The 70,826-nt window shown below is 52.6% G+C and overlaps 1 protein-coding gene across 1 annotated transcript; it reads right to left on the bottom strand.

Moving 5' to 3' along the window:
• Positions 1-13,879: 13,879 nt before the first annotated feature.
• RUNX3 (RUNX family transcription factor 3) lies at positions 13,880-65,376 on the bottom strand (the record flags this gene model as incomplete). Its single annotated transcript, XM_080921813.1, has 6 exons — positions 13,880-14,409; positions 17,842-17,991; positions 25,114-25,218; positions 32,829-32,985; positions 35,209-35,480; positions 65,319-65,376. The coding sequence occupies 6 exons, from the start codon at positions 65,374-65,376 to the stop codon at positions 13,880-13,882; spliced, it is 1,272 nt and encodes a 423-aa protein (XP_080777939.1).
• Positions 65,377-70,826: the final 5,450 nt, after the last annotated feature.

Genomic DNA, 70,826 nt, shown 5'->3' with positions numbered 1-70,826 from the left:
CCTGGAGATGAAACACTCAGGGAATGGCTCCCATCCTGAGGACGGAAGGACCAGCAGAATTGATGGAGTTAGCAGAGCTCAGAGTTTGGCCACTGGAGCCACCAGAGGTTTGTTGGATGGGAGCTGGGACACAGAGGAGATGAAGCTACTCCTGGGGACCTGCTGGGGCAGGAGAGGAGCAGGGCAGCTTCTCTCTTCATGCCCTCCCTGAGCTCTTTGCCTCGGCAGAGCCCCAGGGAGAGCAACTGAAAGCAAGGCAGTAAAGGCAGTATTTGGGTCAGTCCCCCACGGCACAGAAGAAACATAACCAGGGCTGGCATCTAGCTCTGTCGTGGGGATTTCCACTCAAGGGTTGGCCATCGGAAAGCTCATTCCTCTAACTCCAAAGGCAGTAGCCAGAGCCCATCAGAGCCTGAAGGTTTGGCTACAGAGATGGGTAAGCAGAAGGCTGCCCCCAGCCAGCAATGTCTGCCCCTCTACACTCTCCTAACCTTTACCCATCAATGGAGATGCAGTGCTCCCTGGAGACTTGCACCCCTCACTGTGACAGTACCCTGTGTGTTTCCACAGCACTAGGCTTCCTCTCTACTGCGCACTATGCTGCGTTCAGTGTGACTTTCCCTGTCCACAGCACTCAATGTGTTGGCTATGGCTAGCACTTAGGAAACTTGACCTTGTCCCCCCACACTTGCTCCAACGAAGGCACCCACAGTATGTGGTGCTGCTGAGCTCTGTGTAGGCGTCATCTTCTGGGATTCTCTGAGAACCCAGAAGCAGATGTTTTCATCCACACTGTCCCGAGAGTGAAGAGGCAGTGTGGTTAGTGAGGCGGGATCTCAGGCAGGAGTCCGCCTGGGAAGGTTCGGCCATGTGGCCTCACTCCTGCCCATCTGGGCAGCAGGGTAAGGTCCCATGAGCCCTCTCAGCTGTGGGAGCCTGGTTCCTATGTCTCAGGGTCTACGTCAGCCCCTTGCAGACAGGAGTCATTCCCAGAGCCACTTCTCCATTCTGAGTGAGCAAGACACCAGGCCAGGATGGCAGGTCTGACCACAGGGCAGATGTTCCCACATGTGGAAGTGAGCACAAGCCTGCCACACTGTTCTCAGGGTGTCTCCTACCTCAGCTGTGGGTGACACATCCAGTTACTGTCTGCTTTCTCCTTCTGCAACTGTGCCAAATGATCTGTGGGCCCCTTCTACACTGATGGGGTATTTTTTCATTTGTCTGGTCCTTTGAAGGAAGACCTGGGGCCATGACAACCCTACTAATGGCTGCTCCGCTAAAGCACATGATCAACAATCCTGAATGGAGGGCTTCTCAGCATCTATATCATAGTCCTGTAGGGTAGAGAGTAAGATTATTCCAATTTTGGAAGCAGGAAAACCAAAATGACCGATTTGTTTTAAATTACACAGCACCACACACCTAGAACCCCCATCTCTTAGTTTTAACTCCTGGCCCAGTATTCTACCAGCTCTTGAGAGCACCAAGAAGCCTTAAAGGGATTTATGATTCCATTTTAGCCGGACTATGACATCATTCAAAGTAGATACATTTCTATTTTACATACTCTCGGGATTAAAAATACTGCCAATAAAATTGTAATACTTTTGGCAAGATGGCAGCTGCGGCCAGCAGCCTGTGCTAGGCTGTTAGTGCAGCCAGTACTTCGGTGAAGCCCATTTTCAGTTGCCACCTGAACGAGGCCAAGCGGAGGGTGCGTGAGCCCTACCACGTTTGGTATCGGGAGGTGCCAAACACTGTGCACTTAATGCATCTGGATACGGCCGTGAAACAAGGACGGGATAAAGTCTGAGAAATGTTCATGAATGTCACAGACCCCAGAGTGGTTGATCTCCTGGTCAATTAAGGGAAAGATGGAGCTTCAGGAAACCGTTAAAGTACGGAAGCAGCGGACACACGTTATGCGGTTCTTCCATGAAACAGAAACACCAAGGCCAAAGGATTTCTTGTCCAAGTTCTATATCGGCTATGACCCGTGAGGTCACCTGATGGGAAGGTGCGTGTTAATGTTTAGGTGTACTTTAGAGTGCAAATGAACTCACTGTTTGATGGTTAAATAAAAAATAAAAAAAATAATAAAAATAAAATTATAATACTTTATCACTTAGAACTTTTTATTCTGTTCTTTAGAGTTCTTTTAGTTCTCTGAGCATCATGAGAGAGAGAAAGAGAGAGAGAGAGAGAGAGAGTAAAAGAGAGAGTGTAAAAGAGAGAGTGTAAAAGAGAGAGGGAGAGAGAGAGAGTGCATGTGTGTGTCTGTGCCTATCCGTGTCTTTGTGTCTATATTTGCGTGTGTGCTTGTGTGCCTGTGTATACCATGGGAATTGGCAAACATCACAATTCTGATATCTTCTTCTGATATCTGGCTTACCTGATCATTTATCATTGAGTGTATGTAGCTCCTATGATGTCAAGAGAGAGCTGTTGGCCCACAGCAGACAGAGATCCACAACCCATCTTTACCTAGGAAGCTTCTGTTTGTGCTGTTTCTTGTTTTATTCTTTGTGAGCTTGTTTTGTTTTTGGGACACAGTCTCATGTAGCCCAGGCTGGCCTTGAACACCTGGTTCTCTGGTCTCTTCCTCCCAAGTGCTGGGATTGCAGGTCTGAGTCACCAAGCTAAACTTGGAAGCTGTCCTTTTTCTCAGTGTTCTCAGATGGCAAAGAGCCGCTGGCACAAGTTGTGCCATTGTGTGGCCAGTGTCTGTGACTCCCCAGTGAGGAATGCTGCTGTGTCCGCATGCTTCGCCACCTCCTCCACCCTGTGGCCATAACGGTTGGGTTTTAGGACTTGAAAGAACACTCCCTCATTGTCTCTGAGGGTGCTCCCAAGCCACAGAGTCCCTGCAAATGCGACGTTCAGCATCAGCAGGCAACGCCAGCAGCTGCGGTGGAGACACACCCAATTCCAGAAATTTTAAAACAGGACAAACCCAGTCACTCAGAGATGCCCAAACATGGCGTCTTCCCACTGCGACCACTGTGTTTATCAAACAGTGATCGGAGTCTTTGAGAATCAGTATATTTTGAAGACTTGAGCCTAAGGAAGAAGCCAGGTCCTGGTCCCTTCCCTGCTCCTTCCCTCCCATCAGCCGCCCTGGTCTCTCTTCCCCTCCACCAACTGAGATGGACCAGTCTGAGCTGCCGCTTGGTTCATAGCAAGAAGACAGGGGTGATTCATGCTCTTCCCCACTCTCGACTGCACAGGGGTCTCAGAATGCAGCCTGAATTCCCTTTGCAATGTTTGCTCTGAGGCAGAGGTGCCTTCACCAGCTGGGAGCTCCTACAACTGGGTTTGAATTCCAAATTCTGTCCCCAAAGCCAAGTATGTCTCAGATAGGGTAAGAGTCGGGCAACGTTTGAAGCACTGAATGAAAGGCCAGGAACAAGGCTCCTTCCGTGTTCGAAGACGTCCTGGGGAGGGTCACTTTCTGTACTAGTGACTGGTACTGCTGGAAGCCACTCACATAACACGGCCTCGAACAAGATTCACAGGACTCACTGTGAGAGTCTTTAGCTGTCTCTAAGTATTTCAGACAGGGTCTGTTCATGTTACTCAGGTAAGCCTTGAACTCATGATCCTCTCTCTTCTTAGTGCCACCATACCAGCTCTGGCTGTTTAGACAGACTAGCCTATTTTGATTCCGCCTGCTGTGACACAGGCCAGGTTACCAGGTTGAGTGGTACTCTAGTTTCATTTCTATGACAAAAAGCAGCTTAGGGTTTGTTTCAATTTACAGTTCCAGATTACAGTCCATCATTGTGGGGAAATCAAGTCAGGAATGTTAAACAGCTGGGCTCATCTCACCTAGTCAAGAGCCAAGAGTAATGAATGCATGTGTGTTCACCTGCTTGCTGGTGCTTGGCCTGATTTCTTCACTCTTATACAGGTCAGGACCCCCCTGGAGTAGGGAATGGTGCCACCCACAGTGGGCTGGGTAGGTCAGGACCCTCTGCAGTAGGGAATGAACCACCCATAGTGGGCTGGATTTTTTTTTTTTTAATATCAATTTAACGAAGACAATTCCTGACAAACACACCCACAATCTCCCAAGGTAAGACAAGACAATGTAGACAGTCCCTCATTGAAACTTTTCTCAGATGATACTAGGTTGTGTCAAGTTGAAAATTAAAGTTAAAAATAACGGACTGGGAGAATGCGCATGCGGGGGTGGGGTGAGGTGGGGAATCTCTGCTCCAGAGAGAGCAGAGGAAGGGAGAGTGGCATATCCTTAGCCAGGCTGAGTTAAAGGGGTGGGGACATGGAGAATGGGGTGAGGACACAGATCTGTTCCCCTTGCTCCCTTGATTCTGAGACAAGTCTTCAGTCCGGAGCTAAATGGCACGAACTCATGTCATGTTCTACCCTTCTCCCCACTACCAGTAATCACTGTCCGCTCTGGAAAACCAAGACAATGGCATATAGGAGTGTTTAACTATGGGGCTCAGGGAAGTGTGTTCTGCTCATAGGACATTGAGCCCTCAGTCCAGGATCGGGGCCTAGAGCACCGTCTGCAAATGAATTTATGCAAGCGTCAGCACCACTGGGGAACTTACCAGAAATGCAAATTCCCAGGCTGCACTGGCTGAGTCAGGAGCTCCCCAGACATGGCTCATGCTTTAGCACACACTCTTGGAGGGTCTAAGGAAGCCTGTTCTCTGAGAGTGGAGGGTTGGTTAGCTCATGGTTCTGTTGGCAGCCCGATGACACACGGACAGTCAGCAGGTGAAGAGAATGTGTCTGTCATCCTTACTGGATCCTAATCTCTGACTTCAAGATAATTTGCTTTTACCTTTTGGTGTGTGTGTGTGTGTGTGTGTGTGTGTGTGTGTGTGTCTGCTCCTGTGAGGATATGAGCATGTGAATATTGGTGTCTTTGGAGGCCAGAGGCATCAGATCCGAAGTTACAAGAAGTTGTCAGCCATCCAGCACAGGTGCTGGAAAACAAACTCAGAATTAAGTATTCTTAATCACTGAGCCATTTCTTCAGGCCTTTATTTTTTATTGTATCTATCTGTCAGTCTGTCTGTCTGTCTATCTAGTAGGACAACAGGGTCTTATGTAGCTCAAGCTGACCTTTACCTATGTAGACCAGGCTGGCTTCAAACTCCTGATTCTCCTGCCTCTGCCTCTCAGGCAGGACTATAGTTGTGTTCCATCACACCTAGTTCATGCACTGCTGGAGAGCTGGTACAGACAAACACTGTGCCAGTGAAGCTCCATCTCCAGCCCCTAATTAACCTGTGCACTAATTAGTGGCTAGGCCTGTGGCTCAGTGGTAAAGCACTTGTCTGACATGCCCACAGTCCTGGGTTTGATGTGAATTCATTTGTAGCTTTTATTCACTCAAAAGCGCATTCAACCATTACTACTAATTGTTTACTATTTTTATTGATCCTCATGGACATGTGAACCTTCAGAATTATACCCATCCCCCAGCTGTTAGCCACCGCTGGTCTTTTCTCCTTTCCACCTGCTCCGTGCAATGGCCACACTGTGGAACGGCACTATGTGTGTGGTCTTACCATTCACTTAGAGTGACACTTTTAAGGTTTGTCTGTATTATAACATGTGTTGGTACATGTTGGGCTGATCTCTCTCTCATTCATTCATTCATTCATTCATTTGTTCATTCATTCCTTGTTAGTCACTCCAAAAGTAAAACATTTAGACTCCTACAAAAACTTGCCCATGGATGTTTACAGCAGCTTTAGTAATAATTTTCAAAATCCAGAAAGAAACCAAAATGTTCTTCAGTAGGTGAGTGGAGAGAAAGCTGGTTCATTCAGAAAACGAAACACTCTTCAGCGCTAAAATAAAGTGAACTACCAACCCATGAAAAGAACTAGAAACCACCTATCCAATAGTTTCCTCAAAGTGTGCATAATGGATTTTTCTTATAAACAAGCAAACAGTAGGGTTTAACATGGAAAGGTACCTGCTGCCAAGCTTGATGACTTGAGTTCGAGCCCCAGGACCAACATGGTGGAATGAGAGGACCCTCCTGAAAGTTGTCCTCTGAATTTTCACACATGTCTGCACAATGGGAACACCTTAAATCTCTACTACTAAGTCTAGAAAGGCAAAATAATGTGTGGTGTCAGAAGTGTGTGACATTTCTAGAAAGGAAAACTATCACCCAATGAGTGGGCTCAGGGGTCAGGGGTCAGGGGTCCAGGGTCAGGGGCTGAGTGCTGAAGGTGGTGAAGTGGACAAGTGTCTGACTCACAGAGATTTGACATGTCATTGTGATCTGTGCCAACCGAGCATAAACTCCAAGGACAGAATGGACTTCAGATGGAACTGCTCTGTCCTTGTGGGTTCTTCAGCAGGGACAATTGCATGGCTCTGGTGGTCATGCTTTTAAACGATATGGTGTATTTGTGTTGGGGGAAGAGCTGTGTGTGTGTGTGTGTGTGTGTGTGTGTGTGTGTGCGTGATCACTATATATTCCTGTCAGTTTTGTTATGAGCCTAAAACAGTTTCTTTAAAAATTGTTGAAGTCCCATTTTTATTTTAAAAGAGCAATAAAGAATTACTTTAAGTGATGTGTGTGTGTTCCAGCTTTGCTTTTCCCTGTCAGTACTGCATTGGCTGTCCTGGTTTTGCTGTTGTTTATTTTTGTTTTTGCAATACTGTATAAACAGTAGAGTTAGTTTGCAACGTTGACAACAATATACTTGCATCTTGACTGGGATTGCATTGAATCTATAGTTAGAAAAAACTGATATCATTTAACAGTTTTAGCTATTTTAATTTAATGTGTGTTCGAGTGCGTAAATGTCTGCACATCATGTGTGTGCAGTGCTTGTGGAGGCCAGAAGAGGGCATCAGATCCCCTGGAGCTGAAGTTACAGGTAGTTGTGAGCCCTCTGACTTGAGTGGTATAAGCTAAAGGTTGTTTCTCTGGAGTGCTTCTGACCACCAGAGCCATCTCTCAAACTTCCTCTTCATTAAAACACACCACACCACACCCACACACCCCCCACACCAACAAACAAACAAACAAACCCAAAAACCACAGGCGAGCAAAGCAAACGGAAGTTGTTTTTAAGCTCAGTGCATGTCTGCGGTGTGCATGTCTGCGGTGTGCTTGGCGGGTGTGCATAGGGGCCTGGGTTTGGTTCCCAACACTGTAAAGGACAGCACTGATGGTGACTGTGCCACTTGGACAACTCCTGCTCTAACTCAGCCTGGCCTCACCTTGACCAAAGGCATCAGCCATGACCCTGTTTCCAAGTCAGGACACATTCTGAGGTTCCTATGACACAAATTTGGAGAGACACAATGCAGTGTGCAAGACAGCACTGAATGTACAACCAGGTGGAAGGCTCAGCTGGTGCCTCATATACACAGGCACATACGTGTATACATATGTATACATAAATACACACATGTACACTAATGGGCAAAGACATATGTGCCTCCAAGCACACAGACACATACATATGTACATACACACATGCCTACATACTCATGCACAACTCTCCCCCCCACATACATACGTAACCAGAAAAACAAGTTCTCTAAAGTGAAAGGGTTATAAACAGCCTTTCTGCTGTCTGTCATCTATTTATATCTGTCTGTCTGTTGTCTGTCCGTCCACCTATCCATCCGTCCATCCTCCACCCACCCACCCTCCTACCTACACACTTATCTATCATCTATTTATTTATATATCTCTGTCTCTTTATCTTTTCTCTCCTTTTCTCTTTTGAGACAGGGTTTCATGTAGCCCAGGCTGGCCTTGAACTCGCTATAGCCAAAGACGACCTTGTTCTCCTGATCCTCCTGCTTCTGCCTCTCAGGTGCTGCACCCAGGCCTCGTTTGTGAGTGGGAGTAGAAGGTAGGGGATGTGGAGTGGGAGTTATGGTGGAACCAAGGCCTGGGGCACGCTGAGAAGGGCTCCTCTGTGGAGCCTCATCCCAGCCTTGAGTTCTTCCTGCTTCTGCTTTTAAGAAAGGGCATTTTTCTCATTTCTACTTCCCCTTTCTCCTCCGATGATGGTTTTTATAGTAAAATTATGTCATGGAAGGCACAGCACAGGAGAATAAAAATGGCTTTGTTTCCTCTTGGGGCCAGCGTTAGCCCTCTCGACGGGCTCCCTTTTGACTTTGAGGACTTGATCTATGGGAAACAGAAACTCACGATGTGGCCGGGCTGGTTACAGACCCACAGGGATCCACCTCTCTCTACCTTCTGAAGGCTGAGGAGATGAGCCATTATACCTGATTTTTTAGTAAGCTTTAAAACTACGTTGATAAACAATGCACAGCGTGAACGACTAGAGAGATGTTTGTTTCTAAGAGTATTAATATATTTAATAAAAGACAAAGGTTTAAATGTGAGGAAAAACTCCAAATATTCATATCCATCCCTTTGGAGGGAGTGACATGATCAGTTTTCTTATGTTCCTTTTAGGAACCGCATCGCTCTGTTTTTTTCTTTCGTGATTAAGGGTCATCTAATGTCACTTTAGAGAACACCATTTGTCAGGTGTGGTTCAAATCCCATAATCTCAGAATTTCGGAGGTGGAGGCAGGGGGATAAGTGCCAGCCTGGGCTACCTGGGTTACATGAGATCCTAACTATATATATATATATATATATATATATATATATATATATATATATATATATATATATATATATATATGTATTTTTTTCAAATGTAGTACATAAACCATAAACATGGGAGTTTGGGGTTTTCCTCTCATATCTTCCACATCCTCAGTCTGCACAGGGGAGCAGATGGTATGGTTGGATCAGACTGAGGTACCTTAGCTGTGGTCAGAGGCCTATGATGAGGAAACTGAGATGGGGCTGGGGAAATCCCCAAAGAGCTAACCGAGCAGTAACAATGTCTACTCCTAAAACCCTGTTTCAATAGCTCCATTAAACTCCATTCACCTCACCCTGGCCAGGCATGGTGGTGCATGCTTTTGATCCAAGCACTCTGGAGCCAGAGGCAAGTGAATCTCCGTGAGTTCGAGGCCAGCTTGGTCAACATAGCAAGTTCCAAGTCAACCAGGACACAGTGGGAGCATGTCCAAAGTCAACGACGGTCAGGGCATGGAGTCCTTCCTGTGACATCAGGGTAGAAGTATCTATAACACTGTCTAGCTTTTCCTGCACCAGAGTTCACAGCTTCTACCTGTGTCAGACCAATGTGAGACCTGCTAAGCAAATTTCTCTCTGTGGCTCCCACTCTCTTTCCCATACCCCACATCTTGGCTTCCCAGTGCCCCACAGCCAAAGCCAGTTCCTCTGCACTACCACCCTCTTTAGTTCCCCCCTCAATACCTTTTTACACCAGACTCTCCGATGGAGAAGGCCATCTGTCTGCCCTGTGATGTACTCATCTCTCCATCTTGTCTGAGGGGGACAGACACTGCCCCTCCAAGCCCTTATCATGTCCTGTTTGTCTGTCTCGAGGCTTTGTTTTGCTGTGACTTTGCTCAACTGCTGGCAGGACTTGGGGGAGTTGAGGCCAAAGCCCTGAAGATACTGTCCCCCGTCCCCAGAGGAAGAGCAGGGTTATGTGGCCTATGGCAGCCACCATTAGAGCACCGAGGAGTCTTAGATTCCAACACTGGGCCCAGCAAGGAAGGGGCATTGACAACATCAGGACCTCCCCCCCCCCCCACAGTCCCGGCTGGCTCGGGCAGGCACTCTGTAGTGGATATAAATATATAAAACAAACAGCCTACTCTTAGTTGCAAACTAAAAATAGGAAGCTTGGAATCCGGCTTCCCAGACTCCCCTAGCCTGGACCACACAGGTGTAGCAGCGGATATTGGGGGGACATGGGCCCTCACCCCGCACTCTGCAAGGGTCCCCTGGGCAGGAGTTGAGGGAGGTCTGGGTTTCTGCCAGTGAGAGTTCTTACACTCGGCTCCTTTGACAGCTCATTTCATTTATGACCCTGAGCTGAACAGAGCCACTGAAGTGCTCCGAGCTGAGGCGCGGTGTGCCGGTGGTGTGCCGGGGAGAACTGTTTCTTCCTGGGGTCGTGCTGGGGGTCTGGCTGTTTGTGGGAGTGCAGTCGGGGGCAGGGAGGGGTGCTGGTTGAGAAGGGAGGTAGATCTGGGTCTGTGTCAGCAGCTTGAAGCTCCTCCCTTGGCACTGGCAGAATATGGACATCTCAGGACAACAGTCAAAGCTAGCGAAGGGCTTTGTCACAGGGGGGGGGGCCTTTCTGGGAGCTGCCTCTCAGTCTGCCACCAAACCAGTCACAAATCATCAAGACAGTGGATCCCTTGACTCTCAGATGAGTTGCTGAAGACTTCAAGGCTTCCAGGACTGGCGGCGGACCGGCCTCCTCCCTGGGCCAGTGATGTGGGACCCATTGAGTGTGGACCTTGCATGAGCCTGCCTGAGGTTTCTGAAGCTTCCTCCTTAGAACTCAGCCCTTCTTTCCAGGTCCCTGTCTTCTGGTGGGGCCTGGGAGCTCAGGGTCTGTGTGTGACTGTGCTAACATTTGGTACATGTGACCAGGAGGGTGGCTCTGCGGGGTAGAGACCGGAAACTGCCACTCCTGGGTAGGGAACTGGGGTAGGGCAAGAGCAACTCTCCTGAGGCTGGGGAGTTGTTCCTAATCATAGCCCACATTCCTCTCTAAAGCAGGGGGGTTTAAGGTGGGGAGATCTGGTGGGGTAAGGGGATTGTTCCTTTCTCTCTGCTGCCTGGAAGCCAGTTTTACCGCCACCCACAGGCCCCAGCCGGAACTGCAGGGTCTCCTCCCAACTGGGGGTCTGCCTCCCGCTAATGGGAGACACCTCTTGGTCTGTTTCCTTTTGACAAGTGGGATGCCGGTGACAGGAGGTACATAAAGCCAGGGGGTTTGCTCTTCAGTTCAGGTAATCCAAAGGGCTGTAAAGACAGTTTCCTGTTCTAACCTATGGAGAGGTCCTGCTGGGTGACCTACCTAGGGTGTATCTGGGGGCAGGTCATGCATTAGCTGTGGCCAGAATCCTGTGGCGCTGCTCCGTAGGAAAAGGTTCAGGGACTAGACTGAGAAAACAGGAACTTCTTGTTGGGGGTTGATCTCTGGCCGATGCTACAACAGGGCAAGATCTTGGAACTTTGATGTGGGCACTGCAAAGCCATAACTATCTTAGGAAAAATCTGTGTGTCCTATCTGGTCAGGGGCATGGGCTGGGGGAGGAGTGGGGTTCTGGGTAGAGGTAGATTATCAAGCTAGGTTCCCACACCATTATCCACAGCCCCAGTTTTCAGGCTATGGTCTCAGCTCAGCAACTAGCAGTTCCAGGAGCCACAAAAGTCATGACAGCTCTCTTCCCTAGTCAGAATGACCTCATCTCCAAATGTCCGCTTTATAATAATCTCTGCTGCCTGGGTTCCAACAAGCAGATCCCTGGGGGATGGGGGGTGTTAGAGGTGCTGCTACCTCATAGGGGCTCCCCAGAGAGATCCTTATCCCCCATAGCCCCTTACTCTGGGTAGGGCTTTACTCAACAGGGAGGGGGGTCCCATTCCAGAGGGGCCTTCACAACACCCATCCCAGGGAGACCCCCACTCAGAACATAGTGTCTGGCTGCTCCTCCAAGCCGTCTCTTCCCAAATATTCATCCAGGTGACAGATAGGACCATGCAGTGGCTTCTGCTTCTGTAATGGGCATGACCGGCTGAGGCAGAGAGGGTTAGTGTCATCTTGAAGGCCCATCTGATGCTCTGGGGTCCTAGCCCATCCAGGAAGGTGACCTTCCAGGGTCTCTGTAATCACCTTGAAGGAGTTCTCACCAGCACTGGGGTATCTCCCCCACACAGCCAGCCCAACCATCTCTAGTCCCCCATCTCCTACCCAAGAGCAGGAGGTCCCACCCTCCTTCACAACTCTAGAAGCTAGACAAGGAAAGCAGACAAGAAGCCTTCAAGGAAAGCATCAGTTATATTATTGTAACAAATACACTTTTTCATTTTACAGTTAAATAGTACCCAAGTTTGACAGTTGTCCTGTATGAGCAAGTTGTGCATAAAAAACAAACAAACAAACAAACAAACACACAAGCAGCCTATAGTGCAAAGCAAGTCCTTTCACGTCCTTCAGTTGGGAAGACCAGCTCACAGCAGGTAGGATCCTTCAAGGGCAACAATGTCACAAAGGATCGGTTCTCACCTGTACACTTAGAGTAACATTGTATCAACCTCTCAGGTTCCTTGTGCTTTCTTTCTAGCCAGTGCTTTCAAGTAGCACTTTAAAGTAGCTTTTTATTGTACCAGCCTGGGCTGCCTGGGGCTCACTGTAGGACCCACAGCAGATTCAGCTGTCACTCATTGTTAATCAGGGATGAGAAAGAAGTGGAGGGGGGGCAGGGTGACTTTCTGTTTCCTCTTGCATTTGGGTATCAGGAAGGGTAGTTGTCTGGGATGGCTTACACAGTGCTAGGTACTGGAACCCTGAAAGTATCTGGGACAGTCTGCACCATGGACCCGTAGCGAAGCAGGTAGGAGGGCAATGGGTCGTAGCTGCTTCCTGAGAAGAGGTAAGAAGGCCCCTCTGGGTGCAGGGAGCTGGAAGATTACCTCAGCTACTTCCAAGACATAGATTCTTTTTCCCCCTCCAGTAAGGGTGGGACAAGAGAAACTGTAACCAGAGGTATCTGCTCAGGATTGTCAGGACCCCTTGACCTGCCAGAGTGTGTATGTAGCTGGTACAGGTGCAGGTAACGGGCAAGCCAAGCCCACAACAAAGACCATCACTAAGGAGATTCCAATGGCCACAGAGGATGTGGCTCACTTAGTTTGAAAAACCAGCTGTGGGCCAGCTCTGGTTATAAGAGCTTTTTAACCTATCCCACTGACAGATCTCCCACAGGTCTAAGAGGACATCTGACCTCTGCTTGGATACTGCTCTGCTGTCGCACAGCTCGCCAGAGACCCCACACGGCCTCCCAGAGTGTCTGGTATCCTTCTGTGAGGAGTGTGTGGTCTGGAGGTGGCAGGATCCTGATAACATCACACTAGCAAGGGACACACAGACTGCCACCTGTCAGAGGTTTTAGATGCTTGATGAAGTCACCTTTTCTTTTGGTTCAAGGTTGTTTGTTCTAGGTACAAACAACTTGGGAGCGGGACTGTGGCCTGGGAGGCAAGGCCCAGAGCACAGCTTGGCTGGACCTACTGAGCAGGGTTAAACACCCTATCCATCCCCATGGTAAGACTTTCTGCCAGGACCTCTCTGCCCTGGAGAACCCAGTAGGCAATTCAGGCTGGAGTGTGTTGAAAAATGTTGAGGGCCATCTTTGCTTTAGGGACCTGCCACTGGGGATGAGTCCGCTCTGGGGCCTGGTGTTTTCAGGTAAGCTAGAACTGATCTGATCGGAGCTGCTTGCCTGGACTCCTGGGGAAGTCAAGTTGGGGACTCGTGTGTGTGTGTGTGTGTGTGTGTGTGTGTGTGTATTGTGTGTGCCATGGCTCCTCCTTGGCTACAGGGGAGTAAAACCATCTCAGGGGATAGAGTTTCCAGTCGTGGTGCAGAGAAAGGACTAGTCCCCAGGGTGGAGGGTGAGAGGAAGTCCAGACATCTCTGAACCCCAGCTTCTCTTTCCAGCAAAGACCCTCTCCCTTATGGGCAGGGGTAGCCTCTGATTCCAGAATTAATCCAGGGCATGGCTGGAGACAACAGAGGTGGGTTTGGGGTGCACAGGGAGAGAGGACATCGATCTGGGCAGGAGGTCCCCACATCCTCTGTTCAAACTTGTGGCTGGACAGAGCTCTGGGAGCCATCGCCAGCTCTGGCCCCTGGGACCAAGCAAAAGTCTGTTTCTTCATGTAGCCCCGAGCTGGAGGGGCGGGCCCCACTGGAGCTGGAGGGGAGAGTCCCCAGGGTGTTCAGTAGGGCCTCCACACGGCCTCGTCCATGCGGCCTGGCGTGCTCAGGGCCGTGGGCGAGTTGCTGTGGCTGCCATCGGCTTCCACACCATCCTGGCCCAGGCTGGGGTTCATGAGGTTGCCTGCTGACACTGAGGCGCCGCTGGGGCAGGAGGTCAGCATGCGGGTGGGAGAGCGCTCGCCACCTCCGGCAGCTGCCATGGAGAACTGGTAGGAGCCGGAGGAGGCGCCGTAGAAGAGATGGTAGGGTGCGGGATTGGCCTGGAAGGGCCCACTCTGGCTCTGCGGGGCCCCGGGGTAGGGCGGAGGGAGGTAGGTGTGGTGGAATCGGCTGCTGGCCGGCATGCCTGTCACGCTCAGGCTGCCCAGGCTGGCGCCCGATGGTGTGGCGCTGTAGGGGAAGGCAGCAGACATGGCTCCCGGGTAGTGCATCCTGGGGTCCGGAAAGCGGCTCTCTGTGAGGCTCTGCAGCGTAGGGAAGGGGCGATCAAACTGGCGGGGGTCCGAGAAGGGGTTCAGGTCTGAGGAGCCTGGGAACAGACAGCAAGGGGGGGGGGGTCAGGTGCACAAGTCAGGACCACTGTGGGCCCTTTCGTACTGTGGGTTGATCTTCCTGGGAATCTCTCAGGCTGGGCTGTGCAGGGCTGTGTCCTGTGCAGTGGACTCTCTCTAGGCAGATCCTGTGTGAGTGAAACTCTGGGCAAAGCAGAGGGGAACAGCCCTCCCTCCTCCTGTGTGTCTTTCCCAGCCTGCTAGGACAGGCACCACACAGGGCTCTAACCTCAAGATCAAGGGTGTGAATAGAGTCCCCCCCCCTCCCCCTCCCCAGACTGCTGGAAGTCCTGAGGGAAAAACTGAGGCAGAGATACAGAAAAGCCGATTCTCCACTCAGGTGCAGAAAGTACCAGAATGCTCCAGAAGGCTTTTGTTCTCTGCTGAGGCCAGTGTGTGTGTGTGTGCGTGTGTGTTTGTGTGTGTGTGTGTGTGTGTAGGTTGGTGGGTCAGTCAGTAGGTTGGGGGTCTTAGCTGTGGGGGAAATCTGCTGGTCCTCACCCCCACTTCCTGAACCTGTGTCCCTCAAGTCTGTCCTGTAGGCTGGTTCATGTTGGTCACACAACTACACTCATGACACCTTCATCTGCCTCTGGTGCAAAACTAAACGCTAGCCGGAGAGACGTGGGGGTCCCAATCACACAACAACACCAGGGATCTGGACTTCTCAGGGGGGCTCCAAGATAGGGGGTGTCAATCTGCACACCCACTTTTGTGATCATGGGTCTCCAATCCCAGCATTCACATGAGTTTTGGGGAATAAACCTAATCCAATGGTGGGAAAACAGGGACCCAAGCAAGAGAGAGGCAGGAAGGCCACAGAGCACACTGTCCTGCGCCCCAGCATTGGTGTGATGGGTTCTGCCTCTTAGTGAAGGCAGCTGGACTCTCCTTGTGGCTTCTGGAACCATCTGATCACCCTGGCTTCGACTGTCACTCCCATGTGTCCCTTGTCAAGTCACCTAACCTCTCTGGCCCAATTTCCCAAGGACCTAGATCAAATTTAATAAACTTAAGATGCGGAGAACAGAGCCAGGCACGGTTCCCTTTGTCTTGCTGCAACCACTGCCACACCTCTTATTCCAGGTCCCCTGAAATGGCTGCTTTAGGACCCCAATAACATGAAACCCTGACCTGGGGCCCTGCTGGTACCCTGGCAGCAGTGGCAGGGGATAGTCCCCAGTGGTGGCTCAGAGTCTTGGCCTGTCAAAGCTCAGATCTTTTGTCTCCTTCATCACAGATGAAAGGCCAGGGAGGCCCTAGTCCTGGGACAGCAGTGGGCCCTCTGGCCATGATCAAGATGTGCCTGAGAAATCAGAGCTCAGGTCTCCTGCTTCCTGGCTCTGCCCAGGGTGGCAGGTGGCCTCAGGCATGCATCAGTGCCCCTGGGCCTGGCTGTGGGTCACCGTGAAGGGCTGCCTTTGGCTCCAGGTGAGGAGAACAAACAGGGGGGCAGGCTACCGGAGCTTTCTGAAATAAAAAACTGGGGACTCCTTGGCTGATTAGCGTGTCTTGAGGCCTGGGTGCCTGATGCCCACCCATCTCCTGCAGGGGGGAGGCTGCAAGGGGATCCTGCCCTCGAAGCAGACCAGACAAGACATGTGATGGGACAGTGGGACTCTGGTCCTGCAGTGGAGAGCCTCGGACATGTGGAACTGTCACTGTTCCCCTCCTGCTTCTGTCTTCATTTCTCCAGCTTCTCCTCCGGAGTGGCAGAGAGCTACCTGCCCCAGGTGCCCCCTCGGACCCTCAGCAGCTTCTTCAGACTCCTATGCTCACACTCAGCCTCACAGTCACACTCAGCCTCACAGCCACAGGAAATCTGAACTGCTGAGGCCACTGTCAGGCGGCCAAGCCAGCAGCTCAAGGAAATGTTTGTTTTCTCCAAATTGCCCCAACTGCTTCGTACAGCTGAATGAGCCTTTTGAGCGGTGAGAAGCCCCCATTGTGGGTGTCTGCAGCAGGGGCGGGGGGGGGGGACCTGGGTCTTGGCATTGGCTGCCGTGTCCAAAGCTAGGGGTCAAGACTGTTCACAGGCACCGAGGGAAAGTAGTGGGTGTCTTGAGGGGAATCCCACCAGCAGAGAGGGCCAGAGAGTATGAGACTCTTCGCTCGTGAGGCCTGCCAAAGCCACTCTGGGACAGGAGCCTCTTTACTTTGTGGATGAGACAACGCAGGCTCAGAGAAGTTAGGCGACCTGCCTAAGGTCACACAGCAAGGCAGAGCTAGAGCTGGTCATGTTGACAAGATGGTCGAGGACAGGTTTCTTCCCTAGGGTATCCAGGACCCTCTCCTAAACACCTAAGGGCCAGTTGGAGCTACCATGGGGCTGAAGAATCCCATCTCAGAATTCAGTAAAAGGGCTAGACACCCATGCCGTATTAGCTAGGTGAGACCCAGGGAGGCTGACTCTGGCTTCTGGGAACCTACAGTCCAAAGACCATGCCCTCTCACTGTGACAGAGCAAACGTGTATGCTTCCCTCATGAGAACAGACAGACAGGAAGCATTCTTGAGCCCTCTTGGCCTTTGGGGTATCCTGGCCAGACCCCATCCCTTTTAGGCCCATCTCTGTAGGTGCTGGTCTATGGGGATGAGGTAAGGTCAAGCTCCCAGACGGGGCTAGGCATGAGGTAGACACAGAGCACTTTTCTAAAGAGCCCAGGGCTCAAAAGCCAAATCTCCAGAAACAGCACTGATGATCTGAAGGGACAGGTACCACACAGGACAGCAGCTAGCCCTCCGGCCTCTGTGGTTTGGCACCTGCCCCTGACTGGCCTGAGCCAGTTACATTTAGCCTCCTGTCTCTGGCTCCTGACAGAGATATAGTGCCAGGCATCTGCCCCGTGTGGGCTAACAGGAGGTTTGCTTGCAGCCCAGGCACCTCATCTGAGCAACTGAGGCAGAACCTGGCTGCAGTGTTGCCTATTCGTGTGACTCTGGGTGCAGACACCCGGCTCAGCAGCACTGCCCTCTCTCTGGTGTGACTAGCACACCCAGCCCCGGGAAGCAATAGCCTCACCCTATCTTTCCTTCCTCACTGTGAGAAAGCTGAGGTAGTAGGGGTGAGTGTAGAGTGGGGAACACAGTTGCCATGGTTCTCTGGACACCGCAGGGTTACCATCACGTCCCCGTGGACTAATGAACTTCAGAGGGAGGGATGGTCACATCTGTTGACACTCATCCCGGGGTCAGGCATTGTGAACATTTGCTGAGAGAGTGGGCAAAGGCCTGGGACAGAGAAGCCCCCAGGAGACCTGGGAGTGTAGACTGCAGACTGCCCCAGCTGTCCACCAATAAACAGTGGGGGAGCCATCTTCCCCAGGGAGTTGGCCTGGGATAGATGGACCGCATCCTGGATCCTTATCCACGCTCCGTGCCTGCTCCCCGTGGGTCTCTGCTCCTCCCTACCTTGGATTGGGGTCTGGGCCTGGCTGCTGAAGTGACTCGTGGTGCTGAGAGAGCCTCGGGGGCTGGGTGTGCTTGGTGTCACACGCATGCGCAGGTCTCCGAAGCGGTCGGGGAAGGCCTTGGTCTGGTCTTCTATCTTCTGCCGGTGCCCTGTGGAGCATAGGGAATCCATCAGCCACTACAATGCCTGGCCCTGCTGGAAAGTTCTTCCTAGAGTCTAGCTTAGGTCTCTGTGGAACTCTCTGATTTTTCTGAACAGAACAGAGATCAGGCTGCCCGATCTCTCCTCAGAATAGTCATTCTTAACATCCCACCTGGGCTCTGACTTGACCAGGACGCTGTGATGTTACGCTCTGAACTACCTAAACCTCTCCAACATGGTCCGACAGGTAAGAATACCGAGGTAGCAGACCTAGAAGATTGGCTGAAGTGGGCAGGTTGCCAAGGAGTCAGGAGAAACCCCCAGGGTGTGGCACCACCCGTCACCCCTCAGCACGCAGATTCCCCCACACTCCACGCACACCATACTTCAGGCATCCCTGTGAGGACATGAGGCTGTGTGACCAACCTAGCCACCCTGGAGCTTGGCTCCCCTTGGGGCCTCAGGAAGGACAGAGGCGTGGCCATCACGGGCTATACAGGCTTCTGGTCCCTGCCCAGGCACAGTTCACCTGGTGGAGTGTCACATGTAAGAGACTGCCGGTCCTCACCGCCACCCTCTGCACAGCCACAGTCCAGGCAGAAGTCCCAGGCCGGCTGTGCATCTGCTGAGTGCTGAGGGACTCCTGGGGAGTCGCTAAGTGCCACAGGCAATCCCAGCCCCCATCTTTGGTTTCTCAAACAACACACCCGAGTTTCTGAAACAAAACTGAGCCCTGGCCACCGAGACCCCTTGTCAGTGACGGCCTATAACCACCAGCCCTCAGGTTTCTCTTCCCAGCCTCTTTTTGGGTTCATGTGAGTGGAGACCACAGAGAAAGACTGCATTCATGGAACTTTCTAGAGAGGAGGTCTGACTGTGTCACTGTCTCCTGAGTGACACCACAGGAAGCTCAGTGTCCTTACCGATGAGGAATGCCCTCACTGCCATCCTACTCATGGTGTGACATCAAGAGCAACGTTATTGGATGTCCCCTGAGCCTGCTTGTCACAGTCCTAGAGGTGTAGCTGTTTCTTATTCCTCTTCTCAATAGATAGTGATTCTGAGTGTCTCCTCCTGGGTCAGTACAAGCTCACATCTCTGCCTAATGCCCGAACACTAGCTCCTTCTGCCTCTAGGCTTTCTCTGTGACAGTGGGGACGGTGGCTCAGAGACATGTAGAGGCTTGTCTGAGGCCACACAGTCTATCAAGAATGGCAGGGAAATTGTAAGTGGGTCATTAGGCTCTAGAAAATGAAGGGGAAGGTGGGGGTATCTGGAGCGGGCTGTAGACTTAAGGCCGGCACCCCCCCAAGTCTGTAATAAGACAGGCAAGAAGGCTGGGGACCTGGCAGAAGGAGGGGCTTGTGGCTCACTGAGGATGCCTGGCTGGTGTCATGATGATCTCATGTCATGCCATGTCATGTTTTTGGCTCAGGAGAAGTGCCAAAGCCCAGCTCTGAGGCTGCTGGAGATGCCAGGGAGGATGAGTCCCAAAGCATCTCAACAGGCAGGAAGTTTACCAGATAAAGCCTACCGGATAGACAGAGGCCAAGTGTTGACCGAACGGCAGCTTACATGCAAGGAACTGGGTGTCTCAGTCAACCACAAGTTCTAAGGCAGCCAATGGGGCCACACAAATGCTGATGCAAAACCTCAGGCCTGCTGTCACCGATGAGTAAAGTCCCCTGGTTCTGAGTCACAGTGTACTGTGTTTGCAGCTGTTCCTTTGGCTAGCAGGAGAGCAGGCTTGGGGTGAGTGTGGGCTCAAGGGTGGGTCCCAACAGGTGTAACCTGGAATTCAGTCATCAGACTCCTGTCTACCCTGAGTTACAACACCATCCCTAACACGCTTGACCACAGGGAAGGCCGATGACACAGCAGGACACTGAGGCCGGGATGGTGACCAGGAATCCGGCCTGATCCCTAGCTCCAGGCCCAGCGTTCCTTCTGTACTCTCTCCCTCTGGAGTTCTGGTCAGAGCTGACCCTGAGCTGGGATCCAGTGACTTGCCTAGTGCTTCCCCATGGTGAAGGGCAGGCTCCCTGGAAGAGAGGACACCACAGGAAATAGTCCTGTGCAGCACTGAAGCCATGGCAGGGCCAGGCAGAGGGGAGTCTGCTGATCCCACATGGCCTGGGCGCCAGAGAGTCTCAGAGCCACGAGGCTGAGGCCTCGCAGGCTGGGAGCTGAACTGAGCGGAAGCAAGGGCGCCTGGCCTGTGCCCGGGGGAGGAGGTGGGCCACAGAGAATGCCTTCATTCCTTTTCCCACAGAGAGCATGAGGCTGTTTGGCTCCCTCAACCACCGTGTCTTGCCCTTCTGTGTTTTGTGGCTCAGTGGTCATTTTCCTCCCACCCGGACAGCCTGCTCACCTATGTCTCCTCTGCTGGAGAGTCAGGGACTTAGAAATCACAACTTAGCACTGGTCACACCAGCCTCCAACCTCCAGTGGAAAGAAAGGAGACAGCAGCTTGGCCAGCTGTCTTGTAACCTCTGACCTCAGCGCAGGGCAGCCTCTGTCAGAAAGGTTCTCTGTCCTTTGGACCCACCCCGAGAGCCCTCTGAACATCCCAGAGTGCAGTAGTAGAAAGCAGAGGAAATCGGAGTCTCTTGGGCACAGGGAGCTCTCTCCACAGCAGGCAAGGAGGCACACCCCTGCTGACCCTCATGGCCTTCCCACAAGGGAGAACCGACATGCTCCAATTGCCCAGATGGGAACACTGAGGCTGGAAAGAGCCACTGATGGGCTGACAGCTTCTATGAGACAAATGGCCATGGCTGTCCCTGAAGCCCATCTCAGAAAGGGTCTGTAGTGTTGGGGCCCAGCCCAGAATCCTCTCTGTGATGGAGTGTGACCCGAGAACTGTAAGATAAGCCCTTCCCTCCCCAGGTGGATTGTCATGAAGTCTTACCAAAGCAACAGAAACCCCAACTAGGACTCAGTGGACACCGGAAGGGTTCTGCCTTGCTTTGAAACTCAGGGTTAAGTCCCAACCAACCACGCAATGGCTGCAGCTCAGCTTGCAGGCCTTGCCTCAGTTTCCTTATCTGTCAAGTGGGTGTCATCCAACCTCCTCCCCACCCTAGGGGTAGATGATCTGGTAAAAATGGAGTCCTCGTGGGGAGAAGGATACCTGGGGAAGGACCCCTGACATGTAGGCTTTGTTTGAAATGCTTCAAGCGGGGGTGGGGTTAGGGGGGGAGGTGTCTCCAATCACAGTGAGTGCCTGGAACCCTGCCCATGGGAGGGCAGATCTCAGCCAGCTCATTCCGGGGCCAGTGGCCCCAGGCAGTCATCATCCAGTGGTAGCTTCCTTTAGATTCCCACTGGGCTTCTGCTGTTTATTCTATTAAAAACCAGGGATACAAAGCTAAGAGCCTCCACTGCGCCATAAGGGTGGGGTCGGGTTTAAGAAGAACACGGCCCACAGGCAGGTGACACCCACTAAAGGCTCTAGACTGGGAGGTTTCCCAGGGATGCATAAGTAGTCCATCTGGGATTCCCTTATTGTTCCTAACCAGGCTAACATGGGTTCCTCCATCTGCCAGATTCCTGGTGTCTCCCGAGCCAAAGCATCTGCCAGGGTTAGTCCCTGCCTGCGGCAGGTGAGACAGGAGGCAGGGATCACTGTGCCTGGTGGACCACACATATAACTTTAAGGCCACAACCCTCTGAAAGAACACCCCCCCCACACACACACACACAAGTCTCACAGATGGAATGGGAAGGCACAAGGCCGAGGTCACAAGGTGCTACTAAAACCTGGAATGAGCTGCCTAGCCCACAGAGTGCCTCCAACAGAGGAAAGCTGGGCTCTGGCTGGCGAAAGGCCAACTCCATGTCTGGCCTCAAAGAGGCAGGACTTAGTCGGCTGCAGAAAGAGGCAAAGTCAGGTAGTGCCCTGAGAATGAGGTGAGTTCCCCCCACCATCAGGCCCTGGGCTGGTCCAGAGTCTCCCAGCATCCTCCCTGTAGCCTGCGACCCACACACAGCAGCCACTGTGTGCCGGCTGCCGGGAGCTTGCTCTGCGGCCTGTGGGGAGATTTACACCGGACCCGGATCAGCCGCTCGGATGGCAGGCAGGCGGGTGCCAGGCCTGGGGTGGTCTGCTGTGAATTGGCCCCCTGTGAGCAGATGAAAACCAGCGCAGGGCAGGGAAGCTGGCTGGCAGAGGGCCAGTGGCAGGGAGGTAGCAGGCTCCCGCCCAGGGCTGCAACTGGGGCTTCCAGGCCTGGGTCTGATTAGGGGAGCTGGGAGGTCTGAGGTTAACCCTTTCCCTTCTACTGGGCGATTTCTCTCAGATCTGCCAGGACTTAAATGGGTGCTCCCGGGCTCTGGGGGACTGAATGACCAGGGGTGGCTGTCTCTCTGGACCTCAGCATCCTGCTCTCGGTTTTTCCACACCTAGAGTCCAGGATGACACCGTCCTTCAGTTGTCTCCAAGGCCCAAGTACAGCACTGGGTCATTTTTCCAGCCCAAACCAGGTCCTAAGAGGACACACTGCTATGGGCCCACTTCCTTCAGGACTGAACCTCAACCAGGAAGCCTTCCCACCCTGCCCACTCTTTGCCTCCTATGGCTTCCTCCCAGCCTTGCTGAAGGGAACATATGATTTACTTAGCTCATTCCTGACCTATTTAAGGAATATCAACTAAATGCTCCTGTGGGCATCCTCAGGGTCAGAAGCAAGAGGCAGATAGGCAAAAGAGAACGCTGGTGTGGTGGAGCATGCAGGCTAGCACAGAGGCATAACTCTGGCAATGGGAACAGCTGTGCAAAGGCCCCGGGGCAGGAATGTTCCTGGCAGAAGTCAGAGTGGGGAAGAGGGTGCAAGAGAGGAAGGGGTCACCAGCAAATTTGCCAGGGTCACAGACACTGTAAAACCTGTCTCCCCTTTCTCCTGTGCAGTGCGAGGCCCAGGAGAGTGAGAGAACCAGCAGGTGGCAGGGATGGGAAACTTCTACAGGAAGAGAAGTTTCCAGGCCATACCCTCAGCCTCCAGAAGGGCATGGAAGCTGGGTCTCACACTTTTGGTAGCAGCACCTGCTGTTCCCCAGCTGTGGCCACTGACAGTGTGGCCAACTCCTGCACCACCTCCCATCCTAGTGCTCGATCCAGCTCAGCGACCTGCATTTGAACCAGTCCCCGGTGACTGGGAGGAATCCATCAGAGACCAGAGACAGAGGCCACACAGGCAGGAAGCCACTGAGCCAGGCTCAGCCCCGGCTGGCCACCCGGTTGGGCACACTCTGCAGAAAGCTAGAGGGGACTGACCTGGCCACAGAAGCCGCAGCTGGGCCTCAGGGATGCAGGGCTGCCGCTCCCAGACTCTGGACCAAGCTACCCACCCACAGAGGCTCTGACCTCACAGGGGTTGGCAAGAATAAGGGGAAACTGCAGAATCCTGAGAGCAGGGAGGCTGGTCAGGTCTCTGAGGGGTGTGACATTTCCTGTATGATATAAATCAGGACTCTTATGATCCCCCTAAGTCCTGGATTCACACCCTCAGCTCAGACTTCTGGGAGACCCACAGGAGCCTGGAGATGCTAAGGCAACCTCAGGTGGTGGCTCGACGTCCCCAGGGAGCTGGATATTGCTGAGGGTCAGTTCATGAAAACATATGCCATGAGGCTGTGAGGACAGGGTGTGTGTCTTTATAGAGGGAAACTGAGTCCAGTAAAGAGGATTGCTAAGCATGTTGGGTCTAGGGAACAGGAACTGGAGACCTGATTTCTGGGCCAGGTGGGCCATGGGCAGGTTAGTATGCCACAAGGATGGGATAACCTGGAATAACCTGGAGGATAGCCCCTCTGCTCTGTTCCAAAAACGAGATATTAAGAAGGCCCAGAGAGGGATATAAAGTATCTTAGACCACACAGCAATCCCAGCCTCTCACCCCAGCTACCTCTTCCTTTTTTGTTCCCTCCCAGCCGGCTTATTCCTTAAAGGGTCTTCTGGGGTATGATGAATCAGGGAACCAAGAGAGGTGGTCATAGGACTCACTGGCAGCTCCCTGGGCAGGCTAACCCACACCTTCACCCAGGGGCCTCAGGGAGCACAGGGCTAACAGGTGTACACAGGACATTCTTGGGATCTGTAGGTGTTGCCTGGACACTTGGAACCCCTCTATCTCCTCTCCACTCCCAGCTCCCAGACCCACTGTGGGCCAGGATCAGACCAGATCCCCCCCTCCCCCCATGCAGAGAGAAGGTGCTCAGCTCCTGTCTCCTGGCCTTATGGTCGCTGAGGTCCTGGCTGAAGCTACTGCCCCTCAGCCACCTCCGAAAGTTGTCTTGCGCAGATGTATCCGCTGCCTCTGCACAGCAGCAGCCTAGGCAACTGCTTGTGAAGACCCATTTTTCAGACGGGAAATATGAGGCTGAAAGTGATCAGCCTAAGACCTGCAGTTCAGGGCATGGGGAAGGTGACCCTGAGGCAAAGTGACTTCCCCAAGCCCATTGTCCATCTCTGGACCCCTCCCAAGAGCTACCTGCTGGAGCACTAGGTGACATCTGACTTCTGGCTGGCTGGCTCTCACTAATGTGGCCCTAGAAGGCCACACTCCTGTGAGTATCCTGGACACCAAGCAGAGGTCCCAGGCCCTGCCCTCCTGTCCCAAGCCCTGGCAGCCTGAGGCAGGAGCATATCCACACTGGCATAGATCAGGGTCCCCACATGCGACAGACGCTGACCGGCTCTGATGAACTGGGAGTTGCAGAATGCAGTTGATACTTAGTATAGACTTGTTGCATTCCTGTACTCACCTGCCTGGGTCCTCTAGCTAATGTGCTTGGGCTCTGAAGATCCAGGGTTTTCAGAAGGGGGTGTGGCTTCGCGGCACTCTGGGTACCTGTTCCCCTCCACCCTTCATCATTGCAGAGGAGCTGGGGTGCAGAGCAAAATGGCCTAAGCCCCACCCCAAATGCTCCCCTTCATGGGACCCTTCTGCTTTCCTGCTGTTCCTAGAGAGGCTGGGTCACCTTGGTCCTCCCTGTTGACCCTTCAGAGCCTGGGGCTGAGCCCAGAGGGCTTACGTTTAGCTCTGAGACCCTTTGAGTGCTTGGAGGGAGACACATAGCCCCCTTCTCCCCTGGACCCTTTGCCCTGACTAGGGCTCAGTAGCACTTACGTCGGGGTTCCCGGGGTCCATCCACAGTGACCTTGATGGCTCGGTGGTAGGTGGCCACTTGGGTAGGGTTGGTGAACACGGTGATTGTAAGCGTGAAACTCTTCCCTGGGGAAATCAAGGCAGGAGTTGGATGAAAAGCACATGCACAGTCCCCCAGCCTCCTTCCTGTGCTCTGCTGCCAGACCCCTCCCCCACGACTTTAGTCCCTTGCAATCACAGAGAGAAAGCAGAGAGAGAGTACAGTTCAAGCCCTGGGCTTGGCATTCAAGGCCACAGGAGGCGTGGCCCTAGCTGCCCTTCGACTATCCAGGACCCTCTTGGCTTCCTCTCTCCATTATGAAACTATATTTTTGTGATGTTCTTTCTATTTAGGGACTCATGATTTTGAGGTAAAGATCTGAGATGGGTGTGTGACTTTTCCTGGGAGTGATTAGTGCTCTTTATAGAAAAAGGTTGAGAACAGAAAACATATTTAAAAAGAAGAAGTCCCACCCACAGGTCCACTGGCCGAGACAGACACCATCATTTAGAGTTTCTCTTTCACTCCTCCATGTGGAACAGTTTTCACACAGTTGCTACAGTGATAATGTTTGTAGCTTTTCATTTTTCACTGTTTGTTTTTTTGAGACAGGATCTCTCTATGCAGGCCTGGCTGCCTTGGAACACAATATAGAAACCAGGCTGCCCTTGAACTGGAAGAGACCCATCAACCTCTGCCTCCCAAGGACTGGCACCTGTCTCGTTTATTTATTTAATTTATTTATTTATATGAGATTTTGCCTGCACGTATGTATGTGCACCATGGGTGTGTGTGTGTGATCTGGTACCCACAAAGGCCAGAATAGGACATCAGATCCCTGGAACGGTATCACAGATTGTTGTGAGCTACCATGTGTGTGTGTTGGGAATCAAACCCAGGTCCCAGGTCGTCTTGTTTTCTTTCTTTATGGAAACTTCAATTTTGTAAAAAAAAAAAAAAAAAAAATGATTTATTTTATGTTTATGAGTACACTGTATCTGTCCTCAGACACACCAGAAGAGGGCGTCAGATTCCATTACAGATGGTTGTGAGCCACCATGTGGTTGCTGGGAGTTGAACTCAGAACCTCTGGAAGAGCAGTCAGTGCTCTTAACCACTGAGCCATCTCTCCAGCCCATACACTTCAATTTTTAATGGCTGCTAAGTATTCCCCTGGCAGAAGTCTCAGCTTTGATTGGTCCACCCCCTTCTGTCATGTTAAGTTTTTGCTGTTGTGTGCAGCCCAAACTGTGAGAGGGCCAACCTGGGAGCTGTAGACACAACTGTTATTTCCAGAACCCTGTTCTTTTCCAGAACCCTGTTCTATTTTTAGGTAGACATTGGCTTCAATGTCTCCATTCAAAATTCCTCAGAGGGGAAAATCTTTTAAAATAATACATTTTTGGCTTTTATTTTCCTCCTTACCGTTTAAAATATGACCTTCCATGTGTCAAAATCTCTCTACATCTCTTCTCTGTAGACTTCCTCCCAGCAAGTTGCAAGAGGTACTGAGAGACTGTGTCACCTCAGAGGCCTGGGATGAGTTTGTAGGGGCCAATCTTGACTCTCTTGGGACACAGACCTCATCATGAGTGACGTGAAGCCACACATCACCCAAATGCCACTTGGCTTCTATCTATCACAACGGAAGGTCTTCAGTTTCTCTTGATTTTGTTTGTCTCTCTTGTATTAGTGAGACTGAAACTTTGTCTTTGGTCACTCCCCGTCACCAGAATCCAGCACACAGCACCACCTCCTGTTCTCGAGACTTTCCCACTGGGGCTTGAGGGCCTTTGACTATTGCTCCATCTGAAGCTAGCTGTTCACAGCTATGGGCTTTCTGAGTGGTAGCTACCACAGTCTGATTTCTAACTTCAGCCCTCCCTCACACTCTGGTCTCTCTCTCTCTCCCTCCCTCTCCTTCTCCCCTCCCTCTCCTTCTCCCCTCCCCCTCTCGTTCTCTTTCTCATTGGTGGCCTCTACTGTCCATGTTAGAGGCCTCCTCAGGCAGGAAATAGACGAAGGTGTACTTTCAGCACACTCTACCGTGAAGGCTCTGACTGGCGAACAAGGCCTAAGGTGAAGGGACATTAAAGGGCCAGCTTGATTTTTCTACCATCTAAATCATTCTATCATGATGTACACTGTCTGTGTCCAGGGCTCTGTGTCTCTGCCTGTTTCCCCAAGGTCTAGGGCAGCACTGTTTCCATTTAAGATGAGCCTGGGTGGGTGGGGACAGGATGGGACTCCACAGACCTCCAAGCCTGATTTCCCCTCTTCCAGCTTTGCTTCTGCCGATTGACTCTCAACCCGAGTTAGAGTCTTGGGGACTCTCCCTGGGCAGCCCAAGTCCAGACATTTGTGCCTCTTTGGAGTGGCCCCCAGAGACACCCTGGAGGATACCCTGGAGAGGTCATGATAATGGTGCCCTAAGGAGAGGACTGGTTTTCACAGTCCTGCTGTACAAGAGGACACGGACAATCTTATTGTTCTCTTTGCTCAAGGGAAAATTCTAGTCCCAGAAATAGGAGACGTCTGAGCAAGGCTAAGGCAGCAGCCAGGCCAGGCAGCCAGCTGAGCCTCAAACTCAAGGGCTTCTGGGAGAGCACAGAGCACCCTGGGAAATAGAGCCAGCACTGGAAGAAGGACCCTGAGGCGGCCAGCAGAGCCCAGGACACAAACATTAAGGCATTTATCCTTGGAGGTTTGTGTTAGGAAAGCCAGCTTGCCCCCCCCCCCATCCTTAGGCCAGAGACCATTTGCTTGATTTCTGGAAAGAGAATTGCAGACAGTCTGGGGAGACACAGGGCAGGTGGCTTCAGATTCCTTCCCACTTCCCTTGGGGACTCTCTCTCTCTCTCTCTCTCTCTCTCTGCCTTCTCATTATGAGGTCATTTCTCTCTTAGACTCCTTCTCCCAACCATAGGTGCACTAAGGGGAAGCTGGAGTGTCTGTCTGACTGATACCGGGACCCTCAGCTGCCAGGGCTCCAGACTGAGGACTAAGTCTGTACTGGAGAGCCGTCTTTCCACTGAGGACTTTCCCTAGTTACTTTATTTAAAGGTGACATTTCAGAAGACAGAGGGTGGTGGTGGTGACTTCAGTGGTAGAAGGTTTGTCTAGAATGCTGTAAGCCCTGGGGATGGAACCCAGGGCCAAAACCCTCAAACAGAGTGAAGATTTTCAGTTTGGCCTCTGTGGTTGACCCTTCTTAGCATAGAGTGGGCCAGAGACCTGGGGCAGGAAAATTTGCGATAGTATTGTCCCCAACCCCTAACTGGAAGAGCCTCTCTCAAGCCAGAGTGCAAGCCACAAGCCTCAGAAGCATAATGAGCACGGCCGTGACCTTGTCACCAAGCCACACAGACGTTTACAGATCACGTACAGTCCTTAGAAAGGTCTCTGTTTGCTCTCGGTGTTTCTCATAAAGCCAACGCTATGGCCATCGCCGGCAACACTGCTAGAGCTTACGACAGGATCTGTCCCACAGAACGCCAATATGCCATGATCCTCTCCTGCACGGCTAAAGCTGTTCCCTCTGCAGCTCCATGTGCCTCTTGCAAAGTTTACTTCAGAATTTGCCTGCTTACTTACTTTCTCTCTCTCTCTCTCTCTCTCTCTCTCTCTCCCTTTCTCTCTCTCTCTCCTAGGTGCTAAGATCATAGGAGCCAGAGTGTTTACCCTATCTCTCCCCAACCCTACCCTCAGTCCCCAGGATGTGACCCGGTGTATGGTACAGACTGAATTAACTATTTTAAAGGCACCCATTTTCCAGATGCAAAGACTGAGGCTCACAGAGGAGCTGTGGTTGCCCAGATCACACAGTATCCAGGCAGGACCCATAATCGCACACATACAGCTAAACATCTACCACTCCCTCCCATCCTACCCCAGGGAACAAATCACATACCACTCTAGAGGTCACCAGCAGATCTCAGTAGCTCCTTGCCTTCTCAACCACTCACAGAGCAGAAAGGGAGTCAGAACATCAGGTTTGGGGCCAAGAGCAAGAGACCTTGAGAAAGATGGGTGGAGCAAGCTGCCCCAAGTTCTCAGTCCCCCACTTGGTGCTGCCTAGTGTGAGCATTTCTCTGATTCAGGAAGCTGAGAGGAAGAGGCAGGAGGGTGGATGGCTGGGCAGGAGCCTAGCAACCATGGCAATCAAGAAACTATGTGGGCTGGCTGAGCTGGTGGGGGGTGGGAGGGTTGTGGCTGAGGGTAGGAAGGCTGTCCTATTCAGGTGTGTGAAGCTCTGGCCAATCAGCAGTCTCAAGTGGGTCAGAAAGTATGACAGTGATAAGCCCGGCCCACAGGGAACTGCCTGGACTCCTGGGACCTCGCTTCAGCTCCATACCCCACCCCTTCAGCAAGACATGTTTATCCCCTGTCTAGTGGTCCCAGCAGCCTGCGCCTACAGCTCCCACCCCAAACCTCTCTCCACACACTTCTGCTGTTTCTTAGCCAGTGAATGACAAGGTGCTGAGAGACTCCTCTGTGCCTAGGCCGGTGGTTACTTCGTCTTTTAGAAGACGAGCTGGGAATTTGCCCTGGTGTAGAGCCAGGAGAACACCAGCCCTTGGGTGGATGTGTGCTCACTAGAGTTAATACACATGTGGACAGATGAGTGTGTTTGTGTGTGTGTGTGTGTTTGTGTGTGAGCACATACAAACCCAGCACTGCATAGGGCCACAAAGAATTAATTTTTTCTAGGAGGGAAACATGTACTTTAAAAAACAAACTACCACCGAAAACAACAAAAAAAAAAACCTTCCCAAGCCACGAACTTAACCCAGTTTTACCTAAATTAAAGCAAAATTGTGGGCTTTTCTGATAACGACTGGAGTTTTCAGAGGATGGAGGTTTTGTTTTGTTTCCCTCTGAGGGCATGTGGATGTGGCTCAGTGGTAGATGTGTGGCCAGCATGAGTCAGGGCTGGGCTTTGATACCCAGCTTTGTTGAAAAAGCCAAAACAGAACACGCTTTCCCCAAAACCCTGTGCACTACTCTGTAGAGAATTTCCTTATTTCCAGCAAATCCTGGCTCACACTAGGTCACACTCTCACTCTGAGTCCTGTCCTCCTGTGTTGAGGGGCTTCTGTGAAGAGTTTGATGCCCCACTGCCCATGTTGAAGAGGTGGAGTCTCACGGGGTCATTTACATATTCAAATCTGCATCCAGAGCTACTACCAAATGACAGAGATCCAGGACTTGCCCGTAGAAGGTGAGCGGTGGTCCTGGAGGAAGCTAAGGTGCAGATGGAGGCACTGAGGGCAGGGAGGGGTTCTGGATGGCTGAGGTGCTGGCTAGCTAATCCTCCTTCCCATTCACACCTGAGAGTAGGGGGGTGATACTGGTGCATGCAGGGGTACTGATGATGCATGCCTTTCCTTTTTGGAAAGTGTTCTGGGATTCAGACAGAAATCAGCTCAGTGTCAGTCAGAGGCAGGTCCTCAGGCAGGAATTTCCCAGTCGTGGGGACAGGCATGGCAGAGTATGGCACCACTGCACTCTGGATCTCCTCATGTCCTCCTCACACCAGCACCTCCACCTTCTGGGTTTCCCCCACCCCCGGCCAAACCACACTGCAATCAGGGAGTCGGTGAGCGGCAGTGCTCAAAGAGACCTCAAAGGCCCTTCCAGTGCCAACCATTCAGTGAACAAAATCTCTACCATGTACCTCAGTATCTGAGAACTCAGACATTTATTCTAGTGTCTTTTAATCCACCCCAGATCTCATTAAAATGTGCGATTATCACCCCCCCATCTCACGGATAAGGAAATGGAGGCACAGAGAGGTTAAAGTCAGTTTCCTAATGTCATCCAGCAAGTCCCTAGCTGGTTCGGTACTCAAGCCAAGGTCCTCTGCCTTAGCTCAGACTGGAAAACCAGGAGCCAAGAGCTCAGTCCAGAGTTCTGTGGGCATAGGGATGTTGTCACGGAGCTTCCTCCTCTCTTCCGGGACCAAAAGATCCAAGAGCATGCAGTTCAGTGCCACCTTAGGAATGGATCTCTCTTTGAGGGGCCTTGGGTCTGGGTGGTATAATTCACCAAGGGATCATCTGTGCACGCTGGTAGCACACACCTGCGATCCTAGCACTTGGAAGGCTGAGGCAGTATGGAAAATCTGGGGTTAATCTTGACCACATAACAAACTCCAGGCCACCCTACACCCGATGTGAGACAGCCTCAAAATAAATAAAGCAAAAATACTTCTTAGTGGCAGAGAGGCTACAGTAAGTTAGAGGACCAGCATCCCCCTCTTTCCTCCCCCTCTGCGATCTCCCAGGAGATTGAGAAGTATGGAGGGAGAAGGAAGCTTTGAGTGCCTGGTGCCTTGTGGGGTTCAGGGAACCCACTCCACTTCCCACCAACTTCCCTAGGGACGATGCTATAATGTGCCCCCTCCCCCGTCACCTGGACCCTACACAGTGAAGCGCCACTCAGGGCAGACCTTCGATTGAGTTGCAAAGGGCTCAGGGACTGGGGATGACAAAGGGGGCTTGGAGACTAATTAGGAGCAGCAACGAAAGCTTAATTCATAAAAGCAAACATTTTCCACCCATCAACCTGTAACCAGTTAAGGGCTACGTTTGAAAGAAATCTGTGCGTGGGGAAGGGAGCCAACAGGAACAGGAAATGTTTGAAAGAATGTAAACTATTTCAGTTTCATAAAAAGTAACAAGTAAACAGTTATTACATGCAAATAACGCCCTGGTTTTAATTAATGCCGAAAAGTAAAAAATATGTTTGACATTTGTATGTATATACCGAACGGCTGCAGCGCACAAAATGGTGCCCAGATGCCCGGTGGGAGCAGGCTGGCAGCTCCCAGAGAATGCCAACCTTGAGAAGGTCTTGTTTATTGGTGTTGAAAAGCACCATTTTGCCCCAGCCATCGCAGCCAGGAATGGCTCACTTCCTAACCCTGGAGGGCTCCCAGAGCTTGGGAAGGTGACAGTTCAGCCTTCAAGGCGCAGTCACTTCTCTGCAGGGCGGGCTAGTCTTAGAGCCGCAGATCCTCCTAGCCCCAGGGCACGGGAACCGGGAGGGCTCCTCCACCCCAGAGTTACGTGATGACGGGTTTCGGGTCCCAGCAACCTCCCACTCAACAGCCCCTGGCGGCAGCCACTGAGGCGTCTGGTCCTGCTTTCTTGTTACTACCGGGGTGGATCAGACTGGGGCAGGTCAGCCAGCGTGAGCCTGGGGCTACACGGTGCACAATAGCCGTCACCCCACTCAGAATTCTCTTTTTGAGAGTATCCGAAGAAACCCAGAACTGTGGGGGCGGGGCGGGGGCGGGTGCCCCTGGAAGCCACAGAGGGCTCGGGCTCGGACCCCCGGGGAGAGTGGCTGGGATGCCTCAGCTCCAGTTGAAAGTCGTCTACACCCTGCTTGAGCTGGTGCGTTCAGGGACCTCCCTCAGCATCTTTTGTGAGATCCGCAGATGGTAAGGGGGAAAGAGCGCCAGAGGCTTCAGAAGTTGCTAAACCCTAGAACCGGAGAGGAAACTCTCCTTTACTAATAAGAGATCGCAGACACATCCACATAAAAGGGCGGTGTACTGCCTAGCGGAGGGAGACCCGCTATCAGAAAGCACCGGGGCCTGCAGAGCTGTTTCTGGGGATCGTGCTGAGACGCAGAGGCTTTCCTCAATCCCGATCCCCACCTTTGCCATCCCAGAGTCCCTCCTGCTCACCTCGCCCACTGCGGCCCACGAAGCGAAGGTCGTTGAACCTGGCCACTTGGTTCTTCATGACGGCGGAAGCGTTGCGCAGCTCAGCGGAGTAGTTCTCGTCATTGCCAGCCATCACGGTCACCACCGTTCCATCAGGCACATCCCCTAGTGCCACCACCTGAGTGAGGAAAGAGGACCGCTTAGAGAGGCCGAAAGGAGGGGCTCACGAGGCTGCCTGTCTAGGTCCCAGGCTTCCTGAGGAGTTCCGAGTCAGGGTTGGAAGTGGCTTAACGGTGTGTGGATCCATTCCCAACACAGCCAGACCCAAATGATAAACTCTCTCTACCCTTCATACCCAGATCGTGGGTCCAGTGGTTTGACGAGAGCCCCAAGAAAGCATCCGTTTTTATTAAATTAAGTCTAAGTCAGAGTTATCAATCAGCAAGGTCTCAGGTAAGGGCAGGGCGGAAAGGAGATGAAACTGCTCTTGGCCAAACAATCAGCAGCCTTAATAATGGGGCTACTCCTTGCAGTCAGTTAAGGCATTGGCCCTTTGAGGTACGAAATTTGGCCCTGCAGTGTGACCAAGGCCCAGTTAAATGGCCTCACCAGAGCCTGGATTCGTTATGCAGAGAAAATGCAAAATGCAAAACAAACTGGTGTTTTGCAAGTTGATCCAGAAAACCCCGGGGAAGAGGACAAGGTGGTTTGGATAACTGAGCTTGTACCTGCTGGGAACGGTTGGATGGGTGGGTGGAGGAGATGTCCCTTAAAATGTCATCTCTCCCCCCTCCTTCCCACCCAAGGCGAATCAAGAGGCAGATGCCTTTTGAACCAGACTTTAAACAGAGTCACAGCCATTTAAACGTGGCTGCCGTGTGCAGGGACGGGAGATCCAGATGGTAAAGATTTCAAGGAGAAAATGTTTGGGGTCTGATTAAAAAGGCCAGATTTCCTGTCAACATCCTGTCTTCTTTTAATTTCAAAGATTCCTTTTAAGCTCCAAGTGACAGTAAAACCTCCGATCTGACGATTACAGTCACACGGGCCTCCTCCCCCTCCTCCCCTTCTCCCCTCCTCCCCCTCCTCCCCGGGAGAGTTTCCCCACTGGTATTTTAAGATGTCACCCGGGAGACCTCAAAGAGTCACTAGTCTTCTCCCCCCCCCCCTCCAATTTGAAGTCTTAATGGGAGCAAGGAGGGCCTCCGCTGCTAGCAGCGGGCGTTTCCAGCCACCTCGGGCATCATTACCTCCCCAGCCGCTGGCCCTTCCTACCCTGCCCTTTCTCACGGCAGCTGCGAGAGGTTTAGGGGAAAACCAAGGCGTTTTCGTTTCATCTGGCTGCCCCCCTTACAAAAAGGAAAAAAAAAAAAAAAAGAAAGAAAGAAAGAAAGAAGAAAATGAAACAGTTGCCTATCCCTGGTATAGTTGGAAAAAAAATTCTCCGAAGGACTCAGGACTACCAGGATGGAGGCACTCCCCAAGTCTGCCTGTCATTCGGGATGCTGATTTATGCCAGAGGCAGCCCTTTAGGACCAGCCTACGGTCGCCCGGTGCAAAATTTCAGCCGCCTTGGTTGAGCGAGTGGGAAGGAAGTGTTTCAGCAGCCGAGCAGGAGGCGCGGCGCCGCGGGGTAGGCCAGGCCCTCCTCGCCCTCTGCATCCCACACCTCCGGGGTCCTCGCCCAGCGCCGGCCCTCCTCATCCCGGTTACGGGTTAGGCTGTGCCAAAGAATCTGGAAGCCCCATTCCTCCGGTTTCCACGCCGCCACACTCTGCAGGGCCCTGCGAAGGCCAGGTGGAGCGGGGTATGGCCCCTCCAAACTGTCAGTGCAACCGTGAAGGAGCGCCCCAAGTTTCCGTGTCCTGCGGGCAGCGAGGCCGCGGTGTACGGTTCCCAACCTGGGGTTCCGGGTACTGGCTCTTGTAGTGGGAGCGGCCGGAGTACCCCCCACGCCCGGTTCTCCTGGACATCCTCCTGGTACCTTCCCTGACTGATGTACACCATATTTCTCTCTGGACCCGAGCTCGGGCAGCGGGGACACCCAGGTTCCTTTCATGTTCTGCCGGGCCTGGGCTCCTGCAGCGTGGGTGACCAGGCACCCCTGTGTCCTGCTAGCCGGGTGACCCCCTTTTCACCCACCCCGGTGCCTCCCATGTTCTCTGGTGTCTGGGCTCTTATTGCGGGTCCCCTGGATTCCAGGGAGGGTTCTTCCGGGAGTGGGATCCTGCAATAGGGGCGCCCGGGTGCGCCGGTGTCTCGCCAGCTGGGTGACATCCCCCCCATGTCCTACCAGCTAGATGCTCCCCAAGTCCTCCCCGGTCTGGGCTCCCGCATTGGGGGTGCCCAGGAGGGAGGGGATGGCCTCCCGTTCCGATGGGGGGGGGTCCCCTACACTCACCTTGAAAGCGACCGGCAGCGTCTTGTTGCAGCGCCAGTGCGAGGGCAGCACGGAGCAGAGGAAGTTGGGGCTGTCGGTGCGCACGAGCTCTCCCGCGTGGTCGGCCAGCACGTCCACCATCGAGCGCACTTCGGGCCGGGTGCGGCCGCCGGGGCCCGCGGCCGCCTGCGCGCTCAGCGCGCCGCTGTTCTCGCCCATCTTGCCTCCGCCGCCGCCGCCGCCGCAGGGGAAGGCCGTGGAGGGGGGAGTGAAGCGGCGGCTGGTGCTCGGGTCTACGGGAATACGCATGCCGCGGCCGTCAGGGCGCGAGCGGCCGCAGCCGCGGGAAGCGGGAGGCGGGAAGGCGGCGGCTCGGGGCCCGGCCAGCGCGGGAGGGGGGGCTGGGGGGTGGGGCGTTGCCGGGAGGTTGGGGGGGGACGCCCCGACGGTCGGCCGCGCGCCCGCTAGTCCCGCATCCCGCGCGCGCGGCCGCCCCACGGACTCGGCGGCCGCGGCCCCAGCCGGGATCCTAGAGAATCAAGTGGCGATGCCGCGGCCGCCCGCGCGGGGTTAGTACCCGGGGCCTCGGGGCGGGGCCGTGCGAGCGACGCGGGGCGCAGCCAATCGCAGCCCCCCAGGCTAGGGGTTCGCCTTGGAGGACCGGGTGGCTCGGGCCCGCGCGAGCCAAGCAAGGGCCAGGCTCCGCCCCGGAGGGTCTAAGACACCCGCGTCCCGGGAGCCGCGCGGGGAGCCGCGGTCCCCGGGAGTCAGGAGCGGCCGCTGCGACCTGGGCAGAAATCCGGGTTCAGCCTCCTGGCTGCGCCTCGGTTCCCCTCCCTCGAGTCGCAGTCTGGCTGCTTCAACTCTGGCCACCGCAGCCCGGAACCTGCACCCTCAGCTGGTCGCCGCGGTGACACCCAAGACTGGTTCCTCACTCACTCCCTCCACTCCACAAACGATTTTGACCCTAGAACTTTCACCCCACGAGGGATTCCACAGCTCTGCGCGGCCTTGGCCTCTGTGTCAACCTTCGAGGCAGACAGAGTGAGGGTTGCCACACGGACCAGCAGTGGGGTGGGGGCAAGCGCCCTGTTCCTGCCCACTCAAAACTAGTTTCAGGATCGCGCAGGCCTCGTGGAATTGTTCTGTCGTGACAGCTCGTGGCTCTTTGAAAAATACAACAGGGCCTACAACGGTGTGCTTTTTGGAATCACCCCACCCCACCCCACACGCATGCAGCCACCTTCCAGGCATACTGGAATTAGATGCGGGTCTGTGACAGAAAGAAAGCTGTCGGTGGCTTAGCGAGCAGCCGGACTGCTTTCTCCCTGTGGATGGAAAGGGGTCCTCCCAGGGCCGAGCCGTCGTCTGGTTGGCCCTAGTGCGCGGTCAGGTGCCCTGTGGGAAATCAGCCCTGGGGTCTCCGTTGTTTGTCATGCCTGGTGGTCCAGCCCATCCTGGGCTTCGCTGACACCAACGCTTCCCTGTCCTGTCTCCTAAGCCTGGTGCAGTGCACAAACATATAACTAAAGAATCCACAGTTACTGAGGGCTGCGCTGCTCCCCCCCTCCACGCCCTCCTGTGCACTCCCTAGACGGCGACAACGAAAGCACGTGTTTCCCTCGGAGCTATGGAAATTCGACTGCATTTTCGTTGCCAGTGGCAGTGGTCCTGTCTACAACGACCAGTTCCACGTCCCAGACGCGACACAATCTAGGGTCCGACGGCGGCGATGGCGTCAAGACCTCAGCCTGGCTCTGACCTCAGGCTAGCACACTCCATTTTGTCAAAAAACGAAATCAGGCCCTGGGTGTACGACAGTGGGGGACCTGCTCAGTGCTGAGTCTAGCGCCCCGGAGAATTGTCTTCTGCCCCTCTCCGGGCCTTATGCCAGCGCCTCAGGCCACCAGGGAAGCAAGGACAGCGAAGGTGCCTTACTGGACCTTTTTTTTGCCCATCACTAGGCCTTGGGCCGCTATAGAAACAGCCTCAGGACCAGAGGGGATCCAGGGAGCCTGGCCCTGGAGCATGGGCCCTCAGGGGGCTCCCCTGGAAAGGGAGTACCGCTAGCCACCAGGTAGGACCCAGACCTGCGACATGCCGCCTATTCTGCCCTCGAGCGACTGTCGGCCGTGACTGGCCGCCTCTGTGATGTGTGAATTCGATTTCTCGAGTGATTCCACTTTGCATCTGCCCCAAAGTCCCTCCGTCTGATTTCTCTTTCTGACCTTACAATTAGTAACCAGGTCTCTAGACAGGGGGGCTACAGGGAAGATCTGACATCTGAACCTGGACCCGGACTCAGCTAAAACCCTCCGAAGACGCCAGCCCGGTGTGGGACCAGAACCAAGGGTTGGGGAAGTGCTGGCTCTGAGTTCGGAGCCCGAGGTCGCGGGTGCAGTGTCGCCCGGGCTGAAGCAGTGACAGGAACCGACCACTAGTTGGCGCTGGTGCCTTGCTGGCTGCTCAGTCGTCCGACCAGACGCAGCGCACAGAGAGGTTCCCCTGCACCGTTGCAGCCCAGGTTTTCCAAGCCACTGACCGGGGCTGGGGGAGCGGGGAGAAGAGCTAGTTTCTGGAGTGTGCGTGCCTGAATCCTCATTGTACCTGTGCTCACATATCAGATAAACGGGGGGCATGGTGTTAGGCCGAGGGCTGCCTGCCCGGGTTCTCAGGAGGAGATGCCCTTCCCCGGAGTCTCAGACAACGAAGGGCCTGACCAGCAGAACTCTCTCTTCAACAGAACCGCACCGCATGCTTTCCTTAGCTCTGTTCCATTCTGAGGACAGGACAGAAGGCGCAGACTTTCATCCTTATACCTGTCTAAAATCCAATTCACTTCCTTCTTCTCTGGACCGACAAACCCAGAACTATTGTCAAAATTTCAGACCAAGAGAGCTGCTGCCACCAACCAGGACCCATCGCACCCTCTCCCTTCCCCACCGTGCATACATGTGTTCTGTCTCCCTTTCTGCCCCACCAACGGACAGCCGTCAGCCTTCTTTCAAATGCCCCGTCTAAGTGCACCTCACAGTGTCCCCTACCGGGACAGGAAGTAGGGATCAGAATTCCTCCCTCACCTATATGTTCATTGCAGGGTAAATTGGACCAGCCTGGGGCATCCACAGCAGGTCCTTTTCCCGAGAGGAACCCCCACCTAAGAGAAGGCTCTAATGGCTTCTTGGCTGTGCAGCGTTGCCTCTGTCTCTGAGGAAAAGGACTGAGTGGGCCTGATTCCTTGGGAGTCTGGAGTCTGGGAAGGGTAGGGTTTTGGAACATTGTTTCCCAGGTCTTCTCTGGTTCATTCTTAAGTCGGCTTTCTCCATCCCTCTGGTCCAGAGACCCTGCATCAATATCCCCGAGCCTTCCTTTTATCTGTACAGGGGAAAAGAGCTGTATATGTGATCATGGGTAAAGTACTTGGCACCGTCTTAGCACAGAAAGATGCTCTATCATGCCAACTGTCCTTGGCAAGTGTCACACCCTCAACTGTGAAGCATTCGTCTGGTTGTAGTTTCCACAGGGCTTGCCAGGACTCAGCCTGGGCTATGACTGTGGCCATGACTATGGTCATCTTGCTCCTCCTTCCTTCTAGGCTGGGCTGAGGGCTACCTGCTGTCTGGTGCCTGTCTTTATATAGAGCCAACACTGAAGGAAACCTTTAAGGGCCTTCTTGCCTTCCAGGTTCCCAGACCCTCACCACCGCCCTCCAACAAGCAGCCCTGACCTAAGTAGTAAGTGACCATCACCATGAATACCATAGTCCCTTCCTCTCCCCCACAGGTATCTGTTCCTTCTAGAAACTGGATTTCTCCACTCTGGTCCTGGTACCCAGTGTGAATCCTGTCTTCAACTTAGTCCTCCAGAGCTCTTACAGGATGTCTTTCTAACACTCTTTCTTGTGGAGGGAGGGGTCCAGGGGTTCTTGCTGGGAGGAGAGGGGCAGTGCCTCCCTCCCCACTCTGCTGAGAAAGAGAAAGCCAGAAAAAGCTGTGAGTAAACCGCTCTGCATCCTGTTTTTAGACATGTGTAGTTACATACACGATGTAAAATATCAAAATACAAAAGATGTCATGTACCCTGACTGCGCACACCGACTGAACCTGTCGGAACCAGCAGTAGATCACAGCACTGTAACTAAATTGGGAAGCAGTCTCCTGAAAGGTGGCGATCTCTCCTCAGTGGTCCCAACTCCCGGGTCACCTCTCATGGGAGACTTGAGGGGAGGAAGGGGAGGATCCGAAGTGGGTAGGTGTATTTTCCAATTACAGGACAAGAACCAACTTAGAGCGAGTGAGGGAGGGAGAGCTGGGAGCTGGGACATCTTTCCAGGCTCTGTCATTGCTGGGGGGTGGGGGGTAGTGCTGGTCTGAAATGGGTTGGGCTAGAAGACCAGTCCCAGCCTTGGCTGAGGCCTGACTAAGAACCAGGCTGCTGGCATTTGAGATAAGACTGCAATCCCCTATAGATGCTTAACCCATTCAGAAAAGGGTATCAGAGGACCCTTCACACCTGGAGGACACAGAAAGTGTCCCCAGAAAGGCTGAGGAGAGTGCAGCCAGGGCTGAGCTTACTTACCCCTGTTGAATGCTGTGCTCTAAGGTCCTAAGAAGGGGCCTCCTTCAGCTGCCCAAGGGAGGGAGAGAGGGTGCAACAGGCAACAGGGACCAGGAAGGACCAAAGATGGTTGCTTCCTTCCGGTCTCAAGTTCCCATCCTGGGTTCCAGCCGGCTCTCCAGCCCAAGGGACACCAGACAGGTTTTGTCTGTGATCAAAACCTACAAGTCATTTCTGCACTCTCAGAGTCCAGACACCTTTTAGGGGATCAGGGATTCCCAGCCCCTCCTATCTGTCTTTCTGGATGCAGATTATCTGTGAGGAGAAAGTCAGTCTCAAGGGAACTCATTGGGTCTTGGGGGTGGAAAGGAAGCTCTGTAGCCTCTATATCTGGAGGGAGTTGTTCCAACCTGGCAGGCAGTATAGACTCTGACCCCCATGGCTGCTGTGTGGGCAGGCATTGAGAGTTATTGTTCTCAAACCACCCGCTGAGCACGCTCAGCCTCTCCAGGAATCCTCAGCAGAGCCCTCTTGGCTGGCTCTATCACAGCAGGGACAACCTCTGTGCACCTGGAGCCCAAGAAGGCCCCTGACAAAAATCTGTCCTTTTCTCTCAGCTCATGACTACCTGCTCCCTCAGCAACTGCTGTAGTGGGCAGGGACAGGAAGATCACTTCTGTGTGACAGTCACCTCTGTCACATTCTATACCCCATGCTCACTTACACCACCTTGAAACATTTTTTTTTCCGGGGTCTTTGTCATCATGTCCATTTTACAAGAGGAAAACAGAAGCCCAGAGAGGTTAACAAACTTTCGAAAAGTAACACAGGCGGGAAACCACAGAGCTGGGATTCCATCCAGGCATCCTGACCCCAGAGCCCATGTTCCTTGCTACTCTGCTTGTCTTGGGGAGCAGAATCAGATTTGAGAGATGACAGCCATGGGGCAGAATTAGATTCCTAGATCCAGAATTCTGGGGTTGGCTTCAGAATTCTAGTCACTCATGAGGCCCCTAAGACATCAAATTCAAAATTCCGACATTGTCAAATAGCAGAACCAAGGCCCAGGGAAGGAAGGGTCTGTTGAGATCACAGCTTAGGCCAGGGTAGTGTCTGGGGACCTTGTGCTGCCACCACCTGCTGGCTGGGTCCCCAGATCTTCGGTTCCTGTAGGCTGTGGCCTCCTTGTCCCCAAAGCCCACCCAGCAGTGCCTGGGCCACAGGGTCCTATTAGGGATTTTCCACCTCTCCAAAAAGGTCTTAATGCCTGTCAGTCCTTGTGAAACTTTAATTAATCTCAGAGGCCGATGGCCTCACAAGGCTGAAGATGACGGCTCCATTTATGTGGTGCGGAGGAACGCGGCAGACATTCTTGCCAGCAATAAAAGCCACATGGCTTTGCAGCGTCGCCCTTGGAAAAGAAAAAAAAATGCAGCCCTCTGCGGAAAGAAAGCAGCTGTATACTGTATGCATGGCGTGAGATAAAAACAGGCGTTCCGAGGTAGAGAACAGTCGGGTCTTTATGCTTCCTCCATGGCCACCGACAGTGGCAGGGCCCAGCGGTCACCCTCTTAGCCACAGGCAGCTCAGGGAACAGGGTTGGCCCCAGTGTAAGGCCTTTAGCTGCGAGGGAAAAGAGCCTCAGCCCTTCCACCTGGGCTGGGTCTCAGCTCCCTGGCTGCCTCTGAGGTAGTGCCAGCACCCAAGGGTGTGACCTGTACCATGTCGTAGGGCCCTTACTCCTCGGAAGGGAATGCATTGTGTTGAACGCATGCTCTGTCACCGCAACTTTGAAAGTTTTAGTATGTTTTTAAACAAGGATACGTATTATATTTTTCATGGGGTCCCCCAGATTGTATGGCCACATTCCTGGCTACAGAGCTCTCATGGGCCAGGTACCTACCCCTTGCTGTGACTCGGCCTGTCGGGTGGAAGGGCGTTGTTCCTGTTGCTTATAGTAGCTTAGGTGAACTTCAAAACTACTTGTGGAATGAACAGAAGCTCACGGGCATCATATGCCAAAGAAGTCACGATTTGAACTCAGGTCTCTCAGACTCAAAAGTGAGGAGTGTGTGTGTGTGTGTGTGTGTGTGTATGCTTGTGCCTGTGTGTGTTTGTGTATATTTCTTTGTGTATAGGCATGCAGAGGCTCAAGGTTGACGCCAGGAAACCTTCCTTGTTTACTCTCCACCTTACTCACAGAGGCAGGGTCTCTCCACGGAAGCCAGAGCTCACCATACAGTTTGTCTGGCTGGCTAGTTTGCTTCGAGTACCTTCTGTCTCCGACTGCGGGCTGTCACTCTTACCTGGTGCCCCTAACCACTCTACCTTTTGCAGTGTTCCTCATTTGCTGGGCCAGGCGCGCATGCGCGCAGTCAGGCTCCCCCCCTTCTAATAGGAAGTACAACTGGGAAGAGCCTGGTTAGCGAGGACCCGGCCCGTGTCTGCTGGGCTGGGCTGGGGGTTAGATCTATAACTGTGTTCTTTATAAACCTCAGTGTGAGTCGTTGGCATGAGCCTGGGATGTAGAACAGAGTCAAAGGCCATCAGTGTTTTTCCTTCTCTGGGTCTTGGGCTCTCTTTCAGGGACACGGTGGCTTGTCTCCTACCTCATCCCTAAGAGACCTGGAATGTATCCACCTGCAGTAGAGGTGTTCATTTTTCCGTCCCATGGCTAGAGTCACTAAGAGATAGGAAAGACTGTGGAATTGCCCAGGTCACACAAGGTGCTGCTGACAAGACCCTGGCTCTGGAACTGACTGACTCGGAGCAGTTTTCATCCCATGTCCACAGTCACGCTGGTCTGTCAGGAACCCCAAGTGCCAATCGTGGAAGTCACAGCCACAGTACCTGACAGGCGTTAAGGATCCCAACTGTGGTCTGCATGGCCCCAGTTCCCTGGAGACTTCCTCTGAACTGTGCGGCCTTAGGTAAAGTCTCTGGGAAGAAAGCCTTGTGCCTCAGTGGCCTGCAGACTGTCGGGTTGTATAGGAGCGAGGAGACTGCCCTTCTTATGCTGTCCTGGAGGACATAGGGACAGGGGCTATCATGGGACCCAGGCCCCCACAGCTCTGCAGTGCCTTGACTTTGGATGTCCTATTTATGGAGTACTAAGAGTAAGTGACCCTGGCTCAGGAGGTTCATTAGAACAACATGCATGGATGAAGACATTTTTCTTTCCCATCATGCACTTCCAGGGCTCTGCTGCATGTCTTCATAATGGGAGAGTGAACAGTTTAGCAGGTGGAATGGGAGGAGACCCCAGCCCTGCACCTGAGCTTCCCACTACCCCCACAGTGACCCAGGGTGTAGAGCAGCCCACCTGCCTGGTTCAGAGAAAGGTGACTCATTGGTAACAAGACCCTCCAGGCACCTCCAGTCCTAGATGGCAGAACAGCCTGGGCTGGACACTGGGCTCCTGCTTAAATTGACAATTTCTTTTCTTCATCTTTGTCTCCCTCACCTGAAAGAGGGGAACATTCCTGTATTTAAAATGGGGTGTGAGGCTCTGGCACATGGGGGCTCAGAGACCACAGCTCCTATAGCAAATATCTCAGAGACAGGGGATTGCTAAACCTGTTGGTTAAGCCCTGTGACATCCCCAGGGACCTTCCTGTGGGGAAGACTACTGAAGCCATGTCACATGACAAACTGTGGACTTTGTTCTGGAGAAAGGCCACCCCAGGGAAGAATTCCTCTTTAGATGAACAGGTTCCTTTTATTTCTGTGTATTTGTTACATGTGTGTCAATTTGCATGTGCACATAGGTTTGTTTACATGTACATGTGTGTACATGCCTGTGGAGGTCAGAGGTTAATTACTTTCCACTTTAAAAAAAAAAGATAGAATCTCTCATTGGCCTGGAGCTTGCTATTGGTGCTAAATTGCTTGGCCAGGAAGTCTCAGGCATCCTCCTGTCTCTGCCTTCCCAACACTGAGACTGTAGATACCTGTTTTTTTTTAAAACACGGGTTCTGAGGGCTCGAACTCAAATCCTCATGTTTGCACGGTAAACACTTTACTGACTAAATTTTCTCCTCAGCCTTGACTGTCATAAATATCATCATCATCATCATCATCATCATCATCATCATCATCATCATCGTTATCAAGAGAGGGCCTCATATATCCCAAACTGGCCTTGAACCGACTGTGCTGCTGAGAAGAACTCCCAATCCTCCTGCATCTACCTCCTGGGTCCTGAGCTCTCAGGTGTGTACCGCCATGCCTGACTCACTTTCAGATCTCTGAAGCACCCTCTGTGGCAGTGACCCCAGGATGCTGAGGTGGGAACCTGAGACGGTGAGTGCTTGGCTCTACTCAAGGAGAGGATGCTGAGAGAGAGAGCAGAGCTAGCCGGATAATTCCTAAAGTCATCTCACGGCAGCAGGCTCACCCACAGGCATCTCCTGGTGTCCAGCAGGTGACCAGTGCCTACTGAGCATGCTCCCTGCGACCTCCACAAACCCCTCCAACAGCCCTCCCTTCACAGGTGACAGTGAGTTCAGCCTGGGAATTCAGCCTGGGAGGGTGGGGCTGGGATATGGAGAATCTCAATGGCTGTTGACTCCGTGCGCTATGCACCAACTCCACCCACCCACGGACCCTCCATCTTAACTATATACACTAGATATACATTTGCAGACTGCTTCGAGTACTTGTCTCAGTTTCCTCAGTTTCCTTAGGCTTCTCTCTCTCCCTGTCTCTTTCTCTGTCTCTGTCTCTGTCTCTCTCTCTCTCTCTCTCACTCTCTTTCTCTCTCTCTCTCTCTCTCTCTCTCTCACACACACACACACACACACACACGTTCTCACAGGAGGAAGTAGAGGTACAGGTGGTGACTTATAGCATCAAGTGTCAGAGCTGAATCTGCTCTCCAGAAGCAGGGCCGGTCTGTGGCCTTGGCTCCACAGTGGACCCCAGGGATGGAAGCCAGGAGGGGTGGATGGTAAGGCCGGGGAGGAGAAGCTGCTCAGCGGCTGGCTGTCCCTTCTCAGTGTGTCTACGGCCCTTGGGGAGGAAGCCGTGAGGATGTGAGCAGCTAACCCTGGGCTGGCGTGGGCTTATAAACCCTGCCCCACCATTGTGGCCACAGTCTCTGGTGCCCTTTGTCATTTGTTTCTGTCATTCCTGTCTCACTGGTGATAGGGTGACATGCTCAGAACTTTCGCATGCTTACGAATGTCCTCAGACCCAGAGTCTCTCCCCCAGACTATCTCAGAACCTCCATCAAAGCCTTAAGCGTACAGACCTGGTCGGTCCTCATCCCGACCTGGTCTCCAGGGCCCGGGCTAACAGTCCTGGACTCGGGAGCTGTGTGCTCCCGTTGGAGGACAGATAAAGGGACAAGGAGGTGACAAGATGGTACTAACTTCCACTTCCTATAACACTGGGCACACGTAGTGTGCCATGGGGGCTGGGATGTGGGATGGCAGCGCGTAGGGAAGACAGAAGACCTGCAAGGATAGTGCCTTGTGACCTAACCGAGACAGACGGTGAAGAGAGATGTGTCATGAGCCATGATTGGTGCTGAGGGGTGGCCACCAATGCCTTAGGGCAATCAGGAAGGGCCTCCTGGAAGAGGTGACTTGGGTTGAGCCCTGAGGGTTGGGGAAGATTTAAAGAGCCATGAGCTGGTAGCTAAGCTCACCGCAGGACACTAGCTTTTCCCCCCACAGGCTCCTGCCATCCTCTATCTGGCCATGGGTGCCTTCTGTCTTTTATCTAGTGCCCCCTGGGAACCAGGGGAGGATTCAGGCTCCTGGAAGTTGGGGAAACTGAGGCTGAAGAGGGGAAGGATTCGGGTGGCGCTGCCTGGGTACTACTTGTGGCCCGAGCCTGGTGGCTGCGGCTCCTGTGGGTCACCGGCTGCTGAGGCTGGGGGGATCTGGGCTGGTGCTGGGCACAGTCCCCAGCGGAAGGCGCCCGGCCCTGATTGGAACAAGGTGGCGACGCCCCGCCAGGCATCATTGATCTCGCCCGGTGTTCCAGCCGCGGGGCGGGGCCGGGCTGGGCGCTCTGCCGGCTTTCCCAGGTGTGGGGACACCCCGGGGAAATGGCTTTTCATGTGGTTGTGGCAAAGCCTTGCCACCCAGCATGTTGGGGAGGACAGGGAGTAGGGGGCACGCAGGCAGTGGGGAGGAGGGTCTGGAGGCTGGAGACCCACAGCCAGCCAGTGCCACACCCCGAGAGGGTCAGGAGACTGGGCAGAAGGGATGTCGGGGCTACTGAAAGGCTGTGGGACATTGTGTTCCCTTACTGTCCTTTTCTGCTGTGTGCTACATAGGTTTAGGACGCCTCCCCCGCCCCCAGATACTGCTGCTCCTGTGTTAAGGAATCTGCCTGAGCGGACTCCTTGTCTTGGTTCTGGGCTGCCGGTGTAGCTCAGTTGGTAGGGATGCCTTGCACCAGGAAGCCCGGAGTCCAAAGCTCAGCAGCTCCCAATAAACTAGGGATGGTGGTTCAAGCCTGTAATCTCGGCGGAGGCGGGGTTGGGGTAGTGGAGGATCAGATGTTCAAGGCCATTCTCAGCTACCCCAGACTTTCCCTCAAAATATACAAAAGAACCCAAGAGTCCCAGGACCAGGTTTTAGATGTGAGACTGACAGTTGGTCCACAGTGAACAGAGGGGTTTGGGCAGAATACCCCTGTGTTCAGCTCACCTTGCTGGAGACACAGGTCCACAGAGGGTGTGTTGAGGTGACAGGGCACTGAGCGATCACCTGGGAGTCTAAGGAAGGTTATGGCACTCTCCTGGTCTTAATGGGCAGGTTCCTTCTGGGACACACAAAGTTCTAACTAAAAATTGTATCACATCTGTGTGTGTGTGTGTGTGTGTGTGTGTGTGTGTGCGCGCGCGCGCGCATGCTCTGGCATGTGTGTGGAGGTCAGAGGACAGCTCAGCTTGTGGGAGTTGGTTCTCTCCTTTCACCATGTAGGACCCGGGGATCAAACTGAGGTCACCAATCTTGGCAGCGGTGGCCTTTACTCTCTAGCTATCCTGCCCACCCATCCTAGCTCTTTTTAAACCTCTAACTCAGATCCCTCATGCTTCATGGACTCCTGTCTGATCTGGGACTGGCTCTAAGAAGTCCGGCCCTTGCTGTCAGTAAATGCCGCTGATTTCCAGGTTCGATGGCTAGGAGGAGTATGGCCTTCTCTGAAATATGGTGTTCCTGTAAATACAATGTCACTGTGACAGACCCTGTAACGACAACAACGACAACCTGGGAAGTGATCACTCTCAGACTGGCTAGCATGGGGTTGTACTGGACACAGGGTTGGGGGTGTCACTGATTGCCTGTCCCCTTCTGACCTTGATGGGGTTCTGTGGGTCTTGCACCCTCCTATGCTCTGTCTTTGTCATCTACGCTGACCCTCCACCGCCCTAGTCCATCCACTGAGGTCTTCAACACGCCGGTCTCTTCTACTCCCTGCCTCAGGGTCTCTGCTGGCCTGCCTGCTCATCTGTCTGTCTGTCTGTCTGTCTGTCTGTACACGGCAATTAAACTCTGCCTGGTCCCTCCTCCTTATCTGAGCCCCCTTTGCTGGCAGAATCATAATGATGTCTATATCCTAATCCCAAGATCTGGGGATAAGTCAGTTTATAGAGCAAAGGGGGCTTAGCAGATGCCATGAAGGCTAACGGTTGGGGAGTAGCCTGGGCTACATAGGTGGGTGTGGAGGCAGCAATGAGAACAATCAGAGAGGCGTGTGGAACAGGCCAGAGAGCTGTAGGGACAGCAGGGGAACTGGCTTTGGGAGAAGACTGGACCCATCAGCTCTGGATGGGAAGTGACCGGAAGCCAGGGATGGGAGTAAGAGCAGGACCCAGAGGCTATGGCAGCCCTACAGCATCAGAACAAAGAGCAACTCCATCCTTGGCCCTCACTGGACTCCTGTTGGGATTTCTGGCCACACTGGGCTTGTGGTCACTTTGGAGAGTTGCAAGGATTGCCCTGGGTCCTGGCTCCTCTGCAGACATCAATGCCCTGCAGGAAGCTCTTGTTTCCTGGGGCCTGTGTTACTGGGAGACAAGAGCTTCGCTTTGGCTAGGGTCTTCCACACAGAGCAGATGGAAAAACTATGAACCTTCTGTCCCCAGTGCAGCGATGTTTCCTTTGTTTACCTGAAGTCAGGAAACCTGGGTGTCCTGTATTTTACACGGCTCCTCAGTCCCGCCTCCTCGTCTGAGGTAAACCCTGGTCACACACCCGGAGCCCAGCACATGCTTGCCTAAGGGGTGGGGCGAGTAGGTAGATGCTTTTGCGCTTAGCCTAGTGCAGTGACCACTCTGGCTTCCAGCCCCTGGCCAGGAAAATAAAAGCAAATCCTCTGTCTCTGGGAAACCAAGGCAAAGGATTGTTGCAAGTTTGAAACCAGCCTCCTCTCCATGGTGAATGGTAGGCCAGTCAGGGCTACGTGGCAAGACCCTGTCTCAGAAAACAAAACAAAAATCAAACCATCTCTACTCCGGGAGCTCTGAGCTCTCTATAATGGTTCATGAGTAATGGACTCTGTGATGTCATTAACCCATTTTCCAGAGGACAAAACCAAGGCCCAGGAGACTCAGCTATAGAGTGTTAGAGCTTGGAAATGCCAAGCACTCAGAAGAGCAGGCTGCTTCAGCCCTGTCTCCCTCTTCCCCTTCTTCTCATAGCCAAGTCTCTATTGGCTCAATGGGTTTTCATTTTATGACTACCGAACTCCTGCTCATACACCAAAGTCCCATCTTCATTTTCTCTTTTTGTGAAACTACCCCCAACACTCCCCTGGCTCCCTGTCCTGGTGTCCTATAAGGACTTGCTGGTGGCCCTTTCCTTTCCAGAACTCTGATGCCCTGAGGACAGATATGGGTCATTTCCAGCTCTCTAGAAAGGAGCAGGGACTTCTTGGAGCTTTTCAGAATAGGCAAATGAGTGGAGTCTGCCTTTCCCACTCTGGGCCTCGGTTTTAGAGTTCAGAGTCCACGAGGGGGAGAGAGAATCCTTCATTCACTCCCTTGTCTCTTAAAACAAAACACATATTTTTCTGGGTATGAAAATAATACCTATTCATTAAGGAAAAATTGGAAAATAATAGAATTATGAAGAAGAAAATTAAAACCACCCCAACTCTGCCACCCAGAGCCATGGCTGGCGTCTGCCCTTCAGATGCTGCTCTTCCTCTGGTGTAGCTCTTACTGTCTCCCTTCCCTCTCTTCCCCCCTCCCCTCCCCTTCCCCCACCTCTCCGAGCTCCTTTGCTTCTTTCTATAATGCTGAGAACACAGCGCACACTGTTTGAAATGACTCCACGACTCCACGTACTGTCAGAGTTCCTTGCATGGTGGCTGCAAGTGGAGGCTGCTGAGCTGGGGACCTCAGACTGGGCCACCATCGTGTTGCCTTAGGCCAACAGCTGTCTAGGGTGTCCCTGGATTTCCATCATAGTGAGGGACACCCCTTGGATGGAATCAGTTGCATCTCTGATCCCACCACCCTTAGGACAAATTCTGGGACAGAGAAGGCTGGACCAGAATTTGTGTCCTGGGCACTAGCTCTCCAGCTGTTTCTCAGGTGTCCCCTCAAAGTCCCTACTGGGCAAGAAGTTGGAGGTGCAGTCCGCTATCTTCCCAAGAAAAGCCTGTTCACACCCAAGGACTCCTGATTCCATCCAAGGATAAGAACACCCAACACCCATTTCCGGTGCTCCATCCACGGCATGGCAAAAGCCTACGTCCATCTCTGAGATGGTCAACCCTAAGTGGACAGTCATAGGTCACCCCAGGCTTAGGGTGCTGTGACCTCAGGCTAGACAATGCTCACGTTTTAATAGCCCACAAGCTGGCCAGGCACCAGATCTGGAGATCTGTGTTCTCGGAGGTGGGGGTGGTTGCCTCCTGTCCCATAGCAGAGAACACAGAAACACCATGGCTGGGCCTCACCCACAGAATTTGCTGAGGCCCATGTATAGCTGATTTTCCACCACAGGCTGCTGGTGCTGTCACAGAGAGCTGAGGGACCAGGGGCCTTGTGGACTGGGTAGCTGCTGCTGTGTGACACCTGCGGCTAGCCGTCAGTGACCACAGTCTTATCTTTGCTGGGAAGCGAAGAGGTAGTCAGATCCTGTCTGGTGTCCCCTTCTCCAGTGCCCTGGGAGTTTCTCCCTCCTCCCCTTGCACTGGTTCCGTCATGGAGCAGACTTGGGTGTAGACAACAGGGAGAACTTTCCACTGGCTGGTCCCTCTCTACAGTCAACCTGTGGACTCACAGGCCTCATCCCTGCTGTGCTGGGAGCTCCCCAGCTCCCCACCCCAAGACAAAGCATTCGCCATGCCCTGGTGACAGACAATTCTTTTTTAGGGTGCCTCACAGGAAGAAGAGGCCAGAAATGAGCTCTGGGGTTGCCCAGGACCCTGGAGACATTTCCTATTTGCATGTCTTTCCCCCCACCACCCCAAGAGACCTGTGGATTTCACCACACTCCTGAGAGGTTTTCTAGCATAGGGGACTGTAGTGGCCAGAAGGTCCCTGGTGTCCCCGTGTGACTGCTAAAGAGCTCAAAGCTCAGTAGGGTGTCACCAGCTTCTATGTAGACCCTCCCCACCCCCAGCCCAACCCATCACATCTGTGTTTAGACAGGAGCTGGGGCAGGTGGCTGGGGTCTCTAAGAGTGCGAGAGGTTTTCTGGTAAGAGAAACATCTTCAGTACTGCTCCCCCACACTACCCTGCCCTCCATAGCTTCTCCATAGCCTCTCTGGGATTCCTAGGTGGGCAGGCCTACTGGGGCAGGCCTGCTGAAGTGACTGTGCCTGTATAAGGGTTGTGCATACACACCACACAGTAAGTGGGTGCAGGGCCCAAAGCCCAAGGCCCAGGACTCAGCATGTAGGGTCCGAGGTAGCTATGGGGTCAAATACTGGCTGCTGTATTGATCTGGTACAAGACAGGGCACAGATGGGAAGGGTTATTTTTGGGGGGAGGGACAGTTCCACAGAAGATAGGACTGTACCTTGGGACTGTGTAGAAGACAGAAGGGCCACCAGCCCTGCGCTGTCAGGGCCTGGGGCAGCTGGATCTGGGGGATGCTTGCTGGGGGAATTGCCTTGGTTGGCCTCTCTTATTTATTGTCTGTTTAAACAATGGGGTTAATAAAGGGCGTTAATTGAGCTGCCATCCTTACCCACCCTGGGACGCAAATCACCAGACTGCCGTGAGAGAAAGGGGGTGGGGAATACAGACAAATGACCCAAAATGTTAAAGCCGGAGATCTATCTCATCCCCTGAGAGAATGGTGTGTATGTGTTGGGGGAGGGGGTCCCAGGAACAGGGTTGGACTCTATAGTACAACAGTGGCAAAGTTAGTCCCTCGGCTCTGCATCCCTTGCAAGGCCCCTGAGGAGCCCAGCCTGTCTCTGTTGCCCCTGGCAACGTTGAGATGGGTGTTGGTCTCCACGGGTACAGCGATCAATATTGAGTCAAAGATGGTGGGGCACAGCCCCCTGGCTGTGGTTGCCAGAGCTAGGATGAAACTAGGGACCCGGTGTTGGTGACCATGAGTGTGAATCTACCCCCAGCCCTCGGCTGAACGGCAGCCGGGCCTCTGGCAGAACTGCTCTCAGACGCTGCTCTGTGTGGGCTGTGCTGAGAAAGACGCACATCTCCGGCGTGAAACCCCGGATGCTGCAAACCAGGCCCCAGTCACGATCCTAGCTTGGTTCCTTGTCCAGGTGCCACAGGTCAAAGTCAAGGGCAAAGGCTTTAATCACCAGCCCATTGCCCACACAGGCAGGGCAGAAAGGGTGGCACCTCCAGGTGCCCTCAGGCCTGGACAGGTTATGAAGGCCACAGGGCCTCACTGAACTCGGGCTGTCCATGGCTGGTCTGCAGAGTTGGCTCAGGGTACCGACCAGAGTCCCATGTCCCCACATCCTTCTGCTCCTCTCCTCCCGCAGCCCCTGCCTGCCTGAACCCTAGGCAGGGGGCTGGTGTGGACCTGGGGTTGTATGGGGGTCTGAAAGATTCTGCAGGCCCTCAGGTAACTCACTCTGGTTAAAAGCTCTCTCTCTGTGCCTCAGTTTCCCACTTCTGTCTACCACCTTCTGAGAGTTCACAGCCAAGTTCCACAGCCTCCTTCTCTGGGCCCCACTCCCCAACCCCCATGTCATCCCTACATGCTTCTTCCTCTCTAGAGATATTTGGAATCATGTGACCAGTGCTCATGGGAGCCAAAGAGTGTTCCTTCATTTAGGGAAATCCAGATTTCTGAGTAGCTGGCCTGTTGTGGCAAAGTGTAAACGCTCCCAGGCTGGCTTGAACCCAGACTGGGTGGTCTTGGGTGGGTGGGTGGAACAATTTCTTTGGGCCTCAGCGTCTTCATTTATGAAGTGGGTTTCTTACTAGCATCTCCTAATAGGGATCATTGAACAAGGCATGGAAATCACTCAGTGCCTGAATCCTGGGACTATTAAAAAGTTGAGCCATCGTTGTCCATATTTTCTAGAGAGTCAATTTGCAGCTGTCCTGGCAGGAATGAAGGTGCTCTAAAGAGACCCCAATGTCCCCTTCAGAAACAATGGGTTCCAAGGAGCTGGATTGTCCCCAGGAGTCTCAAGCTGAGGGAAGGAAAAGGCTGAAGCCTGGGGCCAGACCAAAGAGGAATTTGTCCTCTAGAAACAGGTTTTCACAGACTGAGGACAAAACTTTCCAGAGAGACAGGAAGGCAGATGGTGATGGACAGGAGATGGGCGGGACCACACCTTGACCTGACTTAGCCACGCCTCTCTTGCTCTCTAAACTGAAACCTCCTGTCAGGACCTGAAGATGGACGTTGGTTCTTTGTTCTCCTTCTTAATGTGACCTCACTAAGCAAGTCTCTCTATTTCTATCACTCTTCACTTTGACTGGTCTATTGAGGGTGTGTGGCCGAGCCTGGCTTGAGCCTCTCGTGTTAGAGCCACCAGCACCAGCAACCAGGCTTTGACCCTGAGCAACTTCAGAACCACAGTGTGGATTTCTGAACCTGGCTTTTGTACTTTCTCCCCTACCATGCTTCCTGCTGTTCCTGGCTGCTGCTGGTGGCAGGTGGAGGAGACTGCAGCTTTCCCTGAAACAGCCTATCCCACCGCTGGCTAGGGTGAACCTTCTGAAGTCCGCGCTTGCTAGCATACCAAAGTCTCTGGGAAGTCCTGCAACACAACCCTGGGAGACAGAGCATCCTCCCGTCTTTCAAACTCTGAGCCCTCTGTCGCTATGTACAGAACCCGATACCTGTGCTGAGCACACACAGGGACACCCCACTTTCATTCCTGGTCTCTAGGAAACAAGACAGGAGTTAGAGCTTCGAGGCACAGCATCTCATGATGAGGGAAGAGTGGTCCCCACTAACAAACATTATTCATGGTCCTCCCATCCCTCCTCTATGGTCTGACTCTGCCCCACACCAGCCAGTGCTCCCCCCCACCAAGAGGCACTTTTGAACATCCTAGGTGTCTTTTTTCCCCCTCCCTACAATATCTAATGCAGTGAAAAGAACCATCAGGAGCTGTCTTCCACACCGTAAACGCATTGTGCACAAGACCTCCCATGGTCTGAGAGAGCATCAGGAAGCGGTTGGGCATGCTTTTAGAAGAACAGTTAGAAGGAAATTAATGGCAGGCTGGACAGATGCCTCCGTGGATAAGAACACGTGCTGCTCTTCCAGAGGACCACGTTCTGTTCCCAGCACCTATGCCAGGCAGCTCACAGCGGTCCGTCTATAACTCCAGCTCCTGGGGATCTGAACGCCTGGCCTCCAGGAGCTCCTGCACCGACACTTGCACAAACCTGTGCACACATTCACACACAGACTCACACACTTGTGCATATTCTCAGAGACTCGAGCATCTACACATAATTAAGATAAATAATAAAAGTAAACTTTCAAAATAAAGCTAACAACCTGGCCTCATGACACAGGTACTCAGGAGGCTGAGGATAAAGGACCAAAAATTCAAGGCCAGCCTGGGCTATATATACAGAAGGATTCACAAGGCCAGCCTGGGTTATATACACATAAAGACTGAGTTTATAAGGCCAGCCTGGGCTCTACCTACATACAGACTCAGTTTACAAGGTCAGCCTTAGCAACTTAATAAGATCTTGTTTTAAAATAAAAAGCAAAAATGAGACGGTTCTGCCCAGCATGTGAGGCCCTGGGTTCAATCCTCAGTACCACAACAACAAACATACAAATGAATGAGTGAATGAATGTTAAACATCCAGTGTGTTCGTCACACCAGGCTGCATATGGAGTGCTCAGTGTTTGTATGCAGCAGTGGTCATGAGTGAGGTGAGTAGCCACAGAACATCTTCACCATCATGACCCGAGACAGGATTCTTCTGGCCCATAGGCACGGTGACTGTGAAGTTTTCCTAAGGTTCTGGAGTACTCTCCATGTGGCCTTACATACGGTGGAAAGCCACCCCATGGAGCATTCTGGAAGGAAACACGCCAAATGATGATGCTTCTGTTCTAGGGGCGGGGCCCGCGGCTTGGTTTTTAACTCTGTGGGTTTCGTAGGTATTTTGTGACCAGAAGTGAATGCTATTGTCTCGGCTGGCTGGACTGTTTGTCCAAATACTGTCACTTGCCCTGAAATCTGTGGTGCTTGCTCTCATCACAGTCTCATATGCATGTGTGTGTGTGTGTGTGTGTGTGTGTGTGCGCGCGCGTGTGTGTGTGTGTGTGTGTGTGTGTGCGTGTGTGTGTGTGTTTGTGTGTGTGTGTGCATGTGTGTGCGTGCGTGCGTGTGTGCGTGTGTGTGTGTGTGCGTGTGTGTGTGTGTGTGTGTTTGTGTGTGTGTGTGTGTGTTTGTGTGTGTGTGTGTGTGTGTGTGTGTGTGAGAGAGAGAGAGAGAGAGAGAGAGAGAGAGAGAGAGAGAGAGAGAATGTGTGTGTATAGAGGACAACCTTGGGGGTTAGCCCTCAACCATGTAGTTTGACACAGGTGTCTTGTTCTGCTGTGTGGGCCAGGCTAAGTGGTTTGTGAGTCCCAGGATTTCTTCTCTCTGCCTCTCAGCTGTAGAGGCTTTGGCCTTACAGATGTGCACAAGCGTGCTTGGCTTTATGTGGGTTCTGGGGATCCAAACTCGGATTCTGATGCTTCTGTAGCAAGTACTCGGTTATTGGGCCATCTCTACACCTCTATCCTAAAAAACTTAAAGAATTCTAAAAGTGTGTCCCGCATCTTCACATCCCTGACTTCCTGTCCCTGGGGTGTCCCTGAGCTAGGTCTCATTGTAACTGGTTGGAGTTTCTGCCCTTGTCCTGGACAGACCACCGACTTGGCCATTCCCGGCACGATCTACGTGTCTGAGAAGCAGTGTGCTTTGGCTATCTGGCTGTGTGTCTAGAGAGGGATAAAAATAGGGGTGCAAGTGGCTTGGGAGCCCTGTGGTCTCACCACCCTTTTGCACACACACATAGGAACGTATCTTCACGTGCACATCTGCACAGACCTATTTCAGGGAGCTGCCTGTGTGTCACGGGATGTGGGGTAGCCACCACGGCCCAGCCTGCGCTCTGCCCGGACTCCGCCTGCCTTGAAGCCATGCCCGACTCTCAAGGCCTGCTGTCTCCTTCCTTGCTCCTCTCTGTGTCTTCTCCACAGGGCACATCTTCAGGAACCCTTTCATGTGACTCTTTCGTTCTGTTTACTCCGAATGTCCCTCTTTACCCTCCCCGATCTGCCTATTGTGGATCTGGTTCAGACTCCACCTTCCTCAGGAACATTCTGGAAGTCTCTGAATAAGGCTGGGAACATCCGGGGGGAGTTCTATGGTGGTGGTGCATCTGGGCCATAAGGAAGAGGAGACATGGGCCAGGTAGGAGGTGGCTTTCATGTCACACAGACCTTGATATTTGCTAGGCACGAACCTCTTGTTAAGCCTCGGTTTGGCCAACCATGACATGGTGTGAATTCTCACAGAGGGTAAGTGGAAATGAAGACCTGACTCCCACAGAACCACCGTAGTGCCTGGCACACAGGAGGCGCTCAACAGGTGCAGCTCTTGCCTCCCTTACTCTTTCCTTTGGCTTTGCTGGGAGCAGGCCCCACCAACTCTCAAGATCTGGGTGCACATGGAACTCATTCATGATGTTCATTCTACTACAACATAGATTCAGCGTGCACATAAACATCTACAGAGGTCCCGGGAGGCTGAGTCGGGGTTGTCAGAGAACTAAGCGGGGCTGTAGCAGGCTCTCAGAGGTCCAGAAGTCCTTAACTGTGGGGGTTGGGAAAGGATTGCCTTCCTTCTGGGCCTCTTTTCTTCCATCTGTAACCCCCCTTCCCTCTCTCTCTCTCTTTGTGTGTGTGTGTGTGTGTGTGTGTGTGTGTGATAGCCCCAGGGTGATAAATACAGTTGCCTTCTGTGTTGACTCCTGCATGCTTACATGCAGTAGATCGGTGGTTCTCAGCCTGTGGGTGATGGATGACCCCTTTAGAGATTGCCTATCAGATATTTATATTATGATACACAACAGTAGCAGCATTAGAGTTGTGAAATAGTATCAAAATAATTTTATGGTTGGGGGGTGGCCGACAACATGAAGAGCCATATGAAATACCGTAGCTTCAGGAAGGTCAGGAACCACTGCAGTAGCTCCACCAGAGAGAGGGGTCAGTAGTACCCAGAAAAGAGGAAAAAGAGACAACGGGAAAAGCAGACTGCCTCTCCCAGGGAGCTGCAGGGCCCAGGCCTCAGATATAAGCACAGCTTATGCACAGGTCTACGGAGGCCAGTGGAGATCCTGCCTTCACTAAACCAACAGGCCTGAGCCACGGAGGGAAAGCAGAGAGGGAGCTGTGAGGAAAAGCACAGAGAGTGGGTTGTCTTCCATCCCTGGATCCTGGGAGGCCAAAGTTCCTTTTCTGCTCTCTTTCTTTGGAAATACAAAGCAGGTTTTTCTCCCCACGTCTCTAAGGAACATAGGCTCTATGTTAAGAACGTCCCATAGAGACTCTGGGCTCCCATGGCTCTGCACACTCCTGTGGCTGGAATTTTATTTCTTTTATTTTTTATTTTTTGCTTGAAGATGGCCTTGTGTGGTTTCCTTTCCTTTGCCGAAGGGACTTGGCTTCATGTAGAGAACAGGGCCAGGGGGACGTCAGGGCCAGGGGGACGTCAGGGTTTCCCCACCGGCCTCACTAACTCTGCTCCCCATGAGCACTTGCAGGCCTTGGCCATTCTTCCTAAGACACCCTGGATCCGGATAAATGCTACTTCCCAGCTGGTCCCCAAGGCCTCCAGGGCTGGGCAGACAGGGCCAGCACCGGAGTGAAACCTAGAGGAGATCCTCCGAGGGGCACTTCTTGGGCAGTAACCAGCACCCCTAGGTGAGGTGGGTTTGGGGCACTAAGGAAGCTCTCCTGTCCTCTTCCCCCTCCCTTCACCTTCCTCCCTTTCCTTCAGGGCCCTCCAACATCTGCTGCCTCTCACATTAGCCACGCCCTCTTCTCGGCAGATGTAAAGGGGCCAGATGTTGACCAACAGATGTTCAGGTGGGACACAAGAAAGAACCTCCACCAATTACAGTCCAGCGGCAGTGGTGACCTGGCAGGGGTCAAGGCTCCCGTGGACCCTCCTCTGAAAGGGGTCTGGGTGGGTGGCAACCTGACCGTGGCAACCTCGAAGACTGTAACTTATACACATCTCTCCTGTCCGCCCACACACAAGTCTGAGCCTTGTGCCAAAAATGCCTTTCCCAGACTTAAAAGAAAACCCCAAAGAGGAACCTAAACCTCTGAGCCGCCAGCACCCATAGGCTGGGAGAGTTCTGGCTTGGTGTTCAGAGAAAAACCAGCCAGCTGAGGGGAAGTGAAGAGGGCATGGAAACCCACATGGAACAGCAGTGCCTGCTCATCCCTCCCTCGGTCACCACCCCTCAGGTCCCCCCTCCCCAGCACACACCCCTCCCTCCCCGCTGCAGCAAGGGACACTGAACGTTACATCCACTCCCCGAAACTCTCTTTCGATGCTTCAAGAGGGAGGGGTGACGACAAGAGTCACCCCAATTCCTGGGAAAAGAGGCTCTTAAAAGGGGTGGCCTTGAGGATGAGGACAAAGGCACAACTCCTACCTTTGATCACCTCAGAGCCCTCCCCCCCATTTATTGAAAGAGGAAGAATACGGAATTGTAACGCTTTGTGGCAGTGACGAAGGACTTGGCTGTGTTGGGCTCTGTATGAATCACATCCTAACCTTAGACCATCCAAATAGCCTTCAGTGGGCTGTTAGTTTCTTTCATTTTACAGAGCAGAGAACAAGCACAGAGAGGCGAGACACTTCTCTCCAGGATGCACAGCGAAGAGCTGGACATGGCCAGGCTTGTGCAGTTAAATTGTGTGCTGTGTCCCCCCGAGGCTCCATGTACGGAGGGCCTTGCGGCTGTTCTCAGCTGCCTGCCCAGCTCTTCCCAGCACTGGAAAGGCGGGAGCCACACGCTAGAGAATGTGAGCAAAATGGAGGCCTCAGACAGGAGGCCAACCTGTGTGACATACATTCTTAGTCTGTGCCGTGCACGGGGCTTTGGGGCTGAACCACATTCCCAGCCCTGGGGTACAATTTCCTCTTTGAAATTCTTGTTAGTTCCTTTCTCCCGCTCTCTTTCTCTGTCTGTCTGTCTGTCTGTCTGTCTGCCTCTTCCAGTCTGTCTCTGTCTGTCTCTCTTTATCTGACTCTATCATTCTCCCTCTCTCCCCCTCTCCTTCCCCCCTTTTCTCTGTCTGTCTCTGTTTTTTTTCTTTCTCTCTCTTTTTTGTCTTAAATATCTCAGACTGACTTTGAACTTGCAGTTAAAGGGGAAAGATGACCTTAAATTCCCGTGTTAAGAATTACAGGCTCACTGGGTTTGATGCTGAGAATCAAACCCAGACCCCATACCCAGTAAGCAAGCATTCTACCACTCGAACCATACATATTCCCAGCCCCAGCCCTCTCTATACAACGGTTAAAACTGAAGTTCCAGGGGCCCAACAGATTACCATGCCCAAGTCACTTGCTGCCAAGTCGCTTCAAGTCATGATCCCTGACCTAAACGCAAGGTGGCCAGCAACTCCCCCAGGTGTCCAGATAAACCAAAACCCAAACCAAAACTGGTTCCCCTGGAGCTGAGCTGAACCTTTCACAAACCCAAGCCTCTCCTTGGAGCTCTGTTTCTTCACCTAAGAAATAAGGCGGGTGCTGTCTTCCACCCACTCCATCTTTCTCTGGAACGGTTTGTTACTGAGCTGCTGGTCTCAGTTCTTATCCTGACGTCTGAAGGCAAGACTCAGTTCATCCTGCCCCGTCTCTCCACTCCACCATGAGTAGCGCCCAGGGCCCTTCCCCAGGAGCTGCTGTTTCAAGGCCTGTGATGTGTCCCTGATGGGACTTCCAGGCTCTGAAGCCTTTCCTTCCCTTCTTTTCCTCCCTCCCTCCCTCCCTTCTCTGGAAATGACTCAAGAAGTCCTGATACTGGCTCTGGGAACCGAGGCTCAGAGCTACAAGGTCCTGGTCTGTTGCTGATGGTCTTAGAGAGACTCCTGGGAAGTGGGTGATGGAGGTGAAGCTGCGCTGGGAACAAAGCTCAGTAGTATCTCATAGAATGCCTAGGTCTCTAGGTTTAACACACACACACACACACACACACACACACACACACACGCACACACACAGGTCTTCCGACATGTACATCAAACAGTTAGACTAGAAGGGTAAGTAAACATCACCCAAGCAGCTATAGTTATGTGATTTTTTTTTTTGACAAAGATGCAACAAAAATGCACATTGTCATAAAGATGACACCTTCAACAGACAATGCTAGTAAGATTGGGTTCCCCCAGGATGGAGAACAAAGAGACTTACTCCCACCCTTCACAGGAAGAACTCCAAATGGGTCAAAGAAATTGGGGGGGTATTTATTTTTGCCTTATGTGTGAGGGTTTGCCTGCATGCATGTATGTACACCTCATGCATGCAGTGCCTGTGGAGGTCAGAAGAGGGCGCTAGACACCCTGGAACTGGAATTTTAGATAGCCGTGAGCCACTGTGTGCAGGCTGGGAATCAAACCTGTGCTGTCTGGAAGAGCAGCCAGTGCTCTTAACCTCTGGGCTATTTCCCCAGCCTTGGATCAAAGATCTTAATGTGAGACCTTAGACTCTGACTCTGTTGGGAGAAAAAGTAAGGATAACACTTCCAGATACAGGTTGCTTTCTGAGTGGAATTCTCGTTCAGACAATTAAAGCCAACAATTGACAGATGGGACCTTGTGGGATGAAAAGGCTCCATATAAGTAACAGCTTACAGACTGGTAGAGCTCTGCTTGCTCTGTACCTGACAAATTAGTATCTAGAATTTACAAACAGCAACAACAAAGTGAGCAGACAATTCTCAACAAAATGAAAATAGACAATAGATTTTTGAAAAACCAGTTTCCCCAGCGTAAGACAATCAAAACCACACTGTATACAACTCCCTCACCCCAACCCTGCCCACCAGTCAGAATGGCAGGCATCAAGAAAACTGAACAACATCAAATGCTGGCGAGGCAAAAGGGAGCCCGACTATTTTGCTGGTAGGAAGCTAATCTTGCCACAGTGTGAGCCAATTAGAGGGTTTTCAAGAAACTAGAAATAGCTGGGTAGGCATGGTGGCTCACACCTTTACTCCTGGGATTTTGGAGGCAGAGGTAGGTGGATGTCTTTAGTTTGAAGCCTGCCTTGTCTACATAGCAAGTTCCAGGCCAGCCGTGATGGTATAAGGAGACCCCGTCTCAAACAACAAACGAACAAGCAAGCAACCCTACAAATAGAATCTCCATACAATCCAGTTTTATTACTCCTGGGAGATCACTCAAAGGAATCCCAGAAAAACAATAGAGGACAAAGGGAAGTGTATGTGCACATGTGTGTGCATGTGTGTGTATATTATATATATATACTATATATACACACACATATATATTATATATGTAATAACATTTTCTTATTCTTAAAGAGGAACACAAACCCATCACATGCAGGAAAATGGAGCAGCCACAGACAATCACACTGAACAATTTAAGATAGCTTCAAAAATATAAGTAATATGCTTTCTCTCATTTGTGGGTCCTAGATTTTATATAGATACCTAAAGTCATTTATGTATATATGATAAAGTCATGTGTGTAAATATGATAAAGTCATGTGTGTATATATGATAAAGTCATGTGTATATATGATAAAGTCACGTGTGTATATATGATAAAGTCATGTGTGTAAATATGATGAAGTCATGTGTGTAAATATGATAAAATCATGTGTGTAAATATGATAAAGTCATGTGTGTATATATGATAAAGTCATGTGTGTAAATATGATAAAGTCACGTGTGTATATATGACAAAAAAGTAGAAGTGAAGCTGCCTGGGGACCAGAGGACCAAATGGAGGGGGAGGGGCAAACAGAGAGAGGGAGGGGGATGCGGAGGAAAATGCTCCAAATATAATATATGCATCTATTGAGTCTTTTAAAAATTAATTAATTTAAGAAACTTTTACATTTAAAAAAATTTTAAAAAGAGAGCCTACCAATGGCAGGTTCCTAGGAGTTGGGGTTAAGAGCCAGCGCTCTGGATACCCTACTGAACCCCAAGTTCAGGGTTGTCTCCTTGCCTCTCAGAAGACCAGGTCTGCCAGATGCTAGACTTTCTCTCCAGTCATTACTCTCTTCTTGTCTCAGAGTATTCTGGAAGGTCATGTTTTCAGGTCCCTCCCCTTCAGGTAACCAGGCAAGCCTCAGCTTTGATGTGGCCACCTCAAGGCCCTGCCATCAATGGGTCCACTATCTGACCTGCAGGGCCGCCAGGGGCCGCCGGTTGGCCGTAGTGGGTGCGGATGAGGCCTGGACACACAGTCCCACTGTGTGGGGCCAGCTCACACACACCCAGACCCTGTGGGCAGTGAGGGGCTACTAGCAACTTCTTTCCAGCCTGGGGGTGTGGTGAGGCAGACAGGGTGGTTTGAGGAGATGGTTTGTAGGGAGGCCTCAGGAGCCGCCATCAAAGAGGCCTGGTAGACACGGCGCCATGGTGGGTGGGGAAAGACTGGCGGTCACTCATCTCCGGAGAAGCTCAGTGGAGGAGAAAGCCATGGGGTCAAATGCTCAGGGTGAGCATCCACCAGGCTATCACTGAGGGATTCCTTGGGTTTAAAGATATTGGGTGCTAAATCCCTCCAAATCTTGTTGCTACTAGTTACAGGCTAAAGCTTCAGAAAGGACATAGGCCGCTGTCCTGCTTCCTTCCTATCCGGTGCCATCCAAGTCAGGCAACCGAGGCTAGACATGACCCGGCCCATTTTGTCAGCACCTGGCATGCCCTTGCCTGAGAGTCCAGCTCCCATTTCTTCCTGATGTCTAGAGGGTAGGGTCTGAGCTGCCCGTAGACCCCAGCCTCTGAGCAGGGCCCTATGCTCATCTGGTTTTGCCCATAGCCCCAGAAGATTAGTGATGCCACCATCTCCTGCAGAAGGGGAAATGGAGGCACGGGGTGGTGAAGGGACCTCCCTATGTGAGCTAGGAGACACAGCGTATAGACTTCAGTTAGCAAGTCCAACTCCAGCCTAAGCTTAGCAAGCCTCTGAGGAACCGCAGAATTGGCAAGCCAAAGCTATCTCTGTACAGGGTGCCCCCAAATGCAAGTAGTACTACCTACTTCCTCAGATGCCAACCTCCACCCCAAAGTCCTCTCTGGACGTCTGTGTGTTTAGGAGAGAGACTTTGCCTGTGAATGAGCAATGCCAAGTCCCCGTAGCTTGGAGGTTCCTTAATGCCAAGAAGAGCCTCCAGTTGCTGGCCCTCAAAAGAGCCTAAGATGGCTGTTTAGACCCTCTATTCTCTCCTTGGCCTCTGTTGCAGGGTGGAGTTCTTTCCTCCGAGGAAAAGCATAGGGTATCCTGGGCTCAGTGAAGGATCCGATTCGAGAGCAGGATTGAGAAAGCATGAAGTGGGGGCTGGATAGCTTCTGGAAGGTTCCATGCAAGACCTGCCTGACTGTGAGAAGGACCCCCTGTTGCTTCCAGAGGCCCCATTTGTCAGCGAGCATTGACGCTCAGAGTAGGGGAAGGCATGGAGAGACGGGTGTCAGAGAAACGAAGTTATTCTCTTCTGGTCTGGGGGACTCAGGTTCCCTGACAGTGCTGGGCACCCACCCTGGGTGGGGACAGGGACACACAGGGGTTGGAGTCAGCCTGTCCTCAGAACACCAACTCTAACTCACATGTTCTCTTGTACCATAAAAGAATGGCACTCGGAGACATCAAGTGCCTTGCTTGGAGTCACACAACACATGGGCTCTGGTGGCCCACAGAGGACCAGGCCTTCTGCCAGCACTGCCCAAGTCCACTTGGGTGAATTTCCAGACCCCAACCCAACACAATCTGATTCCACAGTCTGAGACCAGGAGGCAGGGCAGGGGAAGTGGAGAGCCTGTGGAGAGCTGAGACAGGGGGCTCCCTATCACAACACACCCAAGGTAGAGGATCCTGCGAGCCAGTGTGTGTGAACACAGTGGTGCTGGGGTTCATGAGCTGGGCAGAAAGGCAGGGGGGTCCATGACCCCATTTGGAAACAATGACAATTTCCCCTCTGTTAGCAACCTTGAGACATTTAGCATCTTTTTTTTCCACCATGACGGTGTCACTAAGGAAAACCACAGGTTGTGTTCGGTCTTAGGAGGGTCACAGCAGATGACCCTTTATATCCATCCTCAGCATCCCCCCACCCCAAGTTACACTAGATTTTCCATCTATAGGGAGGGCCACTGTCACTCAAGTGTCTCCAGAGAGGCCAGAGGTCACACTTCACAAACTGGCCTTAATATGTTGGAAATTTAAGTTAATGCCCTCCAAAATCCTTTTGAATAGACTTTGTCTTTAAGAGTGTGATTCGGGGAGTTGCGGATTTCCTGAGCATCCAGGGTGGTGTGTGATGTGTGGGGGTCCTGAGGCTGGAGATGTATGGTTCTGAATTCGAGAGCTGAGCAAGGAGAGAGCTAAGAGACATGGGCAGGATATGTCTTTGGGATCTCTAGGCTGCCCAGTGACTAGAGCCTCCCAGGTACCTCCACCTCCTGACTGGGGACCAGCCACTCTGCCAAGTGACCTCTTTCTTCTTGGGACAGAGCTGCTATGGTCCCTTCTTTGCCCTCTTGCCTACAACCTCCAGAAGTTTGTGACAGGACCCCCTTCTAAGGCAGTCGGCACTAGCCCTGTCTTCTAAGGTCCCTTTGTTTTCAGTTCAACTTCTCTATCTTGCTCACGGAGAGCAAATGGTTTTTTATAAACTCTATCTTCTTGCCGAACAATTGCCTTTAACTAGTCACTGAAGGCTACAAAGGTATGTACAAAGAACAACAGCTCTGACTGGAAGTTACAGGACCCAGGGGCAACCATTTAGCACCAGACACAGCCACGTTTGGAGCATCCCTTCTCTCGTGGCGCAATCACAATCTAAGCGCATAACCTGCCCCAAGCCTCCCAGGTCATTAGGGAAGAGATGGATGACGGATGCACCTTATTCTTAGATAAGTTACTGCCACACAGACCTGAACACTGCCATGGTCACAACTGGCCTCGGCAGACCTTGATGTCTTATCTGGTCACTTCAACCACAACAACAACAAAAAAGCACTGTCTTCCAACCCTGGAGTTCTAGAATATTCTCCATAGGAGCTAGTCCCCGGTATCAGGGGTCTGGTATCAGGTCATTTGTTGGCACAGCTGTGTGGCTGAAGCTTGGGGACTCAGGTAACAGCCCTGTGGGCTCCTATTAAGGAGTAGAAAAGGGGCTGAGGTATGAGAAGCTAGCGTATCTCAAAGGCCAGAGGCAAGGCAGGTCTCTCTAGGGTTCAGCCTACATCAGAGACTCCACATCAGACATCTTGTCCCCATCCTGACTGGGGGACATATCCCAGAATTCCGGTTCCTTCCGGAATAATAGAGACAAAATAGAGACAAAAGCCACCCTTACACACACACACACACCTTCCTCTGTGGCCAATATTTCAGACTTTTCAGGGACATGGTCTCCCACAGTATCTGCCAGTGTGGAGCAGGTTCTCATAGAGACCCATGGGTCCTTTCTCCACCCTTTGTCCCTACTGTCCTGGGAGTGCACAGTGAATGCTAGGGGTGCCCCTGAAGGTCTTTAGGACAGGACGCAGCCCTGGCCTTGCTTGCCTCCCATGGGCTGCCCAGTTACATCTGACCTCTGTCTGAGCCCTGGTCTAGGAAGATTATCTCCGGTGCCCAGTGGGGGAGGCAGGAACCGAGGGCCACACTCTTGCCTTGCTTTCTCCATCCCGGAACCTTCTGAGGTCTAATAGGTGGCCGCTGCCACTGTAGTGGCAGTGGCCACTGTCACACGCTCAACCAGCCGAGAATCAAAGTCACACCGCGCTGCTCATACCGGGAGACCACGGAGGCCACCTCTCCCCATGTAAGTTCTCAGAGGCTAGCCATTGAGGTGGCTGGAACAGTGGATTAGAGGGTCATGTTCTGAGAGAGCCAAGCAGAGCCCCGCCATTAACACTCACCTCGTATGAAGGTTGGTGTATAGTTGGGGAAGGAGTCGAAGATGCTGTTGGAGGCCATATCCCACGCTGACAGAGGCAAGGACTCGGCCTCAGGGGGTTGGGTTCCGACCCACTTGGTTGGCTGCTGTTTTGTTCTATATTTTTTTCAAGCTGCTTTTGAAAATAAAAAAGGGGAGGTGTTGCTTTTTTTTTTAAGTTTGGTTTCTTTTTTCTTTTTTTTTCTTCCCCTGCTGCTACAAAAAAGGGGGAAAAAAGAGGAAAAAGAAAAAAAGAGAAAAAAAAAAAAAAAAAAAAGAAAAAAAAAAAAAAAAACCCAGGGAAAGAACGCGAGAGTATCTGTGGACGAGAGAGAAGAAAATCTCCAAGGAAAGAAAGTTTCGGTTTGTACCCAAGAATTTGGCTTCCCAGTCCCACAGGAATGTCTAGCCACAAATTTTCAAAAGCACTATGTGCAGAGTATCATTAAATGGTGGGAAGGGGCTCTGGGCAGCCAGGGCGGAGGAGCCCAGGGCTGTAGCAGCGAGACCAGCCTCTGCAGGCAAGATGAATGAATGAATGAACGAGGCTCACCCTCCACAGAGCCCAGACTGTGGCGGGGGCCAGGGTGGCCAGGGGGTGGGGACGCCAGGAGCCAACCAGCTCCTTGCAGGGCCCTGGAGGCGGTGAGGGCCTGGCCTTGTGGTTCTGTGGTTGAGGGACCAGGCCTTCCCAGTGTCAACCCAACCTCACATCACAGGATGCAAGAAGCCAGTTTGCGGCCTAGGTCCATTGGCTAGGCCACTGTCACCTGGGTTGTGATGTCATAGCCCCTAAGACGATCTTGTGGCTATCCCCCCCCCTTTGGAGGCTGAAAGGAAAAGAATAAAAAAATAAGAGAAAAGGTAAGGTTTCTGTTTGTGGATCTGGCCTTGTTGTAGAACCCAGGAAGCAGGGCTGGGAGGCACGGAGTGGGCAGCGGGCTGTGGTTTGCAGTGGCCCCAGAGACACTGTCATAATGAAAGGCAGTGCTGGCCTGGCTGACTCTTCCTCAGGAGCCAAAGCTTGGTTCCCCCAGGGGGTGGAGGACCCCTCCCCATGACTGTCACTTCCCTGGGCTGCGGCTGACACCCTGCCATGTTTGTCACCACACTGCCAGGCAGAGGCATCCACATATGTGGCTGGGTGGCACTTCAGGGGGTTTTATGGGAGTTGGGATTTATGTACAAATTGGAAACACATGGAACACGGCTGCTGTGGCCTGCCCACCAAGAAAGGCCTTGCTTGGGAAAGTTGTGGTACGGCCATGCTGGGACCGCCCCTCCTCCCTGCTGGAGCCTGAAGCCTGAGGCTCACTGGTCCAGGGCCTGTGGATGCCCTTGGGGTGTTACAGGCAGAGACTGAGCTTCTCTGAGCGGCAAAGCTCAGAGAGGCTCAAAAGACAGGGAAGGTACTCCAGTTTACTTCTGTTATCTCAGGAACCTGCCCAGTGAAGGCAGAGAGAGGGTGGTTTTTCCTATTTGCCTCAAGAGGTCTTCCCTCCCAGTTTGCAGGCCACAACACAGAGACCATGGCCATGGAGACAGCCCAAAATCTCACTCACACGCTCCTAGAGTGAGATTCGAACTCCCACCCACAGCTCTCCTACCCAGGCCCCAGTCTGGACACCATAATGGCCTTCACTGTCCTTTAAGCTCTACAAGAGCTCTGCAGTCTGGGCACCTTGCCAGTTCTCACCCAGAGAGTCTGAGCCAATGGCCAGTCCCCTGTACCAGCCTCAACTCAGGCTGAACACTTGGGGAGGAGGGTCTTGGACTTTTCTGCCTCTCAGTTAACCTTGATCTTCTGTCAGAAAGAAATGTTCCGCCTGGAGCTTAGGTCTGGTCTTCCGTACTGCTGAGGTCGGAGGGAACTTGAGTTCCAGCTGAAGGAGTCTGGAGACACTTTTGGGTCCTGAAACGGCTAGGCACTGGGGCCTTCCACTTCCCTTCCCTGGGCCTCAGTTTGTATTCCTGTAAAATGGGGATGACACCTTGGTCGGAAGAGCCTTGTTGGTTGAGGGTTTGGCACACACTGGTTTCCTCAGTGGAGTCTCCGTGACGCAACAGGGCTCTGTTATGAGTAAGCAGGGCAGAAAACCCGCACAGTTGTGTAGGGAGAAGGACAGTTCACTCCCACCAGCGCAGGGAACGGGTCGGCCGGCGCGGCCTGGCCCTGGGTGTTGGGGTCAGTGATGGAGGTAACACCTGCTCAGAGGACTTTGGAGGAGTTTGGAGCCTCCAGTGTGAGACAGAACCGAAAAGGACACGGCAGGAAGACACCCCTTTTCTAGAAATGGAAACTGAGACCCCCCAACCCCAGGTAGGCAGACTCATCCAAGCACCCCTGGAGTGAGTCAGTAGGACCCAGCTTCCCGCTCCCAGCACGAGGGCTGTTTTCTCTCTGCCAGTACCGCCCCCTCCACTTTCTAACTTCTCACCTCACCCCATGGTTTTTCCACATCTATGTGTGCCCCCCAAGCTCTTGTCAGTTGATCACCTTGAGGGGCTCCCCCTTTCTGGAAACTGAGCCCAGGCCCAGGAACTGGAGGGTTATGTAGGGGGCTCAGAGGCACATCCTAACCTCGGGTCCTGAGCTGCTGTTCCTGTGCAAGACGGCGTTACTAGTGAACCCCAGGCAAGTTCCTCAGCCACCGTTCCCTGGAGAGACTTATAACTTCCACATGTAGGGCTGCCTTGAGCACCGGGGAAAATGCAGAGGCTAGAACCAGCCGCACCTGAAGCCTGTGCTTGGTTCTAGGTTGCTGTAAGATCTTGCAGGCCTCAGTCTTCCGAGCCTGGTTTCCCAGACTGTGGGTTTATTGCAGTATTTCCCGCATGCAGTGAGAGGAGCCAGCGAGAAAGCAGCCATAAATACAATTGTTAAAACTCAGTTCCCAACTCTCTCCCTTCCTCCTTTCCTTCTTCCTCCCTTTCTCCTTCCCTCCCTCCTTTCCTTCCTTTCTCCTTTCTTCCTTCCTTCCTTCCTTTCTTCCTTCCTTCCTTCCTTCTTTCTTTCCTTCCTTCCTTCCTTCCTCCCTCCCTTCCATTATTCTTCTCTTGATTCCTTCCTCCCTCCTGTTTTCCCTTCCTTTCCTTTCTCCATTCCTTTCTTCCTCCTTCCCCTCCTTCCCTTCTCCCTCCCTCCTTTCTCTCTCCCTCCCTCTCTCCCTTAATCCCTCCCTCCCTTCCATTGTCTGTATTTGTATGCATATAGGTCTGTGCATACGTTTGTGTTCATGTATGTACGTGTGTGTTCTCATGTGCCTAGAGAGAGCAGGGGTTAACTTGAGATGCTGTTCCTCAGAGCCCGGAGCACATCATGTGTGCTGGCTAGTGGACCCCCAGGATCCTACTGTGTGCACTTCCCCAGCAGTAGGATTACAATGTGTACCACCACACTAAGCGCTGTATTTTTCTAAACATGGGAGCCAGGAATTGAACTCAGGCCGTGTACTCCCGAGGAAAACGATGCTGACTCAGCTGTTGATCACGGCCATACTTCTGGCAGACGCGTGGCATACACGGCGCAGCCTGCTTTCCTCTTACAGTGTGCTAAAAATATTATTAGATCAGTAACAATAAAAATAACGAGAATCGCAACAGTTTTATCTGCAAATAAAAGGCAATAATAAAATAGCGTTTTAGAGCCTTTAACGTCATCAGTTTATTGACTCGTTTTTTTGTTTTGGTTTATATTGCCTCGTTTTGTTTTTGAGATAAAAACTTTATTCGGTGACTCAGGCTGGTCTCAAATTTATAATTTTCCTGCTTCAGCCTCTTGAGTGTCTGGGTCGCCAGGCTGTGGCACCAGGCTCAGCTTCACTATTTTTCTTAGCAGCCCGCCTTGACTTTTTGAAGTACTCAACCTGATTTGACCGCATCAGACCGCCGGGGCTGATAGCATCCCACCAGAGTCTGGTCCAAGGAAAGAGGAAGATGTAAGGTGAACAGAGAGAAGACTGTGACCTCCATCAACAGGAGAGCCAAGCAGAAGCAAAAGGAACCAGAGATGAGCCGGGCAGGAGGGCGCTGTGGGAATGAGCGACCATTCGTTCGGAAGCCGACCTGTGGTGGACCGAGGGCTGGCTGGTGAGATACAGGAAAACACGCACACACACGCACACACGCAGCCACTTCGGAGATGCCTCTTGCAGCAAAAAGCAAGGGCAGAAAGCTTGGCCTGAGGATCAGGTGGAGGGGAAACGGCATCTTAGCCAATGATGCTCTGTCACCAAGGGTGGCTCAGGGGTGGCTGGGGGTCGGGATGACGTGAAAGCACAGGTGCTTCCCAGCAGTACCCAGGGCTGGAAATGAAATTCTTCCTTAACCACGAGCATGGCTGGGACCTCCACCTGACAGTGGGCACTCAGGGGCTTTGGCAGCAGTTCTCAGAGACGACCCCTCCCTAAGCTCTTGGCTCCTCCCTCTCCTCCAGTCTGAAAGTGGAGCAGCATCTGGCCTCACTTTCAGGCAGAAAAAGAGGAATCAAGAGAAGCCAACACCACACCTCGGCCTCCTGTTCTTGGTACAGCAGCTGGAGCCAGACGGCCACAGTCTGAGCCCTGGGCCTGAGTTCAGATTCTGTTTCCTCCAGAAAAGCCATGACCAAGAGAGGAGGGTGCCACGTGAAGTTTGGTAATGAGCCGGCCAGAGGGTTATGCCAGTGTCCATGGCAGACATGTGCCTTCCCCTGAGCTGGCTGGTGCCATTCATGACAGTGTGCAGCCCCCCTGGCTGAGAGACGGAGTTGAGGGCCTGACTTGTGCAGTGTAGGTTGCACATCCAAAGATTTTCCTGTAGTTATCTTTGAGTGATACTTCTCCTTCCCTGCCTAGTGGCTTAACTGTCCTTCATCCTTATCTCCGCTGCTTTCTCACTTCGGGGGACAAAGGTGACAAAGGAGTGATGCTGAAGGCCCTGTCTTTCAGGTCAAGGTTGCTCGATCCCAACCCCCGAGAAAGCACTTCCTGCCTGCATTCTGGGCTGTCACTCCCCACCCACCCTTGCCTCTCTTTCCTGTTGTTTTGAAAAGCTGTCTGTGTTGCCCCCCTCAAAGCCGAGCTCTCCCCTCCCCCACCTTCCTGCCTCGACCCTTCACAGCCATTCCAGGGGAGTTAGCTGTCACCTGTGACAGCTCAGAGTGTGCCGCTGAGGATAAACTTCCAGGTAGTTCCCAAGGAAAAGGTTTCCCCACAGACTCTCACCCCAAGACTTTTTGGCCACAGGTCTCAGCCTAAAGCTCAGCTCCAACAGGGGTAGGATCTGTGCTCTCTGAAGAGTGGGACATTCGGGGACTGGTACTGGCTGAGCCACTATGGTTCTCTAGAGCCAGGCAAGGGTACAGCCTTGCTGCCGTGGGTGATGGATGCTGTCTCCTGCATCCCGTTTTTGGCTTCCACCCCACGTCACGTCCCCCAGTGACTTCTCAACTCCTCTTCTTTGCCAAATGTTCCAAAGAAAGACCGAGGAACCCACACCATGTCAGAAGAGC

The sequence above is a fragment of the Micromys minutus genome (assembly GCF_963924665.1).
Source record: "Micromys minutus genome assembly, chromosome: 9".
NCBI classification, from domain to species: Eukaryota; Metazoa; Chordata; class Mammalia; order Rodentia; family Muridae; genus Micromys; species Micromys minutus.
The sequence above is the reverse complement of the archived record's forward strand: the minus strand, read 5'-3'. Positions and strand labels throughout refer to the sequence as shown.